Genomic DNA, 72,089 nt, shown 5'->3' with positions numbered 1-72,089 from the left:
CTAACCTGCACATCTTTGGACACTAAGAGACAATTTACTATGACCAATCCAACTAACCTGCACATCTTTGGACACTAAGAGGCAATTTACTATGACCAATCAAGCTAACCTGCACATCTTTGGACACTAAGAGACAATTTACTATGACCAATCAAGCTAACCTGCACATCTTTGGACACTAAGAGGCAATTTACTATGACCAATCAAGCTAACCTGCACATCTTTGGACACTAAGAGACAACTTACTATGACCAATCAAGCTAACCTGCACATCTTTGGACACTAAGAGACAACTTACTATGACCAATCAAGCTAACCTGCACATCTTTGGACACTAAGAGACAATTTACTATGACCAATCCAACTAACCTGCACATCTTTGGACACTAAGAGACAACTTACTATGACCAATCAAGCTAACCTGCACATCTTTGGACACTAAGAGACAATTTACTATGACCAATCAAGCTAACCTGCGCGTCTTTCAGACTGTGGGAGGAACCCAGAGGAAACCCATGCAGACACAGGGAGAATGTGCAGACTCTGCACAGACAGTGACCCAAGCTGGGAATCCAACCTAGGTCCATGGAGCTGTGAGGCAGCAATGCTAACCATCGTGCCACCCCAACCACTGTGCCACTGTGGCTTCATCAACATCGGTCGATTCCCATTTCCAGATCCTTCGTACGGAAATCAAATTCCACCATCTGCCTGTGGCGGGATTCGAACCCGGGTCCCCCAGAACATCAGCGGAGTTTCTGGATGAATAGCCTCGCGATAATACCACTAGGCCATCGCCTTTCCCTTGGGGGCCTGTGGGAAGATGTTCCCATTAGTGGGAGAGACTAGGACCCGAGGGCACAGTAAAGGGACAACCCTTTCCAACAGAGATGAGGAGGAATTTCTTCAGCCACTGGCTGGAGAATTTAGGGAATTATTTGCCGCAGAAGGCTATGGAGGCCGGGTTATTGAGTATATTTGGGACGGAGATGGATAGCTTCTTGGGTAGGATCAAAGGTTATGGGGACAAGGCGGGAAAATGGGATTGGGAAACTTATCAGTCACGATTGAATGGCGGAACAGACTGGATGGGCCAAATGGCCTAATTCTGCTCCTATCTCTTACGCTCTAACTCTCGTACACCCACCAATAGCCTCCCCACTTATCCTCCTCAAGCGCATCGTTGGCCAAAAACTGGTCAGGTGACTCCTCCATTTTGAAATTCCCATCCCACCCTACAGTTGGGCTTCAACATCATTAATCCCAAGAGACTCATCTCCAAACTCCATGGCCTGGGGCTCAGCTCCTCGTTCCGTGACTAGATCCTGAATTTCCTAACTCACAGGCCACAATCAGTAAGGAGAGGCAACAACACCTCCTCCACGATCATCCTCAACACCGCTGCCCCACAAGGCTGTGTTCTCAGCCCCCCTACTATACTCCTTGTACACCTATGCGGCCAAATTCCCCTCCAACTCCATTTTCAAGTTTGCCGATGACACCACCGTAGTGGGTCGGATCTCAAACAATGACGAGACAGAGTACAGGAATGAGATAGAGAATCTGGTGAGCTGGTGACAATAATAATCTTTCCCTCAATGTCAATAAAATGAAGGAGATAGTCACCGACTTCAGGAAACATAGAGAAGAACATGCTCCTGTCTCCATCAACCAGTTAGGAATGATCGAGAGCATCAAGTTTTTAGGTGTCCAGATCACCAACAACCTGTCCTGATCCCCCCCCCCCCATGCCGACACTATAGTTAAGAAAGCTCCACCAACTTTCTCAAAGGACTGAGGAAATTTGGCATGTCCACTACGACTCTCACCAACTTTTACAGATGCCCCATAGAAAGCATTCTTTCTGGGTTGTATCACAGCTTGGGATGGGCTCCTGCTCTGCCCAAGGCCACAAGGAACTACAAAAGGGTGGTGAATGTAGCCCCAATCCATCACACAAACCAGCCTCCCATCCATTGACTCTGTCTACACTTCCCGCTGCCTTGGGGAAAAGCAGCCAGCGTAATCAAGGACCCCCCCACACCCCGGACATTCTCTCTTCCACCTTCTTCCATCGGGAAAAAGATACAAAAGTCTGAGGTCCCGTACCGACCGACTCAAGAACAGCTTCTTCCCTGCTGCTGTCAGACTTTTGAATGGACCTACCTCGCATTAAGTTGATCTTTCTCTACACCCTAGCTATGACTGTAACACTACATTCTGCACTCTCTCCTTTCATTCCCTATGAATGGTATGCTTTGTCTGTATAGCGCACAAGAAACAATACTTTTCACTGTATCCCAATACATGTGACAATAATAAATCAAATCCTTCTCCCCTATGTACTCTATGAATGGTATGTTTTGTCTGTATAGCGCGCAAGAAACAATACTTTTCACTGTATCCCAATACATGTGACAATAATAAATCAAATCCTTCTCCCCTATGTACTCTATGAACGGTATGCTTTGTCTGTATAGTGTGCAAGGAATAATACTTTTCACTGTATCCCAATACATGGGACAATAATAAATCAAATCCTTCTCCCCTATGTAGAACATAGAACATAGAACATTACAGCGCAGAACAGGCCCTTCGGCCCACGATGTTGCGCCGACCAGTTACAAAACAATGACCCACTAACCTAAACCAATCCCTTCTCGTCCATAAACCTATCCACGGATCTCTTAAACGCCCCCAAACTAGGCGCATTTACAACTGCAGCAGGCAGGGCATTCCAATCCCTCACCACCCTCTGGGTAAAGAACCTACCCCTGACATCCGTCCTATAACTACCCCCACTTAATTTAAAGCCATGCCCCCTCGTGCTAGCTTTCTCCATCCGAGGAAAAAGGCTATCACTGTCCACCCTATCTAAACCGCTAATCATCTTATACGTTTCAATAAGATCCCCTCTTAGCCTCCTTCTTTCCAGCGAAAACAACCCCAAATCCCTCAGCCTCTCCTCATAGGACCTCCCCTCCATACCAGGCAACATCCTGGTAAACCTCCTCTGCACCCTCTCCAAAGCCTCCACGTCCTTCCTATAATGTGTGGACCAGAACTGCACACAGTACTCCAAGTACTCTATGAACAGTATGCTTTGTCTGTATAGTGCACAAGGAACAATACTTTTCACTGTATCCCAATACATGTGACAATAATAAATCAAATCCCTCTCCCCTATGTACTCTATGAATGGTATGCTTTGTCTGTATAGCGCACAAGAAACAATACTTTTCACTGTATCCCAATACATGTGACAATAATAAATCAAATCCTTCTCCCCTATGTACTCTATGAACAGTATGCTTTGTCTGTATAGTGCACAAGGAACAATACTTTTCACTGTATCCCAATACATGGGACATTAATAAATCAAATCAAATCCCCTATGTGCTCTATAAATGGTATGCTTTGTCTGTATAGTGCACAAGAAACAATACTTTGGGGGCACAGGTTTAAAGTGTGAGGGGCAAGGTTTAAAGGAGATGTACGAGGCAGGTTTTTTACACAGAGGGTGGTGGGTGCCTGGAACTCATTGCCGGAGGTAGTGGAAGTAGATACGACAGTGACTTTTAAGGTGCATCTGGACAAATACATGAATAGGATGGGAATAGAGGGATATGGTCCCCGGAAGGGTAGAGGGTTTTAGTTCAGTCAGGTAGCATGGTCGGTGTAGGTTTGGAGGGCCGAAGGGCCTGTTCCTGTGCTGGAATTTTCTTTTCCCTTTGTCCTTTGATATACGGGTGACTCGGAGGGGGAACCTCCAGGTGGTGGTGGGGTGTTCCCCAGGTATCTGCTGCCCTTGTCCTTCTAGATGGTTGAGGTGGTAGGTTTGGAAGGTGCTGCCTAAGGAGCCTTGGTGAGTTGATGGAGTGCATCTTGTAGATGGTACACACGGCTGCCACTGAGCATCGGTTGTGGAGGGAGGTGGTTAGTGTGTCGATCGAGCTTTGTCCTGGATGGTGTCGAGCTTCTCGAGTGTTGTTGGGAGCCGCACCCATCCAGGCAAGTGGGGAGTATTCCATCACACTCCTGACTTGTGTCCTTGTGGATGGTGGACAGGCTTTGGGGGGGAGTCAGGAGGTGAGTTACTCTCCGCAGGATTCCCAGCCTCTGACCTGCTCTGGTAGACACAGTGTTTATACGGCTGGGTCCAGTTCAGTTTCTGGTCAATGGTAACCCCCAGGATGTTAATAGTGGGGGGATACAGTGATGGTGACCCCCCAGGATGTTAATAGTGGGGGGATTCGGTGATGGTGACCCCCCAGGATGTTAATAGTGGGGGATTCAGTGATGGTAACCCCCAGGATGTTAATAGTGGGGGGGATTCAGTGATGGTGACCCCCAGGATGTTAATAGTGGGGGGATTCAGTGATGGTAACCCCCAGGATGTTAATAGTGGGGGGGATTCAGTGATGGTGACCCCCAGGATGTTAATAGTGGGGGGATTCAGTGATGGTGACCCCCAGGATGTTAATAGTGGGGGATTCAGTGATGGTGACCCCCAGGATGTTAATAGTGGGGGGATTCAGTGATGGTGACCCCCAGGATGTTAATAGTGGGGGGGATTCAGTGATGGTGACCCCCAGGATGTTAATAGTGGGGGGATTCAGTGATGGTGACCCCCAGGATGTTAATAGTGGGGGATTCAGTGATGGTGACCCCCAGGATGTTAATAGTGGGGGGATTCAGTGATGGTGACCCCCAGGATGTTAATAGTGGGGGGGATTCAGTGATGGTGACCCCCAGGATGTTAATAGTGGGGTGATTCAGTGATGGTGACCCCCAGGATGTTAATAGTGGGGGGAGTCAGTGACGGTGACCCCCAGGATGTTAATAGTGGGGGGGATTCAGTGATGGTGACCCCCAGGATGTTAATAGTGGGGTGATTCAGTGATGGTGACCCCCAGGATGTTAATAGTGGGGGGATTCAGTGATGGTGACCCCCAGGATGTTAATAGTGGGGTGATTCAGTGATGGTGACCCCCAGGATGTTAATAGTGGGGGGAGTCAGTGACGGTGACCCCCAGGATGTTAATAGTGGGGGGGATTCAGTGACGGTGACCCCCAGGATGTTAATAGTGGGGGGGATTCAGTGATGGTAATACCTTTGTATGTCATGGGGCAACAGTTGAATCCTCTCCATTAGGAGATGGTCATTGCCTGGCACTTTTGTGGTGTGAATGTGAGATTGCCTCCAATGCAGTATATGTGTGTGTGGTTATCCACTTCAGTAGCAATAATTGGGAGGCAGATTATTAGTTGAATGGGTGTAAGTTGAGAGAGGTGGATACTCAGTGAGACCTTGGTGTCCTTGTGCATCAGTCGCTGAAAGTAAGCACCGCAGGTACAGCAGGCAGTAGAGAAGGCAGATGGTATGTTGGCCTTCATAGCGAGAGGATTTGAGTAGAGGGATAAGGATGTTTTGCTGCAATTGTACAGGGTGTCAGTGAGGCCACACCTGGAGTATTGTGTGCAGTTTTGGTGTCCTTATCTGAGGAAGGATGTCCTTGCTATAGAGGGAGTACAGCAAGGGTTTACCAGGCTAATTCCTGGGTCTCTCATATGAGGAGAGACTAAGTCAGTTAGGATTATATTCACTGGAGTTTAGAAGAATGAGAGGGGAATCTCATAGAAATTTCTATGATTAGAAATCATAGAATGCCTACAGTGCTGAAGGAGGCCATTCAGCCCATCGAGTCTGTACTGACCATAATCCAAGCCCTATCCCCGTAACCCCACAAATTTAGCTCACTAATTTACGCATCCCGGGACACTAAGGGACAATTTTTTAGCACCTGACCCGCGCATTTTTGGGCTGACGGGAGGAAACCGGAGCACCCGGAAGAAACCCACGCAGACACGAGGGGAATGTGCAAACTCCACACGGACAGTGAGCCCGAGCCGGGAATCGAACCCGGGGGACCCTGGAGCTGTGAAGCAGCGGTGCTAACCCAGTGTGCTACCGTGCCCGCCCAGGGTAGACTGACAGGTCAGATCAGGAAGAATGTTCCTGATGGTGAGGGAGTCCAGAGCTAGGGAGTCGTAGTTTGAGGATAACTGAGGTGAGGAGGAATTTCTTCACTCACAGAAAGTAGCTGAGTCCAAAACATTGTGTGATTTCAAGGAGAAATTCAATATCGCTCTTGGGGCTAAAGGGAGAGAGGGATATTGGGGAGAAGGGGAGATCAGGATATTGAATTGGACGATTGGCCATGATCAAAAAGGATGGCGGAGCAGGCCCGAAGGGCCAAATGGCCTCCTCCTGCTTCTCGATGCCATGAGTGTTACCTCACCGAGTGGCAGTGTGTCCCTGACAAGGCAGCACTCCCTCAGGGCTACACTCGGAGGGTTCCCCTCGTGTCTGGCTCAAAGCCACAGCACTCGGATTGGGACTCCCACTTGGATGATAAGAAGATAAGAGATGGGAGAGGGAGTAGGCCATCGAGCCTGCCCCGCCATTCAATAGGATCATGGCCCATCTGATAGTGGATCAGTTCCACTTTCCCGCTTTCTCCCCTGTCTATCAGAAACCTATCGGCCCGTGACTTCAATATATTTAGCGAGGCAGCCTCCACCACTTCAACGGGCAGAGATTCACCACCCATTGAGTGAAGAAGTTCCTCCTCAACTCTGATCTAAATTGCACCCCCCCTTTATCTTGAGGCTATGCCCTCTAGTCCTGCTGTCCTTTCTAAGCTGGAAGAATCTCTCTACCTCTACCCTATCCATCCCCTTCATTATCTTATACGTCGCTGTATTATCCACAGAGGAACGCAGAACCTTCCTGGATTCCAACAGTCGATTGGAAAAACAGCAGTGTTTAGCCGGAGCCAAGCTGTCCTCCAGAGGAAGTGCCTCTGCTGGTATCTCTAGAGACGTTGTTGAGGAATCTGAAAGTGTCAGGAATCACGGGCAGTCCCCCAGTGCAGTGAGAATTGACCTGCGCCAGTCACTGCTTCCCCATCTCTTAAGATTTAATCCCGAGATTAACCTTCAAAGATTGAACAGCGCTGGTTAGCGTGTGGGCAGGCTTTTGACACTATCTTCAGAATTAGCTCACTCAATCCCCAAAATCCGCTTCGACAGGGTATTACAGAGCATTACGTTGGCTTGTCTGCAGCTCACAGTTCAACTACAGCGCCCTTCGCCTCCACCCCCTCTCCTCCATCCAGCCCCATCCGCAACATTCCCACTCAGTTCACTTCCCAGAATCTATCCCTCTTACCTCGATCGATACTCAGCTGGAAAATTCACCTCCTCCTTTACCAAACCCCTCCACACCCGCTCTCCCTGCCTCTGTAACCCCTCCAATCCCTCCCTCGCTCTGTCATCTCCTCCAGCCCCCAACACCTTTCCCTATCTCCATAGCCTCCTCCAAGCCCTACACCGCTCTCTCAGAAACCTCCTCCAGCTCCCTACAACCCTCCATATCTCCGTAACCTCCTCCAGCTCCCTACAACCCTCCATATCTCCGTAACCTCCTCCAGCTCCCTACAACCCTCCATATCTCCGTAACCTCCTCCAGCTCCCTACAACCCTCCATATCTCCGTAACCTCCTCCAGCTCCCTACAACCCTCCATATCCCTGTAACCTCCTCCAGCTCCCTACAACCCTCCATATGTCCGTATCCTCCTCCAGCCCCTGTAGCAACCCCCAACTCCGTAACCTCCTCCAATCCCTACACCTCTCTCTCTCGGAAACCTCCTCCAGTTCCCTACAACCCTTCATATCTCCGTAACCTCCTCCAGCTCCCTACAACCCTCCATATCTCTGTAACCTCCTCCAGCTCCCTACAACCCTCCATATCTTTGTAACCTCCTCCAGCCCCTGTAGCCCAACCCCCACCCCACATCTCTGTAACCTCCTCTAGCCTCTTCCATCCTCCCTATCAATGTAGCCTCATCCAACCCTCACAACCCTCCCTATCTCTGTATCCTCCTCATCCCCCTGCAACCCTCCCTATCTCTGTAATCTCCTCCAGCCCCTACACCCTTCCCTATCTCTGAAACTTCTTCCAGCCCCCTACAAACCTCCCTATCTACGTAACCTCCTCCAGCCCCTATAGCCCCCTCCCTATCTCTGTAACCTCCTCCAGCCCATGTAGCCCCTCCCTATCTCTGTAACCTCCTCCAGCCCCTATAGCCCCCTCCCTATCTCTGTAACCTCCTCCAGCCCCTATAGCCCCCTCCCTATCTCTGTAACCTCCTCCAGCCCATGTAGCCCCTCCCTATCTCTGTAACCTCCTCCAGCCCCTATAGCCCCCTCCCTATCTCTGTAACCTCCTCCAGCCCCTATAGCCCCCTCCCTATCTCTGTAACCTCCTCCAGCCCCTATAGCCCCCTCCCTATCTCTGTAACCTCCTCCAGCCCCTATAGCCCCCTCCCTATCTCTGTAACCTCCTCCAGCCCCTATAGCCCCCTCCCTATCTCTGTAACCTCCTCCAGCACCCACAACCCTCCCTATTTCTGTAATCTCATCCAACACTTAACCCTCACCATCTGTGTAATCTCCTCCAGCCCCTATAGCCCCACCCTACCTCTGTAACCTCCTCCAGCCCCCAAAACCCTTCCTATTTTGCAATCCAATACTCTACAACCCTCCCTATCTCTGTAACTGGCTCCGGTTCCTTACAACTCTCCCTATATCTGCAACCTCCTCCAGCCCCCTACAGCCGTCCAAATCTCTTTAACATCCTCCAGCCGTATACTTCCCTATTCAGACCCTATTTGGAGCACTGTGAGCAGTTTTGGGCCCTGTATCTAAGGGAGGATGTGTCGGCCTTGGAAAGGGTCCAGAGGAGGTTCACAAGAGTGATCCCTGGAATGAAGAGCTTGTTATATGAGGAACGGTTGAGGACTCTGGGTCTGTACTGGTTGGAGTTTAGAAGGATGGAGGGGGGGATCTTATTGAAACTTACAGGATACTGCGAGGCCCTGGATAGAGTGGACGTGGAGAGGATGTTTCCACTAGTGGGAAAAACTAGAACCAGAGGGGCACAACCTCAGGCTAAAGGGACGATCCTTTAAAACAGAGATGAGGAGGAATTTCTTCAGCCAGAGAGTGGGGAATCTGTGGCACTCTTTGCCACAGAGGAGGCCAGGTCATCGAGTGTCTTTAAGACAGAGATAGATCGGTTCTTGATTAATAAGGGGATCAGGGGGAAAAGGCAGGAGAATGGGGATGAGAAAAATATCAGCCATGATTGAATGGTGGAACAGACTCAATGGGCCGAGTGGCCTAATTCTGCTCCTATAACTTATGGTCTTATAATCTATCTCCATAACCTTCTCCAGCCCCTACATATTGGCTCTATCTCTGTAACCTCCTCCAGCCCCCAAAAAACCCTCCCTATCTCTGTAACCTCCTCCAGCCCCCTACACCCCTCCCTATCTCTATCACCACCTCCATCCCCAGCATTCCCTATCTCTGTAAACTCCTACAACCCTCCCTATCTCTAACCTCCTCCAGTCCCTACAACCCACCCTATCCCTATAACCTTCTCCAGTTGCTGCACCCTCTCCGAATCTCCATCATCTCCTCCAGCCCCTACACCCCCTCCTTATCTCTGTAACCTCCTCCAGCCCCCTACACCCCTCCCTATCTCTGTAACCTCCTCCAGCCCCTACACCCCTCCCTATCTGTAACCCCCTCCAGCCCCTACACCCCTCCCTATCTCTGTAACCTCCTCCAGCCCCTACACCCCTCCCTATCTCTGTAACCCCCTCCAGCCCCTACACCCCTCCCTATCTCTGTAACCTCCTCCAGCCCCTACACCCCTCCCTATCTCTGTAACCCCCTCCAGCCCCTACACCCCTCCCTATCTCTGTAACCCCCTCCAGCCCCTACACCCCTCCCTATCTCTGTAACCTCCTCCAGCCCCTACACCCCTCCCTATCTCTGTAACCTCCTCCAGCCCCTACACCCCTCCCTATCTCTGTAACCCCCTCCAGCCCCTACACCCCTCCCTATCTCTGTAACCCCCTCCAGCCCCTACACCCCCTCCCTATCTCTGTAACCTCCTCCAGCACCTACACCCCTCCCTATCTCTGTAACATCCTCCAGTCCCTACATCCCTCCCTATCTCTGTAACCTCCTCCAGTCCCTACACCCCTCCCTATCTCTGTAACATCCTCCAGCCCCACAACCCTCCCTATCTCTGTAACCTCCTCCAGCCCCTACACCCCTCGCTATCTCTGTAACTCCCTCCAGCCCCTACAACCCTCCCTATCTCTGTAACCTCCTCCAGCCCCTACAACACTCCCTATCTCTGTAACCTCCTCCAGCCCCACAACCCTCCCTATCTCTGTAACCTCCTCCAGCCCCTACACCCTCTCCCTATCTCTATAACCTCCTCCGACCCCTACACCCCTCCCTATCTCTATAACCTCCTCCGACCCCTACAACCCTCCCTATCTCTGTAACCTCCTCGAGCCCTTACACCCCTCCCTATCTCTGTAACCTCCTCTGACCCCTACACCCCTCCCTACCTCTGTAACCTCCGCCGACACCTACACCCCTCCCTATCTCTGTAACCTCCTCGAGCCCTTACACCCCTCCCTATCTCTGTAACCTCCTCGAGCCCCTACAACCCTCCCTATCTCTGTAACCCCCACCAACCCCTACACCCCATCCCTATCCCTGTAACCTCCACCAACCCCTACACCCCATCCCTATCTCTGTAACCCCCACCAACCCCTACAACCCATCCCTGTCTCTGTAACCCCCACCAACCCCTAAACCCCATCCCTATCTCTGTACCCCCACCAACCCCTAAACCCCATCCCTATCTCTGTACCCCCACCAACCCCTACACCCCATCCCAATCCCTGTAACCCCCACCAACCCCTACACCCCATCCCTATCCCTGTAACCCCCACCAACCCCTAAACCCCATCCCTGTCTCTGTAACCCCCACCAACCCCTACACCCCATCCCTATCTCTGTAACCCCCACCAACCCCTACACCCCATCCCTATCCCTGTAACCCCCACCAACCCCTACACCCCATCCCTATCCCTGTAACCCCCACCAACCCCTACACCCCATCCCTATCTCTGTAACCCCCACCAACCCCTACACCCCATCCCTATCCCTGTAACCCCCATCAACCCCTACACCCCATCCCTATCCCTGTAACCCCCATCAACCCCTACACCCCATCCCTATCCCTGTAACCCCCATCAACCCCTACACCCCATCCCTATCCCTGTAACCCCCACCAACCCCTACACCCCATCCCTGTCTCTGTAACCCCCACCAACCCCTACACCCCATCCCAATCCCTGTAACCCCCACCAACCCCTACACCCCATCCCAATCCCTGTAACCCCCACCAACCCCTACACCCCATCCCTATCTCTGTAACCCCCACCAACCCCTACACCCCATCCCTATCCCTGTAACCCTCACCAACCCCTACACCCCATCCCTGTCTCTGTAACCCCCACCAACCCCTAAACCCCATCCCTATCTCTGTAACCCCCCATCAACCCCTACACCCCATCCCTATCCCTGTAACCCCCACCAACCCCTACACCCCATCCCTGTCTCTGTAACCCCAACCAACCCCTACACCCCATCCCTATCCCTGTAACCCCCACCAACCCCTACACCCCATCCCTATCCCTGTAACCCCCATCAACCCCTACACCCCATCCCTATCCCTGTAACCCCTATCAACCCCTACACCCCATCCCTATCCCTGTAACCCCCACCAACCCCTACACCCCATCCCTATCCCTGTAACCCCCCATCAACCCCTACACCCCATCCCTATCTCTGTAACCCCCACCAACCCCTACACCCCATCCCTATCTCTGTAACCCCCACCAACCCCTACACCCCATCCCTGTCTCTGTAACCCCCACCAACCCCTACACCCCATCCCTGTCTCTGTAACTCCCACCAACCCCTACACCCCATCCCTATCCCTGTTACCCCCACCAACCCCTACACCCCATCCCTATCCCTGTAACCCCCATCAACCCCTACACCCCATCCCTATCTCTGTAACCCCCATCAACCCCTACACCCCATCCCTATCCCTGTAACCCCCACCAACCCCTACACCCCATCCCTATCCCTGTAACCCCCCATCAACCCCTACACCCCATCCCTATCTCTGTAACCCCCATCAACCCCTACACCCCATCCCTATCTCTGTAACCCCCACCAACCCCTACACCCCATCCCTATCTCTGTAACCCCCACCAACCCCTACACCCCATCCCTGTCTCTGTAACCCCCACCAACCCCTACACCCCATCCCTGTCTCTGTAACTCCCACCAACCCCTACACCCCATCCCTATCCCTGTTACCCCCACCAACCCCTACACCCCATCCCTATCTCTGTAACCCCCACCAACCCCTACACCCCATCCCTATCCCTGTAACCCCCATCAACCCCTACACCCCATCCCTATCTCTGTAACCCCCATCAACCCCTACACCCCATCCCTATCCCTGTAACCCCCACCAACCCCTACAGCCCATCCCTATCCCTGTAACCCCCCATCAACCCCTACACCCCATCCCTATCTCTGTAACCCCCATCAACCCCTACACCCCATCCCTATCTCTGTAACCCCCACCAACCCCTACACCCCATCCCTATCTCTGTAACCCCCACCAACCCCTACACCCCATCCCTATCTCTGTAACCCCCACCAACCCCTACACCCCATCCCTGTCTCTGTAACCCCCACCAACCCCTACACCCCATCCCTGTCTCTGTAACCCCCACCAACCCCTACACCCCATCCCTGTCTCTGTACCTCCTCCAGCCCCTAAAAACCCTCCTTATCTCTGTAACCTCTTCTAGCCTCCAAAACTCTCCCTCTGTAACATCCTCCAGCCCTACAACGCTCTGTGATCTCCTCCTCCCCCTACAATCCTCCCTATCTCTCTCTGTAACCTCCTCTAGCCCATAAAACTCTGGCTATCTCTGTAACCTCCTCCAACTGTCTACAACCCTCCCTATCTCTGTAACCTTCTCCAGTCCCTACAACCCCCCTATCTCTGTAACCTTCTCCAGTCCCTACAACCCCCCTATCTGTCTCTGTAACATTGTCCAGCCCTTTCTCTATAACCTCTTCCAGCCCCCTACAATGCTCCCTATCTCTCTCTCTGTAACATCCTCCAGCCCCTACACCCCTCCATATCTCTGTGTCCTCCTCCTCCCCTCCACAACCCTCCCTATCTCTCTCTCTGCAACTTTCTCCAGCCCATACAATCCTCCCTATCTTTGTAACCTTCTCCAACCCGTACACACCCTCCTTATTTCTGTAACCTCCTCCAACCCATACACCCAACCCCTATCTTTGTAACCTCCTCCAATGCGACCACCCCCTCCCTATATCTGTAAAATCTTCCAGCCCCTAAATCTGCCCCTCCTCCAGCCCCCTACAATCCTCCCTATTTCTGTAACCTCCTCCAGCCCCTACAACCCTCCCTACCCCTGTAACCTCCTGTAGCCCCGACAGCCCTCCCTATCTCCATAGCCTCCTCCAGCCCTCTACAAGGCTCCTTATCCCAGTAGCCCCCTCGAGCCTCTACAGCCCTCCCTATCTCTGTAACTTCCTATAGACCCCGACAACCTTCCCTATCTCTCCAACCTTCTCTGGCCCCTAGATGTCTCTCCCTATCTCTTTCACCTCCTCCAGCCCCCTACAATGCTCCCTATCTCTGTAACATCCTCGGTGCCTACACACCCTTCCTATCTCTGTCACCTCCTCCAGCCCCCAAATCCTCCCTATCTCTGTAACCTCCTCTAATCCCTACAACCGTCCCTATCACCCTCTGTAACCTACAAAAACCATCTCTATCTCACTAACCTGTGCCAGCGCCTACACTCTCCCTATCTCTGGAACCACCTCTAGCCCCCTGCGATGTGCAACGCTCCCTACCTCTGTAACATCCTCCAACCCTCTACAACCTTACCTCTGTAACCTCCTCCAACCCTCTACAACCTTATCTCTGTAACCTCCTCCAACCCTCTACAACCTTACCTCTGTAACCTCCTCCAACCCTCTACAACCTTATCTCTGTAACCTCCTCCAGCCCCTACACCCCTCGCTATCTCTGTAACTCCCTCCAGCCCCTACAACCCTCCCTATCTCTGTAACCTCCTCCAGCCCCTACAACACTCCCTATCTCTGTAACCTCCTCCAGCCCCACAACCCTCCCTATCTCTGTAACCTCCTCCAGCCCCTACACCCTCTCCCTATCTCTATAACCTCCTCCGACCCCTACACCCCTCCCTATCTCTATAACCTCCTCCGACCCCTACAACCCTCCCTATCTCTGTAACCTCCTCTGACCCCTACACCCCTCCCTACCTCTGTAACCTCCGCCGACACCTACACCCCTCCCTATCTCTGTAACCTCCTCGAGCCCTTACACCCCTCCCTATCTCTGTAACCTCCTCGAGCCCCTACAACCCTCCCTATCTCTGTAACCCCCACCAACCCCTACACCCCATCCCTATCCCTGTAACCTCCACCAACCCCTACACCCCATCCCTGTCTCTGTAACCCCCACCAACCCCTAAACCCCATCCCTATCTCTGTACCCCCACCAACCCCTACACCCCATCCCTATCTCTGTAACCCCCACCAACCCCTACACCCCATCCCTGTCTCTGTAACCCCCACCAACCCCTAAACCCCATCCCTATCTCTGTACCCCCACCAACCCCTACACCCCATCCCAATCCCTGTAACCCCCACCAACCCCTACACCCCATCCCTGTCTCTGTAACCCCCACCAACCCCTACACCCCATCCCTATCTCTGTAACCCCCACCAACCCCTACACCCCATCCCTATCTCTGTAACCCCCACCAACCCCTACACCCCATCCCTATCTCTGTAACCCCCACCAACCCCTACACCCCATCCCTATCTCTGTAACCCCCACCAACCCCTACACCCCATCCCTATCTCTGTAACCCCCACCAACCCCTACACCCCATCCCTATCCCTGTAACCCCCATCAACCCCTACACCTCATCCCTGTCTCTGTACCCCCATCAACCCCTACACCCCCTCCCTATCCCTGTAACCCCCACCAACCCCTACACCCCATCCCTATCCCTGTAACCCCCACCAACCCCTACACCCCATCCCTGTCTCTGTAACCCCCACCAACCCCTATACCCCATCCCAATCCCTGTAACCCCCACCAACCCCTACACCCCATCCCTATCCCTGTAACCCCCACCAACCCCTACACCCCATCCCTGTCTCTGTAACCCCCACCAACCCCTACACCCCATCCCTGTCTCTGTAACCCCCACCAACCCCTACACCCCATCCCTATCCCTGTAACCCCCACCAACCCCTACACCCCATCCCTGTCTCTGTAACCCCCACCAACCCCTACACCCCATCCCTGTCTCTGTAACCCCCACCAACCCCTACACCCCATCCCTATCCCTGTAACCCCCACCAACCCCTACACCCCATCCCTGTCTCTGTAACCCCCACCAACCCCTACACCCCATCCCTATCCCTGTAACCCCAACCAACCCCTACACCCCATCCCTATCTCTGTAACCTCCTCCAGCCCCTAAAAACCCTCCTTATCTCTGTAACCTCTTCTAGCCTCCAAAACTCTCCCTCTGTAACATCCTCCAGCCCTACAACGCTCTGTGATCTCCTCCTCCCCCTACAATCCTCCCTATCTCTCTCTGTGACCTCCTCTAGCCCATAAAACTCTGGCTATCTCTGTAAACTCCTCCAACTGTCTACAACCCTCCCTATCTCTGTAACCTTCTCCAGTCCCTACAACCCCCCTATCTGTCTCTGTAACATTGTCCAGCCCTTTCTCTATAACCTCTTCCAGCCCCCTACAATGCTCCCTATCTCTCTGTCTGTAACATCCTCCAGCCCCTACACCCCTCCATATCTCTCTGTCCTCCTCCTCCCCTCCCTATCTCTCTGTCTGTAACATCCTCCAGCCCCTACACCCCTCCATATCTCTGTGTCCTCCTCCTCCCCTCCACAACCCTCCCTATCTCTTTCTCTGCAACCTTCTCCAGCCCATACAATCCTCCCTATCTTTGTAACCTTCTCCAACCCGTACACACCCTCCTTATTTCTGTAACCTCCTCCAACCCATACACCCAACCCCTATCTTTGTAACCTCCTCCAATGCGACCACCCCCTCCCTATATCTGTAAAATCTTCCAGCCCCTAAATCTGCCCCTCCTCCAGCCCCCTACAATCCTCCCTATTTCTGTAACCTCCTCCAGCCCCTACAACCCTCCCTACCCCTGTAACCTCCTGTAGCCCCGACAGCCCTCCCTATCTCCATAGCCTCCTCCAGCCCTCTACAAGGCTCCTTATCCCAGTAGCCCCCTCGAGCCTCTACAGCCCTCCCTATCTCTGTAACTTCCTATAGACCCCGACAACCTTCCCTATCTCTCCAACCTTCTCTGGCCCCTAGATGTCTCTCCCTATCTCTTTCACCTCCTCCAGCCCCCTACAATGCTCCCTATCTCTGTAACATCCTCGGTGCCTACACACCCTTCCTATCTCTGTCACCTCCTCCAGCCCCCAAATCCTCCCTATCTCTGTAACCTCCTCTAATCCCTACAACCGTCCCTATCACCCTCTGTAACCTACAAAAACCATCTCTATCTCACTAACCTGTGCCAGCGCCTACACTCTCCCTATCTCTGGAACCACCTCTAGCCCCCTGCGATGTGCAACGCTCCCTACCTCTGTAACATCCTCCAACCCTCTACAACCTTACCTCTGTAACCTCCTCCAACCCTCTACAACCTTATCTCTGTAACCTCCTCCAACCCTCTACAACCTTACCTCTGTAACCTCCTCCAACCCTCTACAACCTTATCTCTGTAACCTCCTCCAACCCTCTACAACCTTACCTCTGTAACCTCCTCCAACCCTCTACAACCTTATCTCTGTAACCTCCTCCAACCCTCTACAACCTTATCTCTGTAACCTCCTCCAACCCTCTACAACCTTATCTCTGTAACCTCCTCCAACCCTCTACAACCTTATCTCTGTAACCTCCTCCAACCCTCTACAACCTTATCTCTGTAACGTCCTCCAACCCTCTACAACCTTACCTCTGTAACCTCCTCCAGTCCTTACAACACTCGTTATTCCTGTAATCTCCTCCAGCCCCTACAATCCTCCCTATCTCTATAACCTCCTCCATCCCCTACAATGCTCCCTATCTCTGTAATCTCCTCCAGTCCCTACAACCCTCCCTATCTCTCTCTGTAACCTCCTCTAGCACCTACACCCCTCCTTATCTCTGTAACCTCTTCTAGCCCCCAAAACCCTCCCCATCTCTGTAACCACCTGCAGCCCCTACGTCGCTCCCTATTTCTGTAACCTCCTCCAATCCCTACAACCGTCCCTATCACTCCTTGTAACCTACTCCAGCCCCGACAACCATCCCTATCTCACTAACCTGTGCCAGCGCCTACTCCTCTCCCTCGCTCTGTAACCTCCTCGACCGCTACATATAAGAACATAAGAAATAGGAGCAGGAGTAGGCCATCTAGCCCCTTCGAGCCTGCCCCGCCATTCAATAAGATCATGGCTGATCTGTTGTGGCTCAGTTCCACTTTCCCGCCCTCTCCCCATAACCCTTAATCCCCTCTCTTATCAAAAACCCATCAACCCGCGTCTTAAAAATATTTAGCAAGGTAGCCTCCACCACTTCAACGGGCAGAGAATTCCAGAGATTCACCACCCTTTGAGTGAAGAAGTTCCTCCTCAACTCCGTTCTAAACCGCCTCCCCTTTATCTTGAGGCTGTGCCCCCTAGTCCTACTGTCCTTTCTGAGCGGGAAGAGTCTCTCCACCTCTATCCTATCCATCCCATTCATCATCTTATACGTCTCAATGAGATCTCCCCTCATTCTTCTAAACTCTAACGAGTACAAGCCTAGTTTATTCAGCCTCTCCTCATAGCTCAACCCCCTCAACTCCGGTATCAGCCTAGTAAACCTCCTCTGCACTCCCTCCAAGGCCAAAATATCCTTGCGTAAGTGCGGTGCCCAAAACTGCACACAGTACTCCAGCTGCGGCCTCACCAATGCCCTATACAGCTGCAGCAAGACCTCCCTACTTTTATATTCAATCCCCCTCGCTATGAAGGCCAGCATCCCATTCGCCTTCCTGACCACCTGCTGCACCTGCAGGCTGGGTTTTTGCGACTCGTGCACAAGGACCCCGAGGTCCCTCTGCACCGTCGCCTGCTGCAGTTTTTCTCCACGTAAGTAATAGTCCTTCCTACCATTCTTCCTACCAAAGTGGACCACCTCACACTTGCCAACATTAAATTCCATTTGCCATTTCCTGGCCCATTCGCCAGCCTATCTAGATCCTTCTGCAGACTCTCCACACCCTCCGCACAATTTGCCGTTCCCCCAATCTTGGTGTCATCAGCAAATTTCGACACCCTGCACTCGGTTCCCTCCTCCAGATCATCTATATAAATGGTAAATAGCTGAGGCCCCAGCACCGACCCCTGGGGCACTCCACTAGTCACCAACCGCCAATCCGAATAGCACCCATTGACCCCCACTCTCTGCCTCCTATTTGACAACCAATCCTCTATCCACGCTAACACCCTACCCCCAACTCCATGTCCCCTGACCTTCTGCAATAACCTCTTGTGAGGTACCTTGTCAAACGCCTTCTGAAAATCCAGAAAGACCACATCCACCGGCTCTCCTCTATCCACCGCCCTAGACACATCCTCATATCCTACCTATCCCTGTAACCTCCTCCAGTCCCTATCTCTGTAACCTCCTCCAGCTCCCTATAACGCTCCCTATCTCTGTAACCTCCTTCCAGCCCCTACAACCCTCCCTATCTCTGTAACTTCCTCCAGCCCCTACAATCCTATCTCTATAACCTCCTCCAGCCCCTACAACCCTCCCTGTCTCTGTAACCTCCTCCAACTTCCTATAACGCTCCCTATCTCTGTAACCTCCTCCTCCCTACAACCCTCCCTATCTCTGTAACCTCCTCCTCCCTACAACCCTCCCTATCTCTGTAACTTCCTCCAGCCCCTACAATCCTATCTCTACGACCTCCTCCAGCCCCTACAACCCTCCCTATCTCTGTAACCTCCTCCAGCCCCCAAAACCCTCCCCATCTCTATGATGTCATCCAGTCCCTACAACCATCCTTACCTCTGTAACTTCCTCCAGCCCCTACAACCCTCCCTATCTCTGCAACCTCCTCCAGCCCCCTAGAACCCTCCCTATCTCTGCAATGACTACATCTCTGTAACCACCTCCAACCTCCTCAACCCTCCCCATCTCTGTAACCTCCCCCAGCCTCGATAACTTTCCCTATCTCTGTAACCTCCCCCAACACGCACACCCCTTCCTCATCTCTGCATCCCCCCCCCCAGTCTCTATAACCCTTCCCTATCTCGGTGACCACCTCCAACCTCCACAACCCTCCCTATCCCTGTAACTTCCTCCAGACCCCCTACCCCACCCCCCACAACTCTCCCTAACTCTGACGAGTATTTCCCCTCTCAACTGCATTCCAAAAAAAACCAGAACATCACAAACCCGGCACCCTCACATTGCTGCTCGCGGGATCCTGCTGTGCACGCATTGGCTGCTGGGTTTCCTCGTTTACCTCGAAGGCCGCAGTTCCCCCCGAGCTACGTCCTGGGAGCCGTTGGCCTCGTAGGGGTGCTACACAAATGCAAATCTCTTTTGTTAAACATCGGGATACAGAATACAGTAACAGTGATGGTAATATCCCACTCAACATGTCCCGGTCAAACCAAACTCAATACTCTTGCCGAAACCCTGACCTGAGTCAACATTTTCCATTCATAATCCAAATTTATTCTTTCACGAGCTGTGGATGTCGCTGGCTGGGCCCAGCGGTTACTGCCCATCCCTTATTGCCCCTTGAGAAGGTGGGGGGGTGAGCTGCCATCTTGAACCCGCCCTAATCCCGTGTGGTGTGAGGAAGGGAGTTCCAGGATTTTGACCCGGCGACAGCGAGGGAACAGCCAATGACACTGTTGCCTCGCAGCACCAGAGACGCAGGTTCGGTTCCCGGCTCAGGTCACTGTATGGAGTCTGTACGTTCTCCCCCGTGTCTGCCTGAGTTTCCTCTGGGTGCTCCAGTTTCCTCCCACAGTCCAAAGATGTGTAGGTTAGGATGATTGGCCATGCTAAATTGCCCCTTAGTGTCCAAAGATGTGCAGGTTAGGCGGATTGGCCATGCTAAATTGCCCCTTAGTGTCCAAAGATGTTTGGGTTAGGTGGATTGGCCATGCTAAATTGCCCCTTAGTGTCCAAAGATGTGCAGGTTAGGTGGATTGGCCATGCTAAATTGCCCCTTAGTGTCCAAAGACGTGCAGGCTAGGTGGATTGGCCATGCTAAATTGCCCCCTTAGTGTCCAAAGATGTGTAGCTTAGGTGGATTGGCCATGCTAAATTGCCCCTTAGTGTCCAAAGATGTGTAGCTTAGGTGGATTGGCCATGCTAAATTGCCCCTTAGTGTCCAAAGATGTGCAGGTTAGGTGGATTGGCCATGCTAAATTGCCCCTTAGTGTCTAAAGATGTATAGGTTAACGGGATTGGCCAATGCTAAATTGCCTCTTAGTATCCAAAGATGTGTAGCTTAGGTGGATTGGCCATGCTAAATTGCCCCTTAGTGTCCAAAGATGTGTAGGTTAGGTGGATTGGCCATGCTAAATTGCCCTTAGTGTCCAAAGATGTGTAGGTTAGGTGGATTGGCCATGCTAAATTGCCCCTTAGTGTCCAAAGATGTGCAGGCTAGGTTGATTGGCCATGCTAAATTGCCCCTTAGTGTCAAAAGATGTATAAGTTAATGGGATTGGCCATGCTAAATTACCACTTAGTGTCCAAAGATATGTAGGTTAACGGGATTGGCCATGCTAAATTGTCCCTTAGTGTCCAAAGATGTGCAGGTTAGGTGGATTGGCCATGCTAAATTGTCTCTTAGTATCCAAAGATGTGCAGGTTAGGTGGATTGGCCATGCTAAATTACCCCTTAGTGTCCAAAGATGTGTAGGTTAACGGGATTGGCCATGCTAAATTGTCCCTTAGTACCCAAAGATGTGCAGGTTAGGTGGATTGGCCATGCTAAATTGTCCCTTAGTATCCAAAGATGTGCAGTTTAGGAGGATTGGCCATGCTAAATTGCCCCTTAGTGTCCAAAGATGTGTAGGTTAGGTGGATTGGCCATGCTAAATTGCCCCTTAGTGTCCAAAGATGTGCGGGTTAGGTGGATTGGCCATGCTAAATTGCCCCTTAGTGTCCAAAAATGTGTAGGTTAGGTGGATTGGCCATGCTAAATTGCCCCTTAGTGTCCAAAGATGTGCAGGTTAGGTGGATTGGCCATGCTAAATTGTCCCTTAGTGTCAAAAGATGTATAGGTTAACGGGATTGGCCATGCTAAATTGCCTCTTAGTATCCAAAGATGTGTAGGTTAGGTGGATTGGCCGTGCTAAATTGCCCCTTAGTGTAGGAGGGTAAATGTGTGGGGATAGGCCCTGGGGGGGGTGATGGGTGGAGGGGGGCAGCGAGTGGATAAATGGAAGGTATTGCTGGTAACCAGCCTCGGGTGGAAACTCACTCACTCGCCAGGGTCACGAGTGTTTGGCCTTGAGTTCCCCGATGCCCCTCAGAACCCGTGCGTCCCGCCATCGACCCCCCCACCCCACCACGGCCTCCCACCCCGGGGCTGAGTCAGACAAACGAGACCGGGTAAGGACGCCGTCGTTTTTAAAATACTTTATTATTCTATCGTGAACAAACTTTGACGCTGGGCTGGACGTTCGCTCTCTCCCCCCCCCTCCCACGAACCTCCCCCCAACTGAGCACCTCAGGGAGCCTCAGAGGGCCAACGGCGGCCATTCGCCTCTCGCCCATTCCCGACATTCCAGGAAGAAAAGCCTCCCCGTCGTTGGGAAGTCCGGCCTCCGGGTTGCGACGAGCCCCACCGCGACCACCCCCCCCCCAACCAACAACGCCCCCCCCCCCTACAACCCCCAACCTCCCCGCTGCTCCGGTTGACTATTGCCCTCAACCCATTGCCACACCGCCTCTACTTGGGAGCGGCCTGGTTACACCCCCCTCCTCCCCCCCCACTCCCTCCCCCCCCAAACAAAACCCCCGTCCCCCGCTCCCCTGGGGGGAGCCTTCGCCCGGTTGGCGAGACGGAAGTCGGAAGAAAGAGGCCACCTCGCGCGCGACAGGGTCACCCCCCTGTTTGGGCGTTACGACAGGCTTGCGATCAGCCTCTTACTGTAACACATGGCCCCCCCCCTGCGGCTTGGACCAAACACTCCGAGCTTACGGGCAAAGTTAACCATCTAACCTGTAGGCCCAACATGGCCAGCGGAAACGCGCGCGCGCATGTATCAAACGTTTTATATCAACGATTGGGGATTGGAGACCATTTGGGGCTCGGGTGCCGCCGAGGGTTGGCCCTCCCAGCCGAGGAGAGGCGGCTGGGTTGGGGAGAGGGAGGGGGGAGGAGAGCGGGGTGTGAGGAGAGGGGCAGGTATCTTATCAACTCAAGGAAGGAGGTTGGTTGGGGGGGGGTAGGGGGTAGGGGGAGTGGCCCTTCGAACCCCACCCCTCTTCCTTCATTCCCCAAGCGCCCGGCGCCCACCAGTCGGCAGGGAACCGGAAGCCCAACGCTCTTCTGGCGTCCCGTCTCTTCCGAGTCCGCCCGCCCGCCAACCGAACCGGAACGCCGGCCATATTTCCCCGCCTCCCGGTGCCCCAGCGGGCGAGGGAGAGAAAGGGGGTGACAAATTTGGCGGAGGGAGGGGGGGTAACAAAGTGCCCAAAGTGAAGCGTCAAGGGTCCAAGATGGCCGCCGGAGGACGGTTCGCCTGGAAAAATGTGGTCCGGACGGATCGAGGCGGGCAGGGAGGGAGGGAGGGAGGGAGGGAGAGAGGGGTGGGCCTGGGGTGGATCTCGATTTGGTTTGCTTTCTCTTCCACCCCCCCCCACCCCCTCCAACACCCCAACCAAGTCTCCTTGGTCCCTCCTGAGAAGATTGGGCAAGTCAAACGTTAAGACGGTTTTGTCACCCGGGAAGGCGCCTCCGGTTGCCCTCGACGATCGTAAGCCAGAAGTGAGTGAAAGTGAACCCCCGTGGCACGTACGTTCAACATTTCGCCCCTTCCTTCCCTCTCCCTCTCTCTCGCGCCGACGTCCACAGACGTTTCGTCCGCCCCTGGAGTTTCATTTCCGCGCGCCATTTTCCTTTTAATCCCTTTGCATCATTTGTATCAAAAGCTGACCGCTCGGAATTACGACGGCGCGCTGCAGGGGTTGGGGGGGGGGTTGCCGAGAGGGCTAGGAGTTAGGCTTTGGGCCTACGGCGACGGCTCCAGCTCCGCGGGCCGCCGCGTCTCCCGGCAACCAAGACTCCCGACCGAGGTTCCTCCGAGACGGACGCGCCCGTCGCCTCCCTCTCCCCTTTCTCTCAAGATTGCCCATCCGAGTTTCGCCACGGAGAGGGAACAAGGGTAGGCCTCTCGGCGAGGCCTTTCGACGGAGGCTTGGAGTCTGCGGCGGGGTGGGGGGGGGGGGGGGGGGGCGGGGGGGGGGGGGGAGTTGTTGGGAGGTGGGGGGTGGGGTCAGTATGTTACAAAAGAAGCTAAAAAGTCCCTTCCGTGGCCCGCGTGTGCGTGTGTGTCTCTGTCTGTCCATCCGTTCCGCGAGCGTTGGCGGCTTTTGGGAGGAGGGAGAGGAGGATGTCGGTGGGGGGGGTCGGGGGGGGTAGAATGAGGGTTGTAGGATGGGAGGAGGGGCGGGGGTGGGGGGAGAAACGTGTTTGGAGGCAGGGGGGGTGGTGAGGGAGAGGGGGGAAGAAATGCGTGATCGCTTTCCTTCAGTTGGCGTGACGAGGGGTCAACTCGAGGTGCCGCCATTTTGCTCCTGACGCCTCTCGTTCCAGGCCAGGCCCACCTCCTTCGCTTTTAAAAAAAAAATGGCGTTTAGTTCCGTTTGAAAGCCCGCCCCACGTCCCGGGTGGCTTCGTGTGATCGACCTCCGTCCGTGTCCCCCAGCGAAACGCGAGCGCCGGGTGTATCTTCAGGCCTACTCCTGGACCGGGGGAGTCGAGATCTCGGTTGGTCCCGTTACGGGTGCCGCAGTTCGAGAGAGAGTCGGGGGGGGGTGGGTTTTGTAGGATCTTTTTGCACGCCCTCCCCCTCTCAACTTTCAACGCTCCAGTCAAGCCTTTGAAGGAGACAAAAATGGCTGAACGGAAGGTGCTATACAAAATCGCTCTGCCTTGAGTTATTAGCGCCTGGTTGACGCAAGGCCGAAACCAAACGAGAACTTAAAAAAAGCAAGACTTATCGTTGGTTCCGGCTGTCTTAAAGACCATGCAATCCTTCCGTCCCTCTGCCAAGGAAACAAAAATCAATCCCGCGTTTTTCTTTTTGGTACGCTGCCCGAAGGTTATAGGATAATTCACCGGATTGCAGGTAGGCCAAAGCCTGACTTTCCTTGGCACTGGTACACTGACGTGAAGATTCCAGAGGTCTCCTCGGAAAACCGGGGGGGGGGGGTAGTGGAATTGGGGAGTGTGTGTGTGCGTGTGGAGGAGGGAAAGAGCGGAGGGGCACGGTTATACGAGGCGGGATGAGTCTTTGTGCCTCCCCACCAGCCCCCCCCCCCCACCCCCCCCACCAAGGCAAAAGGCCTTGGAGTAGAGTTTACATGGCGAGGTTGGGGAGGGGGTGGAGGGCAGGGGAGGAGAGGAGGGGAGTAGGAGGAGGGAGGAAGGGGAAGGGGGAGGAGGAGGAGAGGAGGGCGAAGAGGAGGGGGCTGGAGGGGGGAAGGGAGGAGGGGAAGAGGAGGGGGAGGAGGAGGGGAGGGGGAGGGGAGGGGAGGAGGGAGGAAGGGGAAGGGGAGGAGAGGAGGGCGAAGAGGAGGGGGTGGAGGGGGAAGGGAAGGGAGGGGGAAGGGAGGAGGGGAAGAGGAGGGGGAAGAGGAAAGGGAGGAGGAGGGGGAGGGAGGGGAGGAGGGAGGAAGGGGAAGGGGAGGAGAGGAGGGCGAAGAGGAGGGGGTGGAGGGGGAAGGGAAGGGAGGTGGGGAAGGAGGGGAGGGGAGGAGGGGGAAGAGGAAAGGGAGGAGGAGGGGAGAGGAGGAGGAGGAGGAGGGGAAGAGGGGAGGAGGGAGGGGAGGAAGGGAGAGGGGGGAGTGGGGAGAAGAAAGGGGAGGGAGGGGACGAGGGGGTAAAGGGAGGGCGGGGAGGAGAGGAGGAGGGTGAGGGGAAGGGTAGGGTGAGGAGAGGAAAGGAGAGGGCGGGGGAAGGAGGAAGGGGAGGGAAGGAGAGGGAAGGGAGGAGGGGGATGGGAGGAGGAGGAGAGGAGGAGTGGGGAGGGAGGGGAGGAGGGGGTAGGGGAGGCAGGGGAGGGGAGGAGAGGACGGGGAGGAGGAGGAGGAGGGGGAGAGTTGGGGAAAGGAGAGGATGGGGGAGGAGGACGGGGAGGGAAAGGAGGAGGGGGATGGGAAGAGGAGAGGAGAGGAGGAGGAGAGAGAGGAGGAGGGGGTGGAGGGGGGAGGGGAGGGTGTTTTGCTTGAGTGAAAAATCTCGAAACATATCAGAGGGTTGGGGTGAGGAATGAGGGAGGGAGGAGGGGAAAGGAAAAAAGCTTTGTACAATCTCCTCTTGTGGTGTCTCTTCTCGGAGACGCGAGGAGGGGTTGGGGGTCGGGGTGTGGGGGGGGGGAGGAGGCGGGGGGTTGGCGCCGGGCCTCGGGCCAGCCCCGACTATACCCGGGTGGTGGAGTGCGGGTGAGGCAGCGTGTTGTTGTGACCGGCCGGGAAGGTGTTGAAGGAGTGCAGGGGCTGCATGGCGCTGGGGATCATGGTGATGGTGTTGGGGGTCATCAGGGGCACATCGTCGGGGGCCCGCCGCAGCGCCAGGGTGTAGTCGGGCGGGCAGGCGGGCCGCAGGATCTCGTGGGGGCGCAGGGGCTCGAGGTCGTGGGACTCGTGCTCGCCGTGTTTGATCTGCAGGGACATGATCTCCTCTTCCTGGGCATGTGCCAGGTCGTTGGTGGTGTTGCGCTGGGGGCTGAGCCGCTGGTGCAGCTCGTGGCGCTTGTCCCGCTTGTAGTAGAGGGCGGCGAAGGCCAGGATGTTGAGGAAGAGCAGCGAGGCCCCCACGGCCACCGTCACGCTCAGCTCGGTGGAGTAGTCCCGCGAGTCCTCGGGCAAGCGGGCATAGTTGGGCGGCTCCTCACTGTGGTCCTGCTCGGGGGGCGAGGTGACAAACGGCCGCTTGGTGGTCACCGTCCAGCCCTTGCCGTGGGCCCGCTTGGTCATGAAGGGGTCCTCGGGTGGCACCTTGGTGGTGGTGGAGGTGTACTGCAGGATGTCGTGGAGGTTGTGCAGGTGGGGCACCAGCTCCAACCAGAAGGCCACCTTGTTGGCGCGGTAGTGCTCGCGGATGCGGGGCTTCAGGCCGATGTGCAGGTAGGGCTTCTCCTTGGAGTTGAACTTGGTCCAGGCCACCTCCTCGAAGCGGTTGGGCTTGGTGTGGATGAACTTGGTGTCCTGGGGCACGGGCTTGTTGGGGTCCCTGTCGAGGAGGACACAAGAGAAGGGGGGGGGGGAACAAATCAGACAAAACGATCGCTGGCTCGGTCTCACCTCGGCACCAAAGCCAAAGGCCTCAAGAGTGTACCCCCGGCACCGTTATCCAGCAAGATCTCACGCTGGCAGAGTGCCCACTGTGCGCAAGGAGGCCATTCAGGCCATCGAGCCTGCACCAACTTTCTGACATACTGTCCCACCCAAGCCCCTGGTATCTATTCCACTAATCCCCCTAACCTGCACATCTTTGGGCACTAAGGGGCAATGTAACATAGTCAATCCACCTAACCTACATACCTTTGGACACTAAGGTGCAATTTAGCATGGCCAATCCACCTAACCTGCACATCTTTAGACACTAAGGGGCAATTTAGCATGGCCAATCTACCTAACCTGCACATCTTTAGACACTAAGGGACAATTTAGCATGGCCAATCTACCTAACTTGCACATCTTTGGACACTAAGGGGCAATTTAGCATGGCCAATCTACCTAACTTGCACATCTTTGGACACTAAAGGGACAATTTAGCATGGCCAATCCACCTAACCTACACATCTTTGGACACTAAGGGACAATTTAACTTGGCCAATCTACCTAACCTGCACATCTTTGGACACTAAGGGGCAATTTAACTTGGCCAATCCACCTAACCTACACATCTTTGGACACTAAGGGACAATTTAGCATGGCCAATCCACCTAACCTGCACATCTTTGGACACTAAGGGGCAATTTAACTTGGCCAATCTACCTAACCTGCACATCTTTGGACACTAAGGGACAATTTAGCATGGCCAATCCACCTAACCTGTACATCTTTGGACACTTAGGGACAATTTAGCATAGCCAATCCATCTAACCTGCGCATTTTTGGACGCTTAGGGACAATTTATCATTGCTAATCCACCTAAACTGCACATCTTTGGACACTAGGCGATAATTTAGCATGGCCAATCCATCTAATCTTCACATCTTTGGATACTAATGGGCAATTTAGCACGGCCAATCCATCTAATCTGCACATCTTTAGACACTAAGGGGCAATTTAGCATGGCCAATCCACCTAACCTGCACATCTTTGGACACTAAGGGGCGATTTAGCATGGCCAATCCACCTAACCCGCACATCTTTGGACACTAAGGGACAATTTAGCATGGCCAGTCCACCTAACCCGCACATCTTTGGACACTAAGGGACAATTTAGCATGGCCAGTCCACCTAACCCGCACATCTTTGGACACTAAGGGACAATTTAGCATGGCCAATCCACCTAAACTGCACATCTTTGGACACTAGGCGATAATTTAGCATGGCCAATCCATCTAATCTTCACATCTTTGGATACTAATGGGCAATTTAGCACGGCCAATCCATCTAATCTGCACATCTTTAGACACTAAGGGGCAATTTAGCATGGCCAATCCACCTAACCTGCACACCTTTGGACACTAGGGGGCAATTTATCATGGCCAATCCTCCTAACTTACACGTTTGGACATTAAGGGGAAATTTAGCGTGGCCAACCCGCTAAACTATGCATCTTTGGACACAAAGGGGCAATTCAGCACGGCCAATCCACCTAGCCTATGCATCTTTGGACTGCGGGAGGAAACTGGAGCACCCGGAGGAAACCCACACAGTTACCCGAGGCTGGAGTTGAACCCAGGTCCCCGTGGCGCTGTGAGGCAGCAATGTTAACCACTATGCATTTGCTCAAAAATAGGTTTTACTGCTATCTACAAATGGAATTTAACCCTGAAAAATGTGAGGTGATGCATTTTGGGAGAACTAACAAGGCATTTGGACACATAATGGACGGTAGGATGTCCGGGAGTACAGAGGACCAGAGGGAGCTTGGGGTACATGTCCAAACTTCCTGAAGGCAGCAGAGGGACATAAGGCGGGTACGAAGGCATATTGGATACTTGCCTTTATTAACCGAGGCACAGAATATAAGGGCAAGGAGGTTACAGAATTGCAGATGCAGTTTAATTTAGACAAGTGCGAGGTGATGCATTTTGGTAGATCGAACCAGGGTAGGACTTACTCAGTTAATGGTAGGGCGTTGGGGAGAGTTACAGAACAAAGAGATCGAGGGGTACAGGTTCATAGCTCCTTGAAAGTGGAGTCACAGATGGACAGAGAAGTGAAGAAGATATTCGGCATGCTTGGTTTCATTGGTCAGAACATTGAATACAGGAGTTGGGACGTCTTGTTGAAGTTGTACAAGACATTGGTAAGGCCACACTTCGAATACTGTGTACAATTCTGGTCACCCTATTATAGAAAGGATATTATTAAACTAGAAAGGGTGCAGAAAAGATTTACTAGGATGCTACCGGGACTTGATGGATTGAGTTATAAGGAGAGGCTGGATAGACTGGGACTTTGTTCTCTGGAGCCTAGGAGGTTAGGTGGATTGGCCATGCGAAATTGCCCCTTAGTGTCCAAAGATGTGCTGATTAGGTGGATTGTCCATGCTAAATTGCCCCTTAGTATCCAATGATGTGCAGGTTAGGTGGATTGGCCATGCTAAATTGCTCCTTAGTGTCCAAAGATGCGCAGGTTAGGTGGATTGGCCGTGCTAAATTGCCCCTTAATGTCCAAAGATGTGCAGGTTAGGTGGATTGGCCATGCTAAATTGTCCCTTAGTGTCCAAAGATGTGCTGGTTAGGTGGATTGGCCGTGCTAAATTGCCCCTTAATGTCCAAAGATGTGCTGGTTAGGTGGATTGGCCATGCTAAATTGCCCCTTAGTGTCCAAAGATGTGCAGGTTAGGTGGATTGGCCGTGCTAAATTGCCCCTTAATGTCCAAAGATGTGCAGGTTAGGTGGATTGGCCATGCTAAATTGCCCCTTAGTGTCCAAAGATGTGCTGGTTAGGTGGATTGGCCATGCTAAATTGCCCCTTAGTGTCCAAAGATGTGCGGGTTAGGTGGATTGGCCATGTTAAATTGCCCCTTAGGGTCCAAAGATGTGTAGGTTAGGTGGATTGGCCATGCTAAATTGCCCCTTAGGGTCCAAAGATGTGCTGGTTAGGTGGATTGGCCATGCTAAATTGCCCCTTAGGATCCAAAGATGTGCAGGTTAGGTGGATTGGCCATGCTAAATTCTCCCTCAGTGTTACCCAAACAGGCGCCGGAGTGTGGCGACTCGGGGATTTTCACAGTAACTTCATTGCAGCGTTAATGTAAGCTGACTTGCGACTAATAAATGAACTTTGAGGAAATGATCTGAGCCATTATTCATGGGATCTTGCTGTGCACAAAGGGCCTACATTAACACTCAGCCGCCGCACTTCATCGGTGGAGAGGGACCCCCCCCCGAGTGAAGCAAAAGGTGCAAAGCACAACAGCTCAAGAAATAAGAGTAGGGATAGGCCATTTGGCCCATCTAACCTGCTCCACCTTTCAATCCCATCATGGCTGGTTTTGGGATTCAACTCTGATTTTCCATCCATTTTCCATATTTCCCTAATTCCCCCGGAGACCAATAATCCGTCTCACCCCCAATCTTGAATATATTCAACGCTGAACACTCACAATCCTCTGCGGCAGTGGATTTACAACCCACTGAGTGAAGAAATGTCTCCCCAACTCAGTCCTAAACAATTGCTTATCCCCCGCTTATCCTGAGACTGTCAGCCCTGCCCTAGACCACCGTGTTCTAGATTCCCCAGCCTGGGGGTAACAACCCCTCAGTGCCCACCCTGTCAAACCCTTTGTAATGTTTCAATGCGACCCCCTCTCATTCTTTTCAACTCCAGAGAATATCATCCCAAATCTACTCAACCTCTCATCATCAGTCAGCTCCTTCAACCCAGGAAGCTATTTAGAGAACCATTGCTGCACCATCCCCAACACAAGTCTAGCCTTTCTGCAACATGGAGACCAAACCTGTGCGCACTATTCCAGAGACGCTGTCAACAGCGAGAGTTCTTCACTCCAGCGACACTCTTGCAATAAAGGGAAGGCAGGATAAAGCCTACTTTATCCCATGGAATAACTGTCTACACTTCCTGCTGCATTGGCAAAGCAGCCAGCAAATCCACACCCCGGACATTCTCTCTTCCAGCTTCTCCCGTCGGGAAAAACATACAAAAGTCTGAGGTCACATACCGACCGACTCAAGAACAGCTTCTTCCCTGCTGCTGTCAGACTTTTGAATGGACCCACCTCACATTAAGTTGATCTTTCTCTGTGCCCTAGCTGTGACTGTAACATTACATTCTGCACCCTCTCCCCCTCTCCTTTCCTGCCTCCCTATGTACTCTATGAACAGTATGCTTTGTCTGTACAGCACGCAAGAAACAATACTTTTCACTGTATCCCAATACATGTGACAATAATAAATCAAATCCTTCTCCCCTATGTACTCTATGAATGGTATGCTTTGTCTGTATAGCGCGCAAGAAACAATACTTTTCACTGTATCCCAATACATGTGACAATAATAAATCAAATCCTTATCCCCTGTGTACTCTATGAATGGTATGCTTTGTCTGTATAGCACAAGAAAGAATACTTTTCACTGTATCCCAATACATGTGACAATAATAAATCAAATCCTTCTCCCCTATGTACTCTATGAATGGTATGCTTTGTCTGTATAGCACAAGAAAGAATACTTTTCACTGTATCCCAACACGTGATTGGCACAGTGGTTAGCACTGCTGCCTCACAGCGCCAGGGACCTGGATTCGATTTCCAGCTCGGGTCACTGTCTGTTTGGGAGTCTGGACGTTCTCCCCCGTGTCTGTGTGGGTTTCCTCCAGGTGCTCTGGTTTCCTCCCACAGTCTGAAAGATGTGCGGGTTAGGTGGATTGGCCATGCTAAATTATCCTTAGTGTCCCAAGGTGTGTAGGTTAGGTGGATTGGCCATGCTAAATTATCCTTAGTGTCCCAAGATGTGTAGGTTAGGTGGATTGGCCATGCTAAATTATCCTTAGTGTCCCAAGGTGTGTAGGTTAGGTGGATTGGCCATGCTAAATTATCCTTAGTGTCCCAAGGTGTGTAGGTTAGGTGGATTGGCCATGCTAAATTATCCTTAGTGTCCCAAGGTGTGTAGGTTAGGTGGATTGGCCATGCTAAATTATCCTTAGTGTCCCAAGATGTGTAGGTTAGGTGGATTGGCCATGCTAAATTATCCTTAGTGTCCCAAGATGTGTAGGTTAGGTGGATTGGCCATGCTAAATTATCCTTAGTGTCCCAGGATGTGTAGGTTAGGTGGATTGGCCATGCTAAATTATCCTTAGTGTCCCAGGATGTGTAGGTTAGGTGGATTGGCCATGCTAAATTATCCTTAGTGTCCCAAGGTGTGTAGGTTAGGTGGATTGGCCATGCTAAATTATCCTTAGTGTCCCAAGGTGTGTAGGTTAGGTGGATTGGCCATGCTAAATTATCCTTAGTGTCCCAAGGTGTGTAGGTTAGGTGGATTGGCCATGCTAAATTATCCTTAGTGTCCCAAGATATGTAGGTTAGGTGGATTTGCCATGCTAAATTATCCTTAGTGTCCCAGGATGTGTAGGTTAGGTGGATTGTACATGGTAAATTATCCTTAGTGTCCCAAGGTATGTAGGTTAGGTGGATTTGCCATGCTAAATTATCCTTAGTGTCCCAGGATGTGTAGGCTAGGTGGATTGGCCATGCTAAATTATCCTTAGTGTCCCAGGATGTGTAGGCTAGGTGGATTGGCCATGCTAAATTATCCTTAGTGTCCCAGGATGTGTAGGCTAGGTGGATTTGCCATGCTAAATTGTCCCTTAGTGTCCCAAGATATGTAGGTTAGATGGATTGGCCATGCTAAATTATCCTTAGTGTCCCAAGATGTGTAGGTTAGATGGATTGTACATGGTAAATTACTCCTTAGTGTCTAAAGATGTGCAGGTTAGGTGGATTGTACATGGTAAATTACTCCTTAGTGTCCCAAGATATGTAGGTTAGGTGGATTGTACATGGTAAATTATCCTTAGTGTCCCAAGATATGTAGGTTAGGTGGATTGTACATGGTAAATTACTCCTTAGTGTCCCAAGATATGTAGGTTAGGTGGATTGTACATGGTAAATTACTCCTTAGTGTCCCAAGATGTGTAGGTTAGGTGGATTGTACATGGTAAATTACTCCTTAGTGTCCCAAGATGTGTAGGTTAGGTGGATTGTACATGGTAAATTACTCCTTAGTGTCCCAAGATATGTAGGTTAGGTGGATTGTACATGGTAAATTACTCCTTAGTGTCCCAAGATGTGTAGGTTAGGTGGATTGTACATGGTAAATTACTCCTTAGTGTCCCAAGATGTGTAGGTTAGGTGGATTGGCCATGTTAAATTATCCTTAGTGTCTAAAGATGTGCGGGTTAGGTGGATTGGCCGTGCTAAATTGCCCCGAATGTCAGGGGGGGAATCAGCAGGGTAAATATGTGGGGTGACGGGAATAGGGCCTGGGTGAGATTGTGGTCGGTGTAGGCTTGATGGGCTGAATGGCCTCCTTTTACACTGTAGGGATCCTATGATTCTATAGTTAATGGCACGGCTAATAAAGGCGAGTGTCCCGTATGCCTTCTTAAACACCTTATCGACCTGTCCTGCTAACTTTCTGTCTGCACCCAAGTCTCTTGAAACATAAGTTTCACACCTTTTAAATCCCTGCCTCGGGGATCAGTGCTGGGTCCTCTGTTATTTGTCATCTGTGTTAACGATTTGGATGAAAGTACCTGAGCCATGAGGGGCACAGATCAGCTAGATAGTCAATATCTTTTCCCCAAAGGTAGGGGAGTCTAAAACTAGAGGGCAGAGGTTTAAGGTGAGAGGGGAGAGATACAAAAGGGTCCAGAGGGGGCAATTTTTTCACCCAGAGGGAGTGTCTGGAACGAGCTGCCAGAGGTAGTAGTAGAGGCGGGTACAACTTTGCCTTTACATAGATCATAGAACTCTATCCATGGTGGAGACTTTGGAGAGGGTGCGGGAGAGGTTTACCAGGGATGCAGCCTGGATTAGAAGGTGTGAGCTATAAGGAGAGGCTGGACAAACTGGGCTGGCACAGTGGTCAGGATGACTGCCTCACAGCGACAGCGACCCAGGTTCGATTCCCGGCTTGGGCTCGCTGCCTGTGCGGAATCCGCACATTCTCCCCGTGTCTGCGTGGGTGTGCTCCGGTTTCTTCCCACAGTCGGAAAGACGTGCTGGTTAGGGTGGATCGGCCGTGCTAAATTCTCCCTCAGCGTTACCCGAACAGGCGCCGGAGCGCGGCGACTGGGGGACTTTCACAGTAACTTCATTGCAGTGTCAATGCAAGCCTTACTCGTGAGAATAAGTCAACTTAAACTGAAGGTTGCCCTCTCTGGAGCAGCGAAGGTGGAGGGGAGGCCTGAGGGAAGTCGAGAAAATGATGAGAGGCAGAGGTAGGGTCAGAGGGACGAGTTTACCGAACACAATCGCCCCAAAACCAAAAAAAATCCCATCTGCGGTCAACGGATATTTGCATGGGGACCCCCCCCCAAACCCCCATCATCCCCAAACCCGCCACGGGAAAGGGGATGAGGAAATTCCCTCCAGAATCTTTATTCCCAGAATTCCGCTGGTTCACCAGCCATGGGAATCGGAGTGGGCGATGGACGTGCATGGGGATGTCCGCTCACCTCGGTGGGGGTTGGGGGGGGGTGGTGTTCTCAGAAAATCATACAACCCTACAGTGCAGAAGGAGGCCATGTGGCCCATCAAGTCTGCACCAACCACAATCCCACCCAGGCCCTGTCACCGTAACCCCATTCATTTACCCCAGCTAGTCTCCCTGACACTCAGGAGCAATTTAGCATGGCCAATCCACCCAACCTGCACATCTTTGGACACTAAGGGGCAATTTAGCATGGCCAATCCACCTAACCTGCACATCTTTGGACACTAAGGGACAATTTAGCATGGCCAATCCACCTAACCTACACATCTTTGGACACTAAGGGGCAATTTAGCATGGCCAATCCTCCTAACCTACACTACTTTGGACACTAAGGGACAAATTAGCATGGCCAATCCACCTAACCTACACATCTTTGGACACTAAGGGACAATTTAGCATGGCCAATCCACCTAACCTACACATCTTTGGACACTAAGGGACAATTTAGCATGGCCAATCCACCTAACCTACACATCTTTGGACACTAAGGGACAATTTAGCATGGCCAATCCACCTAACCTACACATCTTTGGACACTAAGGGACAATTTAGCATGGCCAATCCACCTAACCTACACATCTTTGGACACTAAGGGACAATTTAGCATGGCCAATCCACCTAACCTACACATCTTTGGACACTAAGGGACAATTTAGCATGGCCAATCCACCTAACCTACACATCTTTGGACACTAAGGGACAATTTAGCATGGCCAATCCACCTAACCTACACATCTTTGGACACTAAGGGACAATTTAGCATGGCCAATCCACCTAACCTACACATCTTTGGACACTAAGGGACAATTTAGCATGGCCAATCCACCTAACCTACACATCTTTGGACACTAAGGGACAATTTAGCATGGCCAATCCACCTAACCTACACATCTTTGGACACTAAGGGACAATTTAGCATGGCCAATCCACCTAACCTACACATCTTTGGACACTAAGGGACAATTTAGCATGGCCAATCCACCTAACCTACACATCTTTGGACACTAAGGGACAATTTAGCATGGCCAATCCACCTAACCTACACATCTTTGGACACTAAGGGACAATTTAGCATGGCCAATCCACCTAACCTACACATCTTTGGACACTAAGGGACAATTTAGCATGGCCAATCCACCTAACCTACACATCTTTGGACACTAAGGGACAATTTAGCATGGCCAATCCACCTAACCTACACATCTTTGGACACTAAGGGACAATTTAGCATGGCCAATCCACCTAACCTACACATCTTTGGACACTAAGGGACAATTTAGCATGGCCAATCCACCTAACCTACACATCTTTGGACACTAACGGACAATTTAGCATGGCCAATCCACCTAACCTGCACATCTTTGGACACTAAGGGACAATTTAGCATGGCCAATCCACCTAACCTACACATCTTTGGACACTAAGGGGCAATTTAGCATGGCCAATCCACCTAACCTGCACATCTTTGGACACTAAGGGGCAATTTAGCATGGCCAATCCACCTAACCTGCACATCTTTGGACGCTAAGGGGCAATTTAGCATGGCCAATCCACCTAACCTGCACATCTTTGGACACTAAGGGACAATTTAGCATGGCCAATCCACCTAACCTACACATCTTTGGACACTAAGGGACAATTTAGCATGGCCAATCCACCTAACCTACACATCTTTGGACACTAAGGGACAATTTAGCATGGCCAATCCACCTAACCTACACATCTTTGGACACTAAGGGACAATTTAGCATGGCCAATCCACCTAACCTACACATCTTTGGACACTAACGGACAATTTAGCATGGCCAATCCACCTAACCTACACATCTTTGGACGCTAAGGGGCAATTTAGCATGGCCAATCCACCTAACCTGCACATCTTTGGACACTAAGGGACAATTTAGCATGGCCAATCCACCTAACCTACACATCTTTGGACACTAAGGGACAATTTAGCATGGCCAATCCACCTAACCTACACATCTTTGGACACTAAGGGGCAATTTAGCATGGCCAATCCACCTAACCTGCACATCTTTGGACACTAAGGGGCAATTTAGCATGGCCAATCCATATAACCTGCACGCCTTTCGGATTGTGAGAGGAAACTGGAGCACCCGGAGGAAACCCATGAAGACACAGGGAGAACGTGCAGACTCCCCACAGACAGTGACCCAAGAATTGAACCCGGGTCCCTGGTTCTGTGAGGCAGCAGTGCTAACCACTGTGCCACGGTGCCGGTAAGGGGTAAGTTGTTTTACACAGAGGGTGAGTGGTGTCTGGAACACGCTGCCAGGGATGGTGATCAGGCAGATACGATAGGGGTGTTTAAGAGGCTTTTGGATAAGCAGGCGAATATGCCAGGAATAGAGGGATACGGACTAAGGGCTGGCAGAAAGGACTGGTTTAGTGTGGTGTTATGGCCAGCACAACATGGTGGGCCGAATGGCCTGCTCTTGTGGTGTACCGCTCTGTTCTGTGAGGGTGGCATGCTTCACAGCGCCAGGGACCCAGGATCGATTCCGGGCTTGAGTGACTATCTGTGGGGAGTCTGCACATTCTCCCTGTGTCTGTGTGGGCTTCTCCCGGTGCTCCAGTTTCCTCACACAGCCTGAAAGATGTGTAGGATTGGCCATGCTAAATTGACCCTTAGTGTCCAAAGATGTGCGGGTTGGGTGGATTGGCCATGCTAAATTGCCCCTTAGTGACCAAAGATGTGCAGGTTAGGTGGATTGGCCATGCTAAATTGACCCTTAGTGTCCAAAGATGTGCGGGTTGGGTGGATTGGCCATGCTAAATTGTCCCTTAGTGTCCAAAGATGTGCAGGTTAGGTGGATTGGCCATGCTAAATTGACCCTTAGTGTCCAAAGATGTGCGGGTTAGGTGGATTGGCCATGCTAAATTGCCCCTTAGTGACCAAAGATGTGCAGGTTAGGTGGATTGGCCATGCTAAATTGCCCCTTAGTGTCCAAAGATGTGCGGGTTAGATGGATGGCCATGCTAAATTGCCCCCTTAGTGTCCAAAGATGTGCAGGTTAGGTGGATTGGCCATGCTAAATTGCCCCCTTAGTGTCCAAAGATGTGCAGGTTAGGTGGATTGGCCATGCTAAATTGCCCCTTAGTGTCCAAAGATGTGCAGGTTAGGTGGATTGGCCATGCTAAATTGCCCCCTTAGTGTCCAAAGATGTGCAGGTTAGGTGGATTGGCCATGCTAAATTGCCCCTTAGTGTCCAAAGATGTGCGGGTTAGATGGATTGGCCATGCTAAATTGCCCCTTAGTGTCCAAAGATGTGCAGGTTAGGTGGATTGGCCATGCTAAATTGCCCCTTAGTGTCCAAAGATGTGCGGGTTGGGTGGATTGGCCATGCTAAATTGTCCCTTAGTGTCCAAAGATGTGCGGGTTGGGTGGATTGGCCATGCTAAATTGTCCCTTAGTGTCCAAAGGTGTGCGGGTTGGGTGGATTGGCCATACTCAAATGTTCTTTAGTATCTGGTGGATTAGCATGTGGGGATAGGGTGTGAGTGGGACAGTGGGCAGCGCAGTCTCGATGGGCCAAATGGCCGCCTTCTGCACTCGTCGGGATTGTAATGTGGGCCGAATGGCCCGCTTCGGGATTCTGTGTGACCGCGAGGTGCTAACGTGCTCCCCCCCAACCCCCACAACCACCCCCCCCTCCCCGCACCAGGGGGCGACGGCGGGCTCACCCGGTCTTGGCGAAATTGGTCCAGTAGGTCATCACCACGGCGCTGAGCATGACGTCGTTCTTGGAGAAGTTGCAGGGGAAGAGCTCGGTGACGCCGATCATGGGGATGCCAAAGACGTAGGGGATCTCGTCGCCGTGTGCCGCGTCCGCCCACACCGCCTTCATCTCGCTCTGGCAGTGGTGGTAGAAGGTGTAGAAGTAGGTGGGCGACTGGTACTCGGCGTGGAGCCGGGCGGTGGCGATGGCCGGCGCCACCCACTGGTGGTCGGTGAAGAGGGCCAGCAGCGTCTTGCGCCGCATCTCGCCGTTGTCGCGGTCCGCCCAGTCGGTGTACATGAACTTGATGGTCTCCCGCAGGATGTCCTTGCCCTCCGGGTAGCCGTAGAGGTTGTCCACGAAGTTGGAGACCGCAAAGTCGAAGTAGCTGGCCGAGATGCCGTCCTCGTTGTCCACCAGCGACTCCACGAACTTGAAGCCCTCGCCCTGGTTGACGCCCAGCAGGATGTCGTAGTTGAGGAACTCGCCCTGCTCCATCAGGATCTCGGGGTCGTCCGGGAGCACGTCGCCGTCCACCACCGGCCCGAAGGCGATGTGGTAGCGGGTGGGCTGGATGTCCTGGTCGACCAGCTCGCGGTACGACTTACGGCGCAGGCAGTCCACCACGTCGACGGTCTCGGCGAAGTTGCAGCCCACCTTCTTGGCCAGGATGCGCGTGTACTTGGCCGGCTGGTAGTTGACGGACCAGCTGGAGATGGCGGTGCCGCTCTGCGCGATGGCCCTCTGGAAGAGACCTGTAGGAGGTTTTCGGGGGTGGGGTGGGGGGGGGGGGGGGGAGTTGGGAGGGTGGTGTGGTGAGGGAGGTTACAAAAAGAAAAGGGTGGGGTGGAGGAAGGGGGGGGGGGGGAGAGGAACGCCAGGGCGTGGAGTTATTTCTTTTATCCTCGTCGCCAGTTCGCTCGTCATCGCGCAAAGCTGTGGCTAGGTGTGGCGCCACGGTGCCCGCAAACACCGAGCAAAACGGACCCCAAAACGCTCAGTCGGCATCGCTCTTACCTCCCTCCTCGAGATTCGCAGTTATGGGGTCACTGTAGCTCAGAAAGAGGCCATTCAGCCCATCGTGCCTGTCCCCATTAATGGTAATTTCACACGATAGAGGAGCAGAACGAGGCCATTTGGCCCACCGTGTTTGCTCCGTTGGCCAGATAATCATAGAATCCCCCGCAGTGCAAAAGGAAGCCATTTGGCCCATCGTGTCTACCCCATTGGGCATGAGATGTAAGGGCAGAATTAGGCCATTTGGCCCATCGTGTCTACCCCATTGGGCATGAGATGTAATGGCAGAATTAGGCCATTCGGCCCATCGTGTCTACCCCATTGGGCATGAGATGTAAGGGCAGAATTAGGCCATTCGGCCCATCGAGTCTGCTCCGCCAATTGATCATGGTTGATATGCCCCTCACCCCCATTTTTCTGCCTTCTCCCCATCACCCTTCAACCCATTACCAATTAAAAATCTGTCTCCCGCCTCCTTAAATTTACTCACCATCCCAGCGTTCGCCGCACTTTGGGACAGGGAATTCCGAACCCCTTTGGGAAAGGTTTTTTCCCCCCCTCAACTCTGTTTTAAATTTGCTCCCCCTTAACCTAAGACTGTGACCTCTCGTCCTAGAATAGCCCACCAGAGGGACGGCCGCTCCCCATCCACTTTATCCACTTTTATCATCTTGTATCATAGAATCCCTACAGGGCAAAAGGAGGCCATTTGGCCCATTGTGCCTGTACTGACCACAATCCCATCCATCCCATCCCTAACCCTAACCCTAACCCTATCCCCTAACCCTAACCCTATCCCCTAACCCTATCCCCTAACCCTAACCCTATCCCCACAACCCCATGCTTTTACCCTATCAAGTCCACCCTGATATTAAGAGTTGCCCCCCCCCCCTCCACATTTCTTCCCCCACCCCAATATCCCGGCAAATTTGCTCCCCTCCAGTTATTTATGCCCCTCTTTTGAAATTTCTGTTGAGTCTGTTCCCTCTGCCCTTTCAAGCAGCGCCTTGCAGCTCACAACCACTCGCTGCGTTTCTGCTCCCACCGCCCCCCCAACGCGTCTGGTTCTCAGATTCTCCATCCCAGATTCTCTCCTCGTTAGCTGTGGCCTGTTATTCCGGGGACACCTCGATCTCTCTGCTCCGTGTAGATTTTGGCGTGTCCTCCGCCCCCAACTATGAACCCCGAGGCGCCAACTGGCAAGGTGGAGTGCGTTTGGAACGAGAGCCGAATCTCGTGAATAACCCCCCCACCAACCTCTCCCCTTTTCCCACGTGTAACAGGATGCTCCTGCAGTCCAGGCATTTAAAACCCCTGTTCCGTCATCAGAGATGTGAGGAGCGGTGGTGGAGGGAGAGGGGGGGCTCTCTTCCCTAAAGCCTGGCTTCGATTCAATCCCACCCTTTGGCCCTCACAGCTAAGGGGGGAGAGCAGGGGCAGGTCAAAGGTCACAGGGTCTGCTCCCTGAGTTGGCCATGGTGGAAGTCAGCAGGCCAATCACCCCAAACATTACGCCAATAATATTACCAGGGATTGAAGGTTAATCTCCGGGACAAAGCCACTGCCAATAACTGTGACAATCAATAAAAAACCTCGCAACGGCATTATTATTCTACTTATTCATCCGTGGGACATGGGCATCGCTGGCTGGATCAGCATTTATTGCCCATCCCTCATTGCCCAGGGCAGTTGAAAGTCAATCACATTGGCTGTGGCTCTAGAGTCACATGTAGGCCAGACCGGGGTAAGGACGGCAGATTTCCGTCTCTAAAGGGCATTAGTGAACCAGACGGGTTTTTCCAACAATCGACAATGGTTTCACGGTCAGCTGTAGATTCTTAATTCCAGAGATGGGGCGGGCGTTGTGTGTGTGTGTGTGTCTGTGTGTGTGTGTGTGTGTGTGTCTGTATGTGTGTGTGTATGTGTGAGTGTCTGTGTGTGTGTGTGCGAGTATCTGTGTGTGTGTCTTAGTGTGAGAGATTATGTGCATAGTGTGTGTGCAATTGTGTTTGTGTGTGTGAGTGTGAGTGAGTGAGTGAGAGTGTGAGTATGTGTGTGTGAGTGAGTGTGTGTGTGTTTGTGAGTGAGTGTGTGTGTGTTTGTGAGTGAGTGTGTGTGTTTGTGAGCGTGTGTTTGTATGTGTGTGTGTAAGTGTGTGTGAGTGTGCATGTGTGTGTGTATGTGTGCATGCATATGAGTGTGAGTGTGTATGTGTGAGTGTGTGTGTGAGTGAGTGAGTGAGTGAGTGTGTATGTGTGTGTGTGAGGGGGTGTGTGTGTGTTAAGGGATGTGTGTTTGTGTGTTGGTGAGTGAGTGTGTGTGTGTGTGTGAGGGTGTGTGTGTGTGAGTGTATGTGAGTGTGTGTGTGCGTGTGTGTGTACGAGTGTGCGTGTGTGCGTACGAGTGTGTGTGTGTGAGTGTATGTGTGTGTGTGAGTGTATGTGAGTGTGTGTGTGCGTGTGTGTGTGAGTGTGTGTGTGCATGTGTGCGTACGAGTGTATGTGTGTGTGTGAGTGTATGTGAGTGTGTGTGTGCGTGTGTGTGTGAGTGTGTGTGTGCGTGTGTGCGTACGAGTGTGTGTGTGTGTGTGTATGTGAGTGTGTGTGTGCGTGTGTGCGTACGAGTGTATGTGTGTGTGTGAGTGTATGTGAGTGTGTGTGTGTGTGAGTGTGTGCGTACGAGTGTGTGTGTGTGTGAGTGTATGTGAGTGTGTGTGTGTGTGTGCGTACGAGTGTGTGTGTGTGTGAGTGTATGTGTGTGTGTGAGTGTATGTGAGTGTGTGTGTGTGTGTACGAGTGTGCGTGTGTGCGTACGAGTGTGTGTGTGTGTGTGTGTGAGTGTGTTGGGAGAGGGATGGGGCTGATGGATAGGGAACAGCAGTAGTCTTCCAGAACAGCTGATATAACTACACACAAAAACAGAAAATGCTGGAAAATTGCAGCGGGTCTGGCAGCACTTGTGGAGAGAGAACGGAGCCAACATTCCGAGGGGGTTGTAATTGGACAAAAGGATTGTAACTGGTGATGGTAAAGGCTGAGAATGGTGCTAACAGTGTCCATTAAGTGATCGGAATGTGTGAATGGCAGGACAAAGATACGGATTGTGAAGGGACAGCCTGCGGGATGTGGCAGTTTGCCCTGAAGTGAGTATCATGGATCATAGAACCCCACACTGCAGAAGGAGGCCTTTCTGCCCATCGAGTCTGTACTGAACACAATCCCACGCAGGCCCTACCCCCATATCCCTACATATTAAACCCACTAATCCCTCTAACCTGGACACTAAGGGGTAATTTCTTAGCATGGCCAATCAACCTAACCCACACATCTTTGGACGGTGGGAGGAAACCGGAGCACCCGGAGGAAACCCACGCAGACACGAGGAGAATGTGCAAACTCCACACAGACAGTGACCCGAGCTGAGTATCGAACCCAGGACCCTGGAGCTGTAAAGCAGCAGTGCTAACCCACTGTGCTACCGTGCCCCCGGGTATAGGGGGGGGGAGGTGGAGTCCAATTAAACCTTCTTGCCTGATTTTCTTTGCTTTCTGAGGGTCATCTAGACTCGAAACACTGGCTCTATTCTCTCTCCACAGACACTGTCAGACCCGCCGAGATTTTCCAGCACTGTCCTGTCGTTATTTTGGATTCCAGCGCCCGCAGTATTTTGCCCTGATGTAATTACACGGAAGGCCAGCAGGAGGCGGGGGCAACAGTCTCGGAGGTCACAACTCCGTCTTGATGTGGAGATGTTGGCGTTGGACTGGGGTAAACACAGTCAGAAGCCTCACAACACCAGGTTAAAGTCCAACAGGTTTATTAGGTAGCAAAAGCCACGAGCTTTCGGAGCGCTGCCCCTTCACCAGGTGAATGGGGAGTTCTGTTCACAAACCGGGCATAGAAAGGCATACTCTCAGTTTCCAGAATACCGATTAGAATGCAAATCTTTACAGCTAATAAAGTCTTAAAGGTATAGACAATATGAGTGGAGAGAGCATTAAGCATAGGTTAAAGAGATGTGTATTGTCTCCAGGTAGAGATTGGTGAGATTTTGCAAGCCCAGGCAAGTTATGGGGGTTACAGATAGTGCGACGTGAACCCAAGGTCTCGGTTGAGGCCGTCCTCATGTGTGCGGGAACTTGGCTATCAGTCTCTGCTCAGCGACTCTGCGCTGTGGTGAAGGCCACCCTGGAGAACGTTTACCCGAAGATCGGAGGCCGAATGCCGGTGTCCGCCAACAGGAAGGGAACAGCTTTGCCTGGAGATTGTCGAGCGGTGCTCGTTCATCCATCGTCGTCGCGTCTGTGTGGTCTCCCCAACATACCGTGACTCAGGACAACCTTTCCTGCAGCGTATCAGGTACGATGCGAAGATGTTGGCGTTGGATTGGGTTAAACACTGTAAGGAGTCTCACGACACTAGGTTTCTTTTTAACCTGGTATTGCGAGACTTCTGAATGCGGAAACAGGTAGGCAACGTTGGCTGAATTGCAAGAGTTGTGCACTGTATTTGGTGGATGGTGAGATGATGGCATCTGTGTCGATGATAGCCCAGATCCGCACACATGAGGATGGCCTCAACCGGGACCTTGGGTTCATGTCACACTATCTGTAACCCCCGTAACTTGCTTGGGCTTTGGACCATGTCACTTAGTGTCCTGTCTGGAGACAATATACGCTCCTTTAACCTATACTTAATGCTATCTCCACGCACATTCTCTGCACCTTTAAGACTTTATTAGCTATAAAGACTCGCATTCCAATCAGCATTCTGTAAACTGTGTGTCTTTATTTGCCCTGTTTGTGATCAGGGCACCCCACTCACTTGACGAAGGGGCAGCGCTCCGAAAGCTAGTGGCTTTTCCTACCAAATAAACCTGTTGGACTTTAACCTGGCGTTGTGAGACTTCTCTCCGCAGAGGTAAGTGGCCAAAACGAGAGGTGGTTGGATGGAAGTAACGGACAGAACTGACCGCCTTTCACTTCATTTGGGACCCCGAACCATTTCAAGAACCAAGATGGCAAACGGCACAGCAAGCGTCCCCTGGAATCAATCGCTCCTTGCCCGTGCCGGGGTCAAGGGTCAAGGGTCGCCACGCTGGAGATCCAATCTGGAATCTCCAGCCATTGGGTGCAGTTTTGGTCTCCTTGTCCGAAGGAGGATGTTTTTGCTCGAGAGGGGAATGCTCTGTGCTCAGGCTGGGACTAAGAAAAATACTCGCCCTCGCCCCCACACCCCTGTCACCCTCCGACCCCCCCCGTGAAATGGCGTGGCGTCGGTGAGAGTCTCATGAGATTTGCGTTCACGTGGACACAATGCAGATCCCATCGAGAAGTCACGTCTGGCTCGGGAGCACAGGGGACAAGTTACAGGAGGGGGGGCGAGAATATTTAGAACATAGAACATAGAACATAGAACATTACAGTGCAGAACAGGCCCTTCGGCCCACGATGTTGCGCCGACCAGTTACAAAAACAATGACCCACTAACCTATACCAATCCCTTTTCGTCCATAAACCTATCCAGAGATCTCTTAAACGCCCCCAAACTAGACGCATTTACAACTGCAGCAGGCAGGGCATTCCAATCCCTCACCACCCGCTGGGTAAAGAACCTACCCCTGACATCCGTCCTATAACTACCCCCCCTTAATTTAAAGCCATGCCCCCTCGTGCTAGCTTTCTCCATCCGAGGAAAAAGGCTATCACTATCCACCCTATCTAAACCTCTAATCATCTTATATGTTTCAATAAGATCCCCTCTTAGCCGCCTTCTTTCCAACGAAAACAACCCTAAATCCCTGAGTCTCTCCTCATAGGACCTCCCCACCATACCAGGCAACATCCTAGTAAACCTCCTCTGCACCCTCTCCAACGCCTCCACATCCTTCTTGTAATGCGGGGACCAGAACTGCACACAGTACTCCAAGTGCGGCCGCACTAGAGTAGTGTACAGTTGCAACATTACACTGCGACTCCTAAATTCAATCCCCCTACCAATAAACGCCAAGACACCGTACGCCTTCTTGACAACCTTATCTACTTGATTCCCAACTTTCAGGGATCTATGTACACACACACCTAGATCCCTCTGTTCATCCACACTATTCAAAGTCCTCCCATTAGCCCTATACTCGACACATCTGTTGCTCCTACCAAAGTGAAATGGAGGGGTCTGGGGGGAGAGGGGAGAATGGCCATCTGACCCCCACCAGGTCAAGGGTCATCCAATCAGGCAAGGGTGTTCTTCAGATCGGCTTTAGAGGGGCGGATGGCTACGAGGCGGGGGGTGGTTGGTGTCGGACAGCCTTGGAAAGGGTCCAGAGGAGATTAACAAGAGTGATCCCTGGAATGGAGAGCTTGACGTACGAGGAACGGGTTGAGGACTCTGGGTCTGTACTCATTGGAGTTTAGAAGGATGGAGGGGGGGATCTTATTGAAATTTACAGGATACTGCGAGGCCCTGGATAGAGTGGACATGGAGAGGGTGTTTCCACTAGTGGGAAAAACTAGAACCAGAGAGGGCACAACCTCAGGCTAAAGGGACGATCCTGTAAAACAGAGATGGGGAGGAATTTCTCCAGTGGGGAATCTGTGGAACTCTTTGCCACAGAAGAGGCCAGGTCATCGAGTGTCTTTAAGACAGAGATAGAGAGGTTCCTGATTAATAGGGGGAAAAGGCAGGAGAATGGGGGATGAGAAAAATATCAGCCATGATTGAATGGCAGAACAGACTCGATGGGCCGAGTGGCCTAATTCTGCTCCTGTGTCTTATGGCGTGACCATCTATGGGGTGGAGGGGGGCAGGGGAGGACAGAGGTTGGGATTGGGATTGAGGCTTCTAGGTATGTGTCCAATCGGAGTTGGTGAACCCCCCCCCCCCCCCCAACTCTCCCCGGCCTGGCGGGTGAGATCGAAGCCTGGATCCGGCACAATCCCCAGAGTCAGTCCGGATTGGGAGGATTCACGTCCGGTTGTACCACCCAGTCACAGGAACATAGAAACTAGAAGCAGGACGAGGCCATTCGGCCCATCGAGTCTGATCCACCATTGATGATGATCATCAAATCCAATATCCTGATCCCCCCCCACTTCCTTTCCAATATCCCTCTCTCCCTTTAGCCCCAAGAGCTATATCTAATTTCTTCTCAAAATCACACAACGTTTTGGCCTCAACTACTTTCTGTGGGAGTGAATTCCACACATTCACCACCCTCTGGGTGAAGAAATTTCTCCTCACCCCAGTTCTAAAAGGTTTACCCCTTATCCTCAAACTCTGACCCCCTCGTTCTGGACTCCCTCCCTACCATCGGGAACACTCTTTCTGAATCGACCCTGTTCTAACCCTGTTAGAATTTTATAAGATTCTATAAGATCCCCCCCCTCATTTTTCTGAACTCCAGTGAATACAACCCAAACTGGTTCAATCTCTCCTCCGTACATCAGTCCCCGGGATCAGCCCGGTAAACCTTCACTGCGCTCCCGCCAGAGTGAGAACATCCTTCCTCCGAAAAGGGGACCAAAACTGCACCCACGATACTCTAGGTGTGGCCCTCACCAAGGCCCCTGTATCACTGCAACAACACATCCCTGCCCCTGTACCCCAAAACCTCTCGCGATGAAGGCCTTCTTTACCGCCTGCTGCACCTGCACGCTTACCTTCAGCGACTGGTGCACCAGGACGCCCAGATCCCTCTGCACTCTCCAATTTACAGCCATTCAGGCCTTCTTGTTTTTGCTTCTAAAGCGGATAGCCTTATCTACAGGACACTGCCTCTGTCATGTACTTACCCACTCACTCAACTTATCCAAACTAATCCTAGTTTGGGGGCGTTTAAGAGATCTGTGGATAGGTTTATGGACGAAATGGGATTGGTTTAGATTAGTGGGTTAGTGTTTTTTTTTTAAAAAAAGCTGGTCGGCGCAACATCGTGGGCCGAAGGGCCTGTTCTGCGCTGTAATGTTCTATGTTCTATGTAAATCAGACTGAACGATCTTTGTATCCTCCTCACAGCTCACCCTCACTCCCAGCTTACTGTCATCTCCAAGTTTGGAAATATTACATTCAGTTTCCTAATGTCAATCATACAATGCAGAACAAGGCCATTTGGCCCATCGACCCAGAACTGGCAACAATCCCAGCCAAGTCCTATCCCCGTAAACCCATATATATAATATATATACATATATGGGTAGCACAGTGGGTTAGCACTGCTGCTTCACAGCTCCAGGGTCCTGGGTTCGATTCCCGGCTCGGGTCACAGTGTCTGTGTGGAGTTTGCACATTCTCCTCGTGTCTGCATGGGTTTCCTCCGGGTGCTCCGGTTTCCTCCCATAGTCCAAAGATGTGCGGGTTAGGTTGATTGGCCGTGCTAAGAAATTGCCCCTTAGTGTCCAGGGATGTGTAGGTTAGAGGGATTAGTGGGTATACTATGTAGGGATATGGGGGTAGGGCCTGGGTGGGATTGCATTCGGTGAAGACTCGATGGGCCGAAGGGCCTCTTTCTGCACTGGAGGGTTTCAATGATTCTATATTCAACCTCCAAATCCTCCTAACACTAAGGGGGCAATTCAGCACAGCCAATCTGCCTAACCTGCACATCTTTGGACCATGGAAGGAAACTGGAGCGCCCGGACGAAACCCACACGGACATGGGGAGAACGTACAAACTCCACATGGGAATTGAACCTGGGTCCCTGGCACAGTGAGGCAGCTAGTGTTAACCCACTGTGCTACCGAGCCGTGCAATCATGAATGTAGATTGTAAATAGCTGGGGTCCCAGCACCCATTCCTGTTGGACACGCGTGTGAAATGAAATGGGACAATTACTCTGTTTTCCTCCAGTTGGTGCACAGCAAGATCCCACAAATTGGCAATGCGTCAGGCGGCGTGGTGGCACAATGGTCAACGCTGCGGCCTCACAGCTCAGAGATCTGAGTTTGGTTCCTGTCACTGTTTGTGCAGAATCTGCATGTTCTCCTCGTGCCTGCATGGGTTTCCTTTGGATGCTCTGGGCTCATCACACACTCCAAAGGTGTGCAGGTTAGGTGGATTGACCATGTTAAATTGCCCCTTAATGTCCAAAGATGGGTAGGTTAAGTGGATTGGCCATGCTAAATTGCCCCTTAGTGTCCAAAGATGTGCAGGTTAGGTGGATTTGCCATGCTAAATTGCCCCTTAGTGTCCAAAGATGTGTAGGTTAGGTGGATTGGCCATGCTAAATTGCCCCTTAGTGACCAAAGATGTGTAGGTTAGGTGGATTGGCCATGCTAAATTGCCCCTTAGTGTCCAAAGATGTGCAGGTTAGGTGGATTGGCCATGCTAAATTGCCCCTTAGTGTCCAAAGATGTGCCGTTTAGGTGGATTGGCCATGCTAAATTGCCCCTTAGTGTCCAAAGATGTGCAGGTTAGATGGATTGGCCATGCTAAATTGCCCTTAGTGCCCAAAGATGTGTGGGTTAGGTGGATTGGCCATGCTAAATTGCCCCTTAGTGTCCAAGGATGTGCAGGTTAGGTGGATTGGCCATGCTAAATTGTCCCTTAGTGTCCAAAGATGTGCAGGTTAGGTGGATTGGCCATGCTAAATTGCCCCTCAGTGTCCAAAGATGTGCGGGTTAGGTGGATTGGCCGTGCTAAATTGCCCCTTAGTGTCCAAAGATGTGTGGGTTAGGTGGATTGGCCGTGCTAAATTGCCCTTAGTGTCCGAAGATGTGTTGGTTAGGTGGATTGGCCGTGCTAAATTGTCCCTTAGTGTCCAAAGATGTGTGGGTTAGGTGGATTGGCCATGCTAAATTGCCCCTTAGTGTCCAAAGATGTGCAGGTTAGGTGGATTGGCCATGCTAAATTGCCCCTTAGTGTCTAAAGATGTGCAGATTAGGGGGATTGGCCATGCTAAATTGCCCCTTAGTGTCCAAAGATGTGTGGGTTAGGTGGATTGGCCATGCTAAATTGCCCCTTAGTGTCCAAAGATGTGCAGGTTAGGTGGATTGGCCATGCTAAATTGCCCCTTAGTGTCTAAAGATGTGCAGATTAGGGGGATTGGCCATGCTAAATTGCCCCTTAGTGTCTAAAGATGTGCAGATTAGGGGGATTGGCCATGCTAAATTGCCCCTTAGTGTCCAAAGATATGTAGGTTAGGGGATTGGCCATGCTAAATTGCCCCTTAGTGTCTAAAGATGTGCAGATTAGGGGGATTGGCCATGCTAAATTGCCCCTTAGTGTCCAAAGATATGTAGGTTAGGGGATTGGCCATGCTAAATTGCCCCTTAGTGTCCAAAGATGTGCAGGTTAGGTGGATTGGCCATGCTAAATTGCCCCTTAGTGTCCAAAGATGTGCAGGTTAGGTGGATTGGCCATGCTAAATTGCCCCTTAGTGTCCAAAGATGTGCAGGTTAGGTGGATTGGCCATGCTAAATTGCCCCTTAGTGTCCAAAGATATGTAGGTTAGGGGATTGGCCATTCTAAATTGTTTTTTTTATTCACTTGTGGGACATGAGCGTTTCTGGGCTGGGCCAGAATTTATTGCCCATCCCTAGTTGCCCCTTGGAGGGCAGTTGAGAGTCAACCACATTGGCTGTGGCTCTGGAGTCACATGTAGGCCAGACCGGGGTAAGGACGGCAGATTTCCTTCTCTAAAGGACATGAGTGAACCAGATGGGTTTTTCCAACGATGGTTTCATAGTCATCAGTAGATTCTTAATTCCAGACTTTTTTTATTGAATTCAAATGCCACCATCTGCAGTGGTGGGATTTGAACCTGGGTCCCTAGATCTTGCTCTCGGTCTGTAGATTACTAATCCAGGGACAAAATCACCATCTATCTATCTCCCTTTTGCAGGCTCCTTATGATCTCTTCACAACATATTCTCTTGCCAATCTTTGCGTTGTTAGCAAAAGTTGTGACCATGTCTTTGCTCCATTCACCCAAGTCATTGATATAAATTGAGTTCCATTGAACAACAGATCCCTAGGAGCGAGCTACAGTTGATGGTGGATCCTTGAGAGCGAGTTACGTTACGATAAATTTATTTATTGGTTTCATAAGTAGGCTGTCATCAACACTGCAATGAAGTTACTGTGAAAATCCCCCAGTCGCCACACTCCAGTAACACTGAGGGAGGATTTAGCACGGCCAATCCACCTAATCTGCACATCTTTGGATACTAAGGGGCAATTTAGCATGGCCAATCCCCCTAACCTGCACATCTTTGGACACGAAGGGGCAATTTAGCATGGCCAATCCACCTAACCTGCACATCTTTGGACACGAAGGGGCAATTTAGCATGGCCAATCCACCTAACCTGCACATCTTTGGACACGAAGGGGCAATTTAGCATGGCCAATCCACCTAACCTACACATCTTTGGACACTAAGGGGCAATTTAGCATGGCCAATCCACCTAACCTGCACATCTTTGGACACTAAGAAGCAATTTAGCATGGCCAATCCCCCTAACCTGCACATCTTTGGACACTAAGGGGCAATTTAGCATGGCCAATCCACCTAACCTGCACATCTTTGGACACTAAGGGACAATTTAGCATGGCCAATCCACCTAACCTGCACATCTTTGGACACTAAGGGGCAATTTAGCATGGCCAATCCACCTAACCTGCATATCTTTGGACACTAAGGGACAATTTAGCATGGCCAATCCACCTAACCTGCACATCTTTGGACACTAAGGGGCAATTTAGCATGGCCAATCCATCTAACCTACACATCTTTGGACACTAAGGGGTAATTTAGCATGGCCAATCCACCTAACCTGCACATCTTTAAGCATAATGGGGCAATGAACCCTGGCAGAATTACTTCCTTCTCTCCCACCTTATTGGAATTCCCTACCTCCCTCCCTTCTCCCCTCCCGCTCTCCCTTGCCGAGCTCCCCACTCACCTCAACCCCCATAGTGGCACAATCCCACTATGGCTCTGCCACCCCCCCCCCACCCCACACGCTCTGACTCTGCCCATTGTTGTTGCCCCTTGGCACAGTAATGATGCACGGTGGGCAGTGCCAGGGTGTCCAGTAGGCAGTGCCAGTGTGACAGGCTGGCAGTGCCTGATGGACATGGACCAGCCCTATAGCTGCCAACCAGGGGCTTCAAGGCCCTCCCAATACCCTGTGTGACCTGGGCACCTGGTCTCTGCTTTTGGAGGCCAGTTGTGATTTGTGTCGGTGTGACGTCTTCCTGGAGGTGGTCGGTATCCGGGAGGGGCTGGAGGGGCTAGCTGCATGCATGCCAACTCCCTAATCATATAGAAATCCAGCTTATCTGGAGCTAATACACTCCATTCCCTTTCTTGCTGCAAAGTGGTTCATGTCATTAACAAGTGGTCAGTTAGAGAGCAATCAGTTTACATAAGAACATAAGAACATAAGAAATAGGAGCAGGAGTAGGCCATCTAGCCCTTCGAGCCTGCCCCGCCATTCAATAAGATCATGGTTGATCTGTTGTGGCTCAGTTCCACTTTCCCGCCCTCTCCCCATAACCCTTAATCTCCTCTCTTATCAAAGACTTACTCTGGAGTCAGTCATCGCTCGCTTTTGTCCCAGCTCTCTGTCCAACTGACGGGAGCAGCAATGTGGTTAGATCCCTCCCCAGATCTTTGTTTCTCATCAGGATGTATCTCTTTTGACTCTTCTGAAATAGTCCTTCACAACGCCTGCATCTCTAATCTAGTTCACGTTAGCCACCTCTGTCTTCATGCCCTCATAATGCTCCTTATTTCAGTTTCAAACACTGGTCTTAGATCCACTCCTCTCTCCCTCAAACTGAAATTCAACCATGTTATGATCACTACTTCCTAGGGGCACCTCCTTGCTAAGCTCATTTGTTAATCCTGTCTCATTGCACAATATCAGATCTAGTATGTCCTGATCCCTGATTGGTACGCCCAGAAACACTCGATGAACTCGTCACCTTGGTTATCTTTGCCAATCTGGTTTACCCAACCTAAATGTAGACTGGAATTACTCATGTTAATCTCCGTATCTTGCTCACGAAACTTGGTTACGGGCAGTACGGTGGCACAGTGGTTAGCGCTGCTGTTTCACTGTGCCAGGGACCCGGGTTCAATTCCAGCCGAGGGTCACCGTCTGTGTGGAGTTTGCACATTCTCCTGGTGTCTGCGTGGGTTTCATTCGGGGGCTCCGGTTTCCTCCCACAGTCCGAAAGATATGTGGGTTAGGTTGATTGGCCTTGCTAAATTGCCCCTTACTATCAGGGGACTAACTGGGTAATTACGTAGGGTTACGGGGATAGGACTTGAGTGGGACTGTTGTCAGTGCTTGATGGCCTGAATGGCCTCCTTCTGCACTGTAGGGATTCTATTAGCCTTCATCATATTTTTCATTTCCATTTGTGGGATATGGGTGTCGCCAGCTGGCCGGCATTATTGCCCATTACCAGTTGCCCCTTGAGAAGGGGCAACTGCCTGCATTTGTCCCATATCCCTCCATACCCATTGTACCCATGTAACTATCTAAATGCTTTTTAAAAGACAGAATTGTACCCACCTCTACTACAATTTCTGGCAGCTCGTTCCAGACACTCACCACCCTCTGTGTGAAACAATTGCCCCTCTGGACCCTTTTGTATCTCTCCCCTCTCAGCTTAAGACTCTCTTTTAGACTCCCCTACCTTTGGGGAAAAGATATTGACTATCTTGCTGATCTGTGCCCCTCATTATTTTATAGACCTCTATAAGATCACCTCCCAGTCTCCTACGCTCCAGAGAAAAAAGTCCCAGTCTATCCAGCCTCTCCTTATAATTCAAACCATCAAGTCTTGGTAGCAGCCTTGTAAATCTTTTCTGCACTCTTTCCAGTTTAATAATATCCTTTCTATAATAGGGTGACCAGAACTGTACACAGTATTCCAAGTGTGACCTTACCAATGTCTTGTACAACTTCAACAAGACATCCCAACTCCTGTATTCAATGTTCTGACCGATGAAACCAAGCATGCCGAATACCTTCTTCACCACTCTGTCCACCTGTGACTCCACTTTCAAGGGGCTATGAACCTGTACCCCTAGATCTCTTTGTTCTGTAACTCTCCCCAAAGCCCTATCATTCACTGAGTAAGTCCTGCCCCGGTTCGATCCACCAAAATGCATCACCTCGCATTTGTCTGAATTAAACTGCATCTGCCATTCGTCAGCCCACTGGCCCAACTGATCAAGATCCCCTTGCAATCGGAGATAGCTTTCTTCGCTGTTCATCTGCTGAGGCAGGCGATGAAGGAACTGCGCTCCGAAAGCTTGTGATTCCAAATAAACCTGTTGGGACTTTAACCCGGTGTTGTGAGACTTCTTACTGTGTTTACCCCAGTCCAACGCTGGCACCTCCACATCATGGCTTGTAGATAGCGGATTGGCTTTGGGGTGTCAGGAGGTAAGTTACTCTGAGTATATCCTGTCCTACAGGTTACTGTTAAGGGGCCTATATACCAGTCCCATAAGCTTTTTTGGCCATTCATTCATGGGACATGGACGTCGCTGGCTGGCGAGGATTTATTAGCCATCCCTAGTTGCCCCAAGGGCAGTTGAGAGTCAGTCACATTGCTGTGTGGTTGATATGTAGGTTACATGTAGGCCAAACCAGGTAAGGACGGCAGATTTCCTTCCCTAAAGGATATCGGTGAACCAGACGGGTTTTTCCGACAATGGGTCACCCGTAGATTCTTAATTCCAGATTTTGTTTTTATTGAATTCAAATTCCACCATCTGCCGTGGCGGGATTCGAACCCAGGTCCCCTGGAGCATTAAATGCTGGAAAATCTCAGCAGGTCTGACAGCATCTGTGGAGAGAGAACGGAGCCAATGTTTCGATGACCCTTCGTCAGAAGGATCTGGCGAAGGGTCATCGAAACGTTGGCTCTACTCTCTCCCCACAGATGCTGTCAGACCTGCTGAGATTTTCCAGCATTTTCCGTTTTTGTTTCCCATTCCAGCATCCGTAGTGTTTTGCCTTTATCCCCAGAACATTCGCTGAGTTTCTGGATTAATAGTCTAGCGGTAATACCTCTCGGCCATCACCTCCCCACCTGACTTCCTACCTTTACTCTTCAGAGTCACAGAATCCCGACAGTGCACAAGGAGGCCATTCGGCCCATCGAGTCTATGCCAACCACAATCCCACCCAGGCTCTATCCTCATAACCCCACATATTTATCCTGCTAATCCCCCCGATGCTTGGATCAATTTAGCATGGCCAATCCACCTAACCTACACCTCTTTGGACACTAAGGGGCAATTTAGCATGGCCAATCCACCTAACCTACACCTCTTTGGACACTAAGGGGCAATTTAGCATGGCCAATCCCCCTAACCTACACATCTTTGGACACTAAGGGGCAATTTAGCATGGCCAATCCCCCTAACCTACACATCTTTGGACACTAAGGGGCAACTTAGCATGGCCAATCCACCTAACCGACACATCTTTGGACACTAAGGGACAATTTAGCATGGCCAATCCACCTAACCGACACATCTTTGGACACTAAGGGACAATTTAGCATGGCCAATCCACCTAACCTGCACATCTTTGGACACTAAAGGGCAATTTAGCATGGCCAATCCACCTAACCTGCACATCTTTGGACACTAAAGGGCAATTTAGCATGGCCAATCCACCTAACCTGCACATCTTTGGACACTAAGGGACAATTTAGCATGGCCAATCCACCTAACCTGCACATCTTTGGACACTAAGGGGCAATTTAGCATGGCCAATCCATCTAACCCGCTCACCTTTGGATGCTAAGGGGCAATTTAGCATGGCCAATCCACCTAACCTGCACATCTTTGGACTGTGGGAGGAAACTGGAGCACCCGGAGGAAACCCACGCAGACACGGGGAGAATGTGCAGACACCACACAGACAGTGACCCAAACCGGGAATCGAACCCGGATCCCTGGCGCTGCGAGGCAGCGGTGCTAACCGCTGTGCCACCGTGCCGCCCATTTTGTGGATGTCTTTGCTCTGGACCATCCTGGTGTCGGTAAACCCCACATACCACAGCCGCAACACCGCTCCTTGTCCTATCAGATATTAAATAATTCATTTTGCTTAATTAATTAATAATTAATAAACACTGCAACGCCCACTACTCCTGTAAGCAAACCCGACAACAACCAATCAAACCAGGCCTTTACCACCCAGGGATGATGACATATTCACCAACCAATCACTTATCTGCTTTCCTGCGATGGCACAACTCCTAGAGGACTCTTCAAACATGGCCGCTCTTCTCCAGAGCTCTGGATTGGATGAACCTTCCAGCTGCTGATGACCGCCTCGGGGAGGGCGGCCCTCCCCTCGCCCATCCCGGTCCGCTGCGCCGTGGGATCTTACTGTGTCCCGTGGACGAGGGCAACTGGGCTTGACGTTCAGAGCCGAATCCCTGAAGCTTCGGGGCTGGCCCCGGAGGTCACGGACGGGTGAGGCCTTCCCACCCTGCCACCGCGCTGGCCAATCGCGTGCCGGGAGAGCGGCAGCCCGTCCAGGCATGGCAAGATCCCGCAGGGGAGCAAGGTGAGGATGGGCAGCGGTGTCGGTTAAGGGATCGACGTTGGATGGGGATTCCAGGGCCGTGGCCTGTGGGGGGATCATTCTTTTGCCACCTGAGGGGATCGCAGGTCGGGCCTTGGGTTTCAGGTCTCGCCTGGGAGACAGCGCCTCCAGCAGTGCAGGACTCCCGCAGTACTGCAGGGGTGACGTGAGCCGACACCAATAAGACTGGAACCCATGACCTCTGACTGAAAGGCGAGGGAGCTACCCATCGGGGAAGGTCCGGCCTGCAGGCCTGCCTCTAGTGAAGAAAATGGCTTGGGGGCAATCCAGAGACAAATGCTCAGGGGATGGGAGCCGTGGGGGGGGGGTTCAAATCCCAGCAGGGCAGCTGGAGGAACTGAAATCCAGTTCATGAAAGGGGGAGGGGATGGCCAAGTGGTATTATCACTGGAATATTAATCCAGAGACTCAGCTAATGTTGTGGGGGACCTGGGCTCGAATCCCACCACGGCAGATGGTGGAATTTGAATTCAATAAAAGAAATCTGGAACTAAGAATCTACGGATGAGATATTGCTGGAAAAACCATCTGGTTCCCTTCAGGGAAGGAAATCTGCTGTCCTTGCCCCGGTCTGGCCTACACGTGACTCCAGACCCACAGCCAATGTGGTTGATTCCCAATTAATATTAACCCTCGACTCAACATCTCAAGGGATTTGGCTCTGAACGTCAAGCCCAGTTGCCCTTGTCCACGGGACACAGTAAGATCCCACGGCGCAGCGGACCGGGATGGGCGAGGGGAGGGCCGCCCTCCCCGAGGCGGTCATCGGCAGCTGGAAGGTTCATCCAATCCAGAGCTCTGGAGAAGAGCGGCCATGTTTGAAGAGTCCTCTGGGAGTTGCGCCATCGCAGGAAAGCAGATAAGTGATTGGTTGGTGAATATGTCATCATCCCTGGGTGGTAAAGGCCTGGTTTGATTGGTTGTTGTCGGGTTTGCTTACGGGAGTAGTGGGCGTTGCAGTGTTTATTAATTATTAATTAATTAAGCAAAATGAATTATTTAATATCTGATAGGACAAGGAGCGGTGTTGCGGCTGTGGTATGTGGGGTTTACCAACACCAGTCTATACCTTTATCATCCTCTGAGGGGGAGCTGATGGCCTAGTGGTATTATCGCTAGACTATTAATCCAGAAACTCAGCTAATGTTCTGGGGGACCCGGGTTCGAATCCCGGTGCGGCAGATGGTGGAACTTGAATTCAATGAAAAAAATGGAATTAAGAATCCATTGAGGACCCCATTGTCGGAAAAACCCATCCGGTTCCCTTCAGGGGAGGAAATCTGCCGTCCTTACCCCGGTCTGGCCTACGCGTGACTCCAGACCCACAGCCAATGTGGCTGACATAGCAATCCCTGTGATGTGGCCCAGTAACCCAGTTCAAGGGTAATTAGGGTCTGATCTTACCCAGCCACACCCACATCGCATTAAAGAATTAGATCTGTTCCTCCTCAATCCCTCCCTGGACTGATGAGTAACCATCGTTTACCTTTCTGGCCCACTCTCTCACAAGTGGGAATATCTACCCTATCATAGTTCAAAAAACCCCTCTCATTGCCCCCACCCTGCCCCCTCCGCCTATTCTTTGCCAGAGGAAACAGTCCAGTTAGATCAGTTTTCTTTTCCTCATAAAGTTGACAAAAAAAAACATTTTCGTCAAACTTTTTCCCCATGCACTCATCAGGACAAGCTGCAAGAACACCAGACTGAAACTGAACAACAATTTATATGACGCAAGGAGAGAGTGCCTTCCTATTCGACTTGACTCTCCCCGTAGGAGCGAGTCCCACATTCTCCCCGACTCCCGGTGGGATCGAGTCCCACATTCTCCACCATTCCTGGTGGGAGCACGTCCCACATTCTCCCTCACTGGAGTGAGTCACATTCTCTCCACGCCGATTGGGATCGAGTCCCACATTCTCCACCATTCCTGGTGGGAGCACGTCCCACATTCTCCCTCACTGGAGTGAGTCACATTCTCTCCACGCCGATTGGGAGCGAGTCCCACATTCTCCCCCACTCCCCCCGTGGGAGCGAGTCCCACATTCTCCCCACTCCCCGTGGGAGTGAGTCCCACATTCTCCCCACTCCCCCGTGGGAGTGAGTCCCACATTCTCCCCCACTCCCCGTGGGAGCGAGTCCCATATATCTAGCGAGAACTTTATTTTTTAAAATTAATTCATGGGACGTTGGCGTCGCTGACTGGTCAAATATTTATTGCCCGACCCTAATTGCCCCCTGAACTGCGTCTCTTGCTCGGCCATTTCAGAAATGCAGTTATGAGTCAACCTGGATAACACAATGGCACAGTGGGTTAGCTCTGTCACCTCACAGAGTCAGGGACCCGGGTTCGATTCCCAGCTTGGGTCACTGTCTGTGTGAAGTGTGCACATTCACCCTGTGTCTGCATGTGTTTCATCAAACACTCCCAGGACAGGTACAGCACGGGGTTAGATACAGAGTAAAGCTCCCTCTACACTGTCCCCCCATCAAACACTCCCAGGACAGGTACAGCACGGGGTTAGATACAGAGTAAAGCTCCCTCTACACTGTCCCCCATCAAACACTCCCAGGACAGGTACAGCACGGGGTTAGATACATAGTAAAGCTCCCTCTACACTGTCCCCCATCAAACACTCCCAGGACAGGTACAGCACAGGGTTAGATACAGAGTAAAGCTCCCTCTACACTGTCCCCCCATCAAACACTCCCAGGACAGGTACAGCACGGGGTTAGATACAGAGTAAAGCTCCCTCTACACTGTCCCCCATCAAACACTCCCAGGACAGGTACAGCACGGGGTTAGATACAGAGTAAAGCTCCCTCTACACTGTCCCCCCATCAAACACTCCCAGGACAGGTACAGCACGGGGTTAGATACAGAGTAAAGCTCCCTCTACACTGTCCCCCCATCAAACACTCCCAGGACAGGTACAGCACGGGGTTAGATACAGAGTAAAGCTCCCTCTACACTGTCCCCCCATCAAACACTCCCAGGACAGGTACAGCACGGGGTTAGATACAGAGTAAAGCTCCCTCTACACTGTCCCCCCATCAAACACTCCCAGGACAGGTACAGCACGGGGTTAGATATAGAGTAAAGCTCCCTCTACACTGTCCCCCATCAAATACTCCCAAGACAGGTACAGCACGGGGTTAGATACAGAGTAAAGCTCCCTCTACACTGTCCCCCATCAAACACTCCCAGGACAGGTACAGCATGGGGTTAGATACAGAGTAAAGCTCCCTCTACACTGTCCCCATCAAACACTCCCAGGACAGATACAGCACGGGGTTAGATACAGAGTAAAGCTCCCTCTACACTGTCCCCCCATCAAACACTCCCAGGACAGGTACAGCACGGGGTTAGATACAGAGTAAAGCTCCCTCTACACTGTCCACCCATCAAACACTCCCAGGACAGGTACAGCACGGGGTTAGATACAGAGTAAAGCTCCCTCTACACTGTCCACCCATCAAACACTCCCAGGACAGGTACAGCACGGGGTTAGATACAGAGTAAAGCTCCCTCTACACTGTCCCCCATCAAACACTCCCAGGACAGGTACAGCACGGGGTTAGATACAGAGTAAGGCTCCCTCTACACTGTCCCCCCATCAAACACTCCCAGGACAGGTACAGCACGGGGTTAGATACAGAGTAAAGCTCCCTCTACACTGTCCCCATCAAATACTCCCGGGACAGGTATGGCACTGTCTCTCAAGGGTTCCCTCTCTCTCAGTTCTCGCTCTCTCACTCAGACCCAACCATCCCCTCATTCCCTATTCCTCCTCCGCCTCTGTCTGTCCATCCTCTCCTTTTATTGAGACGATGGTTATTGCTGTTTTTTCTGACCCAGGGGAATTCTCAGAGTTAGGTATGATGGATGATGTGATTCTTGGCGAATCAATAATCTCCAGCAGGTTTTGATTGCATTCTTAATCCGTTTCAGATTAGCCTCACAACTTGCAATCTTAATAATCATCTGGGTCACCTTGCATTCAGATCAATACTAATGGAGGCCATTCAGCCACACTGTCTTTGCTAGCTCTTTGAAAGATCTTGCAAGCACAGTGGTTAACACTGCTGCCTCACAGCACCAGGGGCACTGGATTGATTCCCAGCTTGGGTCACTGTCTGTGTGAAATCTGCACTTTCTCTCCGTATCAGTATGGATTTTCTCACACACTCCAAAGATGTGTAGGTTAGATGGATTGGCCATGCTAAATTGTCCCTTAGTGTCCAAAGGTGTGCATGTTAGGTGGATTGGCCATGCTAAATTGTCCCTTAGTATCCAAAGATGTGCACGTTAGGTGGATTGGCCATGCTAAATTGTCCCTTAGTGTCCAAAGATGTGCAGGTTAGGTGGATTGGCCACGCTAAATTGCCCCTTAGTGTCCAAAGATGTGTAGGTTAGATGGATTGGCCATGCTAAATTGCCCCTTAGTGTCCAAAGATGTGTAGGTTAGATGGATTGGCCATGCTAAATTGCCCCTTAGTGTCCAAAGATGTGTAGGTTAGATGGATTGGCCATGCTAAATTGCCCCTTAGTGTCCAAAGATGTGTAGGTTAGATGGATTGGCCATGCTAAATTGCCCCTTAGTGTCCAAAGATGTGTAGGTTAGATGGATTGGCCATGCTAAATTGTCCCTTAGTATCCAAAGATGTGCAGGTTAGGTGGATTGGCCATGCTAAATTGTCCCTTAGTATCCAAAGATGTGCAGGTTAGGTGGATTGGCCATGCTAAATTGCCCCTTAGTGTCCAAAGATGTGTAGGTTAGATGGATTGGCCATGCTAAATTGCCCCTTAGTGTCCAAAGATGTGTAGGTTAGATGGATTGGCCATGCTAAATTGTCCCTTAGTATCCAAAGATGTGCAGGTTAGGTGGATTGGCCATGCTAAATTGTCCCTTAGTATCCAAAGATGTGCAGGTTAGATGGATTGGCCATGCTAAATTGTCCCTTAGTGTCCAAAGATGTGCAGGTTAGGTGGATTGGCCATGCTAAATTGTCCCTTAGTGTCCAAAGATGTGCAGGTTAGGTGGATTGGCCATGCTAAATTGCCCCTTAGTGTCCAAAGATGTGCAGGTTAGGTGGATTGGCCATGCTAAATTGCCCCTTAGTGTCCAAAGATGTGCAGGTTAGGTGGATTGGCCATGCTAAATTGCCCCTTAGTGTCCAAAGATGTGTGGGTTAGGTGGATTGGCCATGCTAAATTGCCCCTTAGTGTCCCGAAGGGCCTGTTCCTGTGCTGTACAGTTCTTTATTCTTTGGGTGACGCCCCCCCCCCCCCAACTCCAAGCCCCCCAACCCTCCCCACCCCACCCTCCCCCCATTCCACAACCCCCACCACCATCCCCCCCAACACAATTCAATACTTGTGCAGTGAACCAAAAGATTGAGGTCTGTCGTATTGTTTTAAACGTAGATTAATTTGCCCCTTAATTCTATAGCCCCTTAATTCTATATCTGCCCCCCCAACCCCAACCCCCCGGGGAACTCTCCTTGTATTATCACTCTCCCCGATTTCAGGGGTACAATTCTGACCCTTGTGTACATTTAATTCTAACCCTGTTAGAATTTTATCAGTTTCGATGAGGTCCCCTCTCTTCGAAACTCCAGTGAATATAATCCTAACCCACTTAGTCTCTCCTCATATGACAGACCCAGGAATCAGCCTGGTAAACCCCCGCTGTACTCCCTCTATAGCAAGGACACCCTTTCTCAGATAAGGAGACCAAAACTGCACACAATATTCCAGACGTGGCCTCACTATACAACTGCAGCAAAACATCCCTCTTTCTATACTCAAATCCTCTCGCTATGAAGGCCAACATACCATTTGCCTTCTTTACTGCCTGCTGTACCTGCGGTGCTCACTTTTAGCGACTGATGCACAAGGACACCAAGGTCTCACTGAGTATCCACCTCTCTCAACTTATACCCATTCAACTAATAATCCGTCTTCCTATTATTGCTACCAAAGAGGATAACCTCACATTTATCCACATTAAACCGCGTTGCGGGTGGCATCGTAGCTAGCACTGCTGCCTCACGGTGCCAGTTTGATTCCGGGCTCGGGTCACTGTCTGTGCACATTCTCCCCGTGTCTGCCTGGGTTTCCTCTGGGTGCTCCGATTTCCTCCCGCAGTCCAAAGACGTGCGGGTTCGGTGGGATGGCCATGCTAAATTGCCCCTTAGTGCCAGGGGGACTGGCTAGGGTAAATGCACTGAGTTTTGGGGATAGGATTTGGGTGGGATTGCAATCGGTGCAGACTTGATGGGCCGAATGGCCTTCTGCACTGTGGGGTGCTATGATTCTATTTGCCACGCGTGCGCCCGTGCACTCAGCCACGATCCTATTGAACGGCGGAGGACCAGGCCGAATGGCCTGCTCCTGTTCCCGTTCCTTGTGGTCGGAATTCTAAGATGCGGCATTTCAGCCAATACCTTGGAAAGTCTAGGTACACGACATCAACTGTGATACCCTTATCGACCCTCACTCTGATTCTTTCAAAGGGCGCGATCAAATTAACAAAGACAAGTTTCCTTCAGCTGATTCTGGCTGGCTGCCACTTACTAATCCCGATGGAATCAGGGCCTAAGTTTTCCGCCCGATTGGCGCAGACACTTGGGTGGATGGGGAATGGGATGCAAAATGCGTCTGGCTGTTGCTGGAGTGGGTGGGGAGGGGTTGCTTTCCATCTCAATCGCCTTTTTCAGGCGGTGATGTTCAGCCTTGGCGAAGGACAAATCCCCCAGAGAGACCCTCCCAGGTCACAACGGGAGGTCAGAACCACCACGCAGTCACCCCCTTGGCCGCCCTCCGCAATCCCAGAATGCATTCCATCTGAACCTGGCGACTGATCCATTCACGGCGCTGGAAACCTCGATGGTTGTCACGATGTGGCGACGCCGGCGTTGGACTGGGGTAAACGCAGTAAGAAGTCTCACAAACACCAGGTTAAAGTCCCAACAGGTTTGTTTGGTAGCAAACGCCACTAGCACTGCTCGTATGTCAGGCGAGTGCGGAGTTTTGATCAGAAACAGAGCATGTAAAGACACACACTCAGTTTCCAGAATACTGATTAGAATACGAGTCTTCACAGCTACTCAAGGTGCAGACAATGTGAGTGGAGATAGCATTGAGCATAGGCTAAAGAGATGTGCATTGTCTCCAGGCAGGACAGTAAGTGAGATTTCTCAAGCCCAGACAAGTCGTGGGGGTTACAGACAGTGCGACATGAACCCAAGGTCTCGGCTGAGGCCGTCCCCATATGTGCGGAACTGGGCTAACGTTGGCCTTGAACTTGGTGTTCTGAGACTCCTTACTGCTGGAAATCTCAACATTGATCCCAAATTATGTCCAAAAGAGCATTGGCTGGGAGTTTTACCGTCTCGCGTGCCCAAGAATCCGAGCGGATGAGACTCGCAGAACATCATTCTCTATTAGGTACCAAAGGGAACTCAGGAGACTTGGGCAAGGGAGAGGGGTGGGGGAGAAGGGGGAGGGCTGGCACTGCGTTAAAATTCCTGTGATTGTTTTTGTCCCAATATTCTGCACACTGTTTGATTTTTAATTGAATTCTGGCTTCAAAGCATCACAATTTCTTTAATCGAGTAGAGAGATCATCTATCTATAGATTCTCATTACATCCCATTCATGGATGTCAACACACCCCCGGGAACCACCCATAAATACTGACCCACTCCCCGGGGAGACCCTGTAAATACTGACACACTCCCCGGGGACCCCCTGTAAATACTGACACACTCCCCAGGGACACCCTGTAAATACTGACACACTCCCCGGGGAGACCCCTGTAAATACTGACACACTCCCCGGGGACCCCCTGTAAATACTGACACACTCCCTGGGGAGACCCTGTAAATACTGACACACTCCCCGGGGACCCCCTGTAAATACTGACACACTCCCCGGGGAGACCCTGTAAATACTGACACACTCCCCGGGGACACCCTGTAAATACTGACACACACCCCGGGGACCCCCTGTAAATACTGACACACTCCCCGGGGACCCCCCTGTAAATACTGACACACTCCCTGGGGAGACCCCTGTAAATACTGACACACTCCCCGGGGAGACCCCTGTAAATACTGACACACTCCCCGGGGACCCCCTGTAAATACTGACACACTCCCTGGGGAGACCCTGTAAATACTGACACACTCCCCCCCGGGGACCCCCTGTAAATACTGACACACTCCCCGGGGACCCCCTGTAAATACTGACACACTCCCCGGGGACCCCCTGTAAATACTGACACACTCCCCGGGGACCCCCTGTAAATACTGACACACTCCCCGGGGACCCCCTGTAAATACTGACACACTCCCCGGGGAGACCCTGTAAATACTGACACACTCCCCGGGGACCCCCTGTAAATACTGACACACTCCCCGGGGAGACCCTGTAAATACTGACACACTCCCCGGGGACCCCCCTGTAAATACTGACACACTCCCCGGGGAGACCCTGTAAATACTGACACACTCCCCGGGGACCCCCCTGTAAATACTGACACACTCCCCGGGGACCCCCTGTAAATACTGACACACTCCCCGGGGACCCCCTGTAAATACTGACACACTCCCCGGGGACCCCCTGTAAATACTGACACACTCCCCCGGGACCCCCTGTAAATACTGACACACTCCCCGGGGACCCCCTGTAAATACTGACACACTCCCCGGGGAGACCCTGTAAATACTGACACACTCCCCGGGGACACCCTATAAATACTGACACACTCCCCGGGGAGACCCTGTAAATACTGACACACTCCCCGGGGAGACCCTGTAAATACTGACACACTCCCCGGGGACCCCCCTGTAAATACTGACACACTCCCCGGGGACCCCCTGTAAATACTGACACACTCCCCGGGGACCCACCTGTAAATACTGACACACTCCCCAGGGAGACCCTGTAAATACGGACACACTCCCCGGGGACCCACCTGTAAATACTGACACACTCCCCGGGGAGACCCTGTAAATACTGACACACTCCCCCGGGGACCCCCCTGTAAATACTGACACACTCCCCGGGGACCCCCTGTAAATACTGACACGCTCCCCGGGGACCCCCTGTAAATACTGACACACTCCCCGGGGACCCCCTGTAAATACTGACACACTCCCTGGGGACCCCCTGTAAATACTGACACACTCCCCGGGGACCCCCTGTAAATACTGACACACTCCCCGGGGATCCCCTGTAAATACTGACACACTCCCCGGGGACCCCCTGTAAATACTGACACACTCCCCGGGGACCCCCCTGTAAATACTGACACACTCCCCGGGGAGACCCCCTGTAAATACTGATACACTCCCCGGGGGATCCCCTGTAAATACTGACACACTCCCCGGGGACCCCCCTGTAAATACTGACACACTCCCCGGGGACACCCTGTAAATACTGACACACTCCCCGGGGAGACCCTGTAAATACTGATACACTCCCCGGGGAGACCCTGTAAATACTGACACACTCCCCGGGGACCCCCCTGTAAATACTGACACACTCCCCGGGGACCTCCCTGTAAATACTGACACACTCCCCGGGGACCCCCCTGTAAATACTGACACACTCCCCGGGGACACCCTGTAAATACTGACACACTCCCCGGGGACCCCCCCTGTAAATACTGACACACTCCCCGGGGACCCCCCTGTAAATACTGACACACTCCCCGGGGAGACCCTGTAAATACTGACACACTCCCCGGGGAGACCCCTGTAAATACTGACACACTCCCCGGGACCCCCTGTAAATACTGACACACTCCCCGGGACCCCCTGTAAATACTGACACACTCCCCGGGGACCCCCCTGTAAATACTGACACACTCCCCAGGGAGACCCTGTAAATACTGACACACTCCCCGGGGATCCCCTGTAAATACTGACACACTCCCCGGGGAGACCCTGTAAATACTGACACACTCCCCGGGGAGACCCTGTAAATACTGACACACTCCCCGGGGAGACCCTGTAAATACTGACACACTCCCCGGGGAGACCCTGTAAATACTGACACACTCCCCGGGGACCCCCCTGTAAATACTGACACACTCCCCAGGGAGACCCTGTAAATACTGACACACTCCCCGGGGATCCCCTGTAATTACTGACACACTCCCCGGGGACCCCCCTGTAAATACTGACACACTCCCCAGGGAGACCCTGTAAATACTGACACACTCCCCGGGGAGACCCTGTAAATACTGACACACTCCCCGGGGGACCCCCCTGTAAATACTGACACACTCCCCGGGGACCCCCCTGTAAATACTGACACACTCCCCGGGGACCCCCCTGTAAATACTGACACACTCCCCGGGGATCCCCTGTAAATACTGACACACTCCCCGGGGACCCCCCTGTAAATACTGACACACTCCCCGGGGACCCCCTGTAAATACTGACACACTCCCCGGGGACCCCCCTGTAAATACTGACACACTCCCCTAGGGACACCTGTAAATACTGACACACTCCCCGGGGAGACCCTGTAAATACTGACACACTCCCCGGGGAGACACTGTAAATACTGACACACTCCCCGGGGACCCCCTGTAAATACTGACACACTCCCCGGGGAGACCCTGTAAATACTGACACACTCCCCGGGGACCCCCTGTAGATACTGACACACTCCCCAGGGAGACCCTGTAAATACTGACACACTCCCCGGGACCCCCTGTAAATACTGACACACTCCCCAGGGAGACCCTGTAAATACTGACACACTCCCCGGGGACCCCCTGTAAATACTGACACACTCCCCGGGGATCCCCTGTAAATACTGACACACTCCCCGGGGACCCCCTGTAAATACTGACACACTCCCCGGGGACCCCCCTGTAAATACTGACACACTCCCCGGGACCCCCTGTAAATACTGACACACTCCCCGGGGACCCCCCTGTAAATACTGACCCACTCCCCGGGGACCCCCCTGTAAATACTGACACACTCCCCGGGGACCCCCCTGTAAATACTGACACACTCCCCGGGGATCCCCTGTAAATACTGACACACTCCCCGGGGACCCCCTGTAAATACTGACACACTCCCCGGGGACCCCCCTGTAAATACTGACACACTCCCCGGGACCCCCTGTAAATACTGACACACTCCCCGGGGACCCCCCTGTAAATACTGACCCACTCCCCGGGGACCCCCCTGTAAATACTGACACACTCCCCGGGGAGACCCTGTAAATACTGACCCACTCCCCGGGGACCCCCCTGTAAATACTGACCCACTCCCCAGGGACCCCCCTGTAAATACTGACACACTCCCTGGGGACCCCCTGTAAATACTGACACACTCCCCAGGGATCCCCTGTAAATACTGACAGACTCCCCGGGGACCCCCCTGTAAATACTGACACACTCCCCGGGGACCCACCTGTAAATACTGACACACTCCCCGGGGACCCACCTGTAAATACTGACACACTCCCCGGGGACCCACCTGTAAATACTGACACACTCCCCAGGGAGACCCTGTAAATACGGACACACTCCCCGGGGACCCACCTGTAAATACTGACACACTCCCCGGGGAGACCCTGTAAATACTGACACACTCCCCCCGGGGACCCCCCTGTAAATACTGACACACTCCCCGGGGACCCCCTGTAAATACTGACACGCTCCCCGGGGACCCCCTGTAAATACTGACACACTCCCCGGGGACCCCCTGTAAATACTGACACACTCCCTGGGGACCCCCTGTAAATACTGACACACTCCCCGGGGACCCCCTGTAAATACTGACACACTCCCCGGGGATCCCCTGTAAATACTGACACACTCCCCGGGGACCCCCTGTAAATACTGACACACTCCCCGGGGACCCCCCTGTAAATACTGACACACTCCCCGGGGAGACCCCCTGTAAATACTGATACACTCCCCGGGGGATCCCCTGTAAATACTGACACACTCCCCGGGGACCCCCCTGTAAATACTGACACACTCCCCGGGGACACCCTGTAAATACTGACACACTCCCCGGGGAGACCCTGTAAATACTGATACACTCCCCGGGGAGACCCTGTAAATACTGACACACTCCCTGGGGATCCCCCTGTAAATACTGACACACTCCCCGGGGACCCCCCTGTAAATACTGACACACTCCCCGGGGACCTCCCTGTAAATACTGACACACTCCCCGGGGACCCCCCTGTAAATACTGACACACTCCCCGGGGACACCCTGTAAATACTGACACACTCCCCGGGGACCCCCCTGTAAATACTGACACACTCCCCGGGGACCCCCCTGTAAATACTGACACACTCCCCGGGGAGACCCTGTAAATACTGACACACTCCCCGGGGAGACCCCTGTAAATACTGACACACTCCCCGGGACCCCCTGTAAATACTGACACACTCCCCGGGACCCCCTGTAAATACTGACACACCTCCCCGGGGACCCCCCTGTAAATACTGACACACTCCCCAGGGAGACCCTGTAAATACTGACACACTCCCCGGGGATCCCCTGTAAATACTGACACACTCCCCGGGGAGACCCTGTAAATACTGACACACTCCCCGGGGAGACCCTGTAAATACTGACACACTCCCCGGGGAGACCCTGTAAATACTGACACACTCCCCGGGGAGACCCTGTAAATACTGACACACTCCCCGGGACCCCCCTGTAAATACTGACACACTCCCCAGGGAGACCCTGTAAATACTGACACACTCCCCGGGGATCCCCTGTAATTACTGACACACTCCCCGGGGACCCCCCTGTAAATACTGACACACTCCCCAGGGAGACCCTGTAAATACTGACACACTCCCCGGGGAGACCCTGTAAATACTGACACACTCCCCGGGGACCCCCCTGTAAATACTGACACACTCCCCGGGGACCCCCCTGTAAATACTGACACACTCCCCGGGGACCCCCCTGTAAATACTGACACACTCCCCGGGGATCCCCTGTAAATACTGACACACTCCCCGGGGACCCCCCTGTAAATACTGACACACTCCCCGGGGACCCCCTGTAAATACTGACACACTCCCCGGGGACCCCCCTGTAAATACTGACACACTCCCCTAGGGACACCTGTAAATACTGACACACTCCCCGGGGAGACCCTGTAAATACTGACACACTCCCCGGGGAGACACTGTAAATACTGACACACTCCCCGGGGACCCCCTGTAAATACTGACACACTCCCCGGGGAGACCCTGTAAATACTGACACACTCCCCGGGGACCCCCTGTAGATACTGACACACTCCCCAGGGAGACCCTGTAAATACTGACACACTCCCCGGGACCCCCTGTAAATACTGACACACTCCCCAGGGAGACCCTGTAAATACTGACACACTCCCCGGGGACCCCCTGTAAATACTGACACACTCCCCGGGGATCCCCTGTAAATACTGACACACTCCCCGGGGACCCCCTGTAAATACTGACACACTCCCCGGGGACCCCCCTGTAAATACTGACACACTCCCCGGGACCCCCTGTAAATACTGACACACTCCCCGGGACCCCCCTGTAAATACTGACCCACTCCCCGGGGACCCCCCTGTAAATACTGACACACTCCCCGGGGAGACCCTGTAAATACTGACCCACTCCCCGGGGACCCCCCTGTAAATACTGACCCACTCCCCAGGGACCCCCCTGTAAATACTGACACACTCCCCGGGGAGACCCTGTAAATACTGACACACTCCCTGGGGACCCCCTGTAAATACTGACACACTCCCCAGGGATCCCCTGTAAATACTGACAGACTCCCCGGGGACCCCCCTGTAAATACTGACACACTCCCCGGGGACCCCCTGTAAATACTGACACACTCCCCGGGGAGACCCCGTAAATACTGACACACTCCCCGGGGACCCCCCCTGTAAATACTGACACACTCCCCGGGGACCCCTCTGTAAATACTGACACACTCCCCGGGGACACCCTGTAAATACTGACACACTCCCCGGGGAGACCCTGTAAATACTGACACACTCCCCGGGGAGACCCTGTAAATACTGACACACTCCCCGGGGACCCCCTGTAAATACTGACACACTCCCCGGGGATCCCCTGTAAATACTGACACACTCCCCGGGGACCCCCCTGTAAATACTGACACACTCCCCGGGGACCCCCCTGTAAATACTGACACACTCCCCGGGGAGACCCTGTAAATACTGACACACTCCCCGGGGACCCCCTGTAAATACTGACACACTCCCCGGGGACCCCCTGTAAATACTGACACACTCCCCGGGACCCCCTGTAAATACTGACACACTCCCCGGGGACCCCCCTGTAAATACTGACACACTCCCCAGGGAGACCCTGTAAATACTGACACACTCCCCGGGGACCCCCCTGTAAATACTGACACACTCCCCGGGGACCCTCTGTAAATACTGACACACTCCCCGGGGAGACCCCTGTAAATACTGACACACTCCCCGGGGACCCTCTGTAAATACTGACACACTCCCCGGGGAACCCCTGTAAATACTGACACACTCCCCGGGGACCCCCCTGTAAATACTGACACACTCCCCGGGGACCCCCTGTAAATACTGACACACTCCCCAGGGAGACCCCTGTAAATACTGACCCACTCCCCGGGGAGACCCTGTAAATACTGACACACTCCCCGGGGATCCCCTGTAATTACAGACACACTCCCCGGGGATCCCCCTGTAAATACTGACACACTCCCCGGGGACCCCCCCTGTAAATACTGACACACTCCCAGGGAGACCCTGTAAATACTGACACACTCCCCGGGGAGACCCTGTAAATACTGACACACTCCCCGGGGACCCCCCTGTAAATACTGACACACTCCCCGGGGACCCCCCTGTAAATACTGACACACTCCCAGGGGACCCCCCTGTAAATACTGACCCACTCCCCGGGGAGACCCTGTAAATACTGACACACTCCCCGGGGATCCCCTGTAAATACTGACACACTCCCCGGGGAGACCCTGTAAATACTGACACACTCCCCAAGGAGACCCTGTAAATACTGACACACTCCCCGGGGATCCCCTGTAAATACTGACACACTCCCCGGGGAGACCCTGTAAATACTGACACACTCCCCGGGGACCCCCCTGTAAATACTGACACACTCCCCAGGGAGACCCTGTAAATACTGACACACTCCCCGGGGAGACCCTGTAAATACTGACACACTCCCCAGGGAGACCCTGTAAATACTGACACACTCCCCAGGGAGACCGTGTAAATACTGACACACTCCCCGGGGACCCCCCTGTAAATACTGACACACTCCCCAGGGAGACCCTGTAAATACTGACACACTCCCCGGGGAGACCCTGTAAATACTGACACACTCCCCGGGGAGACCCTGTAAATACTGACACACTCCCCGGGGAGACCCTGTAAATACTGACACACTCCCCGGGGACCCCCTGTAAATACTGACACACTCCCCGTGACCCCCTGTAAATACTGACACACTCCCCGGGGACCCCCTGTAAATACTGACACACTCCCCGTGACCCCCTGTAAATACTGACACACTCCCCGGGGACTCCCGATATTTTTCCAAGTCCCCTTTTGGGAATCTGATCCTGAGCGGGGTGGGGATAAGCCTTCCTGAACCAGTCCCTTGAAGCAATGGTTGCAAAGGTGCCCCCCCATTGGTTGGCAACCCCCCAGTGAGTGGATTCCGATTGGGTAGATCAGCCCCCCCCATCGAAATTGGAGGTACTCTGGCCTCACTCCCACCCAGAGACGAAAATGTATCACCCCTCCACCCCACCCCCAACCCCACTATCCGCCTGCTCTCCCATTGCTGTTGCTGGGATCTTGCTGTGCACCTATTTGGCTCCCACATTTCCGCTATTCAATAAGCCCACCTGGAAAAGTAGCGCAGGTCCCAGGGGAAGGGTGGTAAAGGGATCGGAGAGTTTTTGAAGGGGAAACCCACACTCGGAGCCCTCCCTCAATGGATAGCTCAGTCTCTCAGGCCTCCTTCCTCTCCAACCAGTGTCCCAGCGATCCCCGATTTCTCCCCTCCTTAATATAACAAAACACAATGACTGGACAACTCAACAGAAACGACAGGTCCTGGTGAGTCATAGAATCCTTGCAGTGAAGAAGGAGGCAGTTTGGCCCATCTAGTCTGCACTGACCACAATCCCACCCAGACGCTAGACCCCTAACAGCGCATATTTACCCTCATAATACCCCTGATGCAAAGGGGCAATTTATCATGGCCAATCCACCTAACCTACACATCTTTGGACACTAAGGGGCAATTTAGCATGGCCAATCCATCTGACCTGCACATCTTTAGACACTAAGGACAATTTATCATGGCCAATCCACCTAACTTGTACATCTTTGGACACTAAGGGGCAATTTAGCATGGC

The 72,089-nt window shown here is 52.3% G+C and overlaps 1 protein-coding gene across 1 annotated transcript; it reads right to left on the bottom strand.

Annotated features, from left to right (window-relative positions):
- Positions 1-25,796: 25,796 nt before the first annotated feature.
- Positions 25,797-55,770, bottom strand: LOC145339534 (neuroligin-4, X-linked-like; the record flags this gene model as incomplete). Its single annotated transcript, XM_080184017.1, has 3 exons — positions 25,797-26,610; positions 38,003-38,792; positions 55,221-55,770. Coding segments are annotated over 3 exons (2,154 nt in total), but the record flags the coding sequence as incomplete, so codon positions are not given.
- Between the last annotated feature and the right edge of the window lie 16,319 nt (positions 55,771-72,089).

The sequence above is a fragment of the Carcharhinus amblyrhynchos genome, unplaced genomic scaffold (genome assembly GCF_965287045.1).
Source record: "Carcharhinus amblyrhynchos unplaced genomic scaffold, sCarAmb.v2.hapA scaffold_522, whole genome shotgun sequence".
Classification (NCBI taxonomy): Eukaryota; Metazoa; Chordata; class Chondrichthyes; order Carcharhiniformes; family Carcharhinidae; genus Carcharhinus; species Carcharhinus amblyrhynchos.
Note: the sequence above shows the minus strand (reverse complement) of the source record. Positions and strands in the feature narration are given on the sequence as shown.